The sequence below is a fragment of the Garra rufa genome, chromosome 20 (assembly GCF_049309525.1).
Source record: "Garra rufa chromosome 20, GarRuf1.0, whole genome shotgun sequence".
Taxonomy (NCBI): Eukaryota; Metazoa; Chordata; class Actinopteri; order Cypriniformes; family Cyprinidae; genus Garra; species Garra rufa.
In genome coordinates this window covers 31336829-31408917 of record NC_133380.1, presented here as the reverse complement: position 1 = coordinate 31408917, position 72089 = coordinate 31336829, and the positions used below count along the sequence as shown (strand labels likewise).

General features: G+C 36.2%; 4 protein-coding genes across 4 annotated transcripts in view; 1 reads left to right on the top strand and 3 right to left on the bottom strand.

The window, feature by feature from the left end:
* LOC141294103 (uncharacterized) overlaps positions 1-9230 on the bottom strand; it is a 20468-nt gene extending 11238 nt beyond the window's left edge. Inside the window, exons 1-3 of the mRNA XM_073826186.1 lie at positions 9014-9230; positions 6543-6623; positions 5850-5885 (exon numbers count right to left, since the gene is read on the bottom strand). Coding sequence (XP_073682287.1) covers positions 5850-5885; positions 6543-6623; positions 9014-9112 — 216 coding nt within the window. The 5' untranslated portion in view covers positions 9113-9230. The remainder of the gene's footprint in view (positions 1-5849; positions 5886-6542; positions 6624-9013) is intronic.
* Positions 9231-29623: 20393 nt separating this feature from the next.
* Positions 29624-39458, top strand: LOC141294009 (uncharacterized). The gene is made up of 2 exons (XM_073826083.1): positions 29624-29713; positions 34489-39458. Exons 1-2 carry the CDS (start codon positions 29634-29636, stop codon positions 37382-37384), a joined length of 2976 nt encoding a protein of 991 aa, XP_073682184.1. The 5' UTR covers positions 29624-29633; the 3' UTR covers positions 37385-39458.
* A 1672-nt stretch (positions 39459-41130) lies between these two features.
* On the bottom strand, positions 41131-48845 carry LOC141294248 (EEF1A lysine methyltransferase 3-like). Its single transcript, XM_073826326.1, has 3 exons — positions 48662-48845; positions 41799-41910; positions 41131-41656 (listed from the first exon to the last, which is right to left on the bottom strand). Exons 1-3 carry the CDS (start codon positions 48815-48817, stop codon positions 41268-41270), a joined length of 657 nt encoding a protein of 218 aa, XP_073682427.1. The 5' UTR covers positions 48818-48845; the 3' UTR covers positions 41131-41267.
* A 1008-nt stretch (positions 48846-49853) lies between these two features.
* Positions 49854-63904, bottom strand: cyp27b1 (cytochrome P450, family 27, subfamily B, polypeptide 1). Its single transcript, XM_073825750.1, has 9 exons — positions 63584-63904; positions 62645-62835; positions 61025-61221; positions 58285-58485; positions 57339-57502; positions 56407-56573; positions 55392-55473; positions 52948-53145; positions 49854-52797 (listed from the first exon to the last, which is right to left on the bottom strand). The coding sequence occupies exons 1-9, from the start codon at positions 63875-63877 to the stop codon at positions 52684-52686; spliced, it is 1608 nt and encodes a 535-aa protein (XP_073681851.1). The 5' UTR covers positions 63878-63904; the 3' UTR covers positions 49854-52683.
* Positions 63905-72089: the final 8185 nt, after the last annotated feature.

The following is a 72089-nucleotide window of genomic DNA, read 5'->3' as shown; positions in this document are numbered from 1 at the left end:
CGGAGTTGTTTGATTTGGTTCATTCACAGTTGTTTTCCGGAATCTGTGCGTGCTTTACACACAACCCATAAAGACATGTGACGTATGGATGTGAGATGTAATGCAACGTGTACGTTTCACTAAACTGAAACTAACCTGATGAACAATCTGTGCTTCAGCGCTGATAGTGAGGAGCTGGCTCTGCCTGATCGCCGCTTCATTCCACTTTGCACATATTTTTTCGTCGTGAAGAGTCACATGATAACGTGCATCATCACTACAACACTGCCTTTATGGTTCTGGCTTTTGTTCACACAGCGCTCGTTCCCGTAATTTTCCAGAATCAGCGCGCATTGTGAAAGGGGTTTTACTAAAGCAACAGTTATGTAGCTTACTGCATTCGGTGTTTGAAAAAGAAAAAATGGCTCTGGGCTCGGCTAAAGCATACATGACCGTAGTTACCTGTGGTTGGCCTGGCTGTGCTTCACTCAGAAAACAACAGGCCAATCAGAAGAGAGGCTCATGAATATTAATTAGATGGGCCAAAATCGACCTGTTTTTGACAGAGCTCCTAAAAAAGGAGCTGTAAAAATATATTGAGATGGATTTTGGCACTTATACCGCAAATATATTCTTAAGGACATCAACAACTAAAATAAACCTGCAGAAATGTGTACAATATGGGACCTTTAAGATCAAATCATCCAGTGAAGCTGAGTTAGCCAAGTCTATAATGTAGTCCTCGATGGACCGCTCACCTTGACGGAGACGCATTATCTTGGCTGTTGACTCCATGCTGGGACTGAATAGTTCCAAGGAAGCTGCTGGATCCGGGTGTGGCTGATCGTTCTGTTACAAAGGGAGACTGAAGTGTGGATCCATATGCAAGCTTTATTAAAAGACGTAGTCAAGACAGGCAGGGGTCAATACCAGCAAAAGGGAACAAACAGGGTAATCCGAAAGAGTAATCCAGTAAACAGGCGTGAAGGTCAGGGCAGGCGACAAGATTCAATAAATGTAGAAACAGTCCAAGATCAAAAACACAGGGAAACTAGGAAACACGGAAAACTAAGGAACAAGGAAGGCTTAACAACGATCAGCAAACGCTGAGGGGGAAGGGAGAGGCTTTATACCAAACACAAGGGGTCACATGACAGAAACAACCAATGGGGAACAGACACATGGAACAGGAGGACCAATGAAAACATGAGACAGACAAGGGTGAAGCATGGTGGGTTGAGACAGCACATAACATAGAGTCCATATTGGAGTGCCCTCTAGTGGGGCTGCCGGGCACTCCGTAACAATACCACAATATCAAAAGGAAAACTGAATTTTTCACTGATCACACTTTGTGTTATTTAAACGTCTTTGAATCACGATTTCATTAGTGCCATGTGCTCTTAGCATTTATGCTAGCAAGTGGAGTTTGTGGCAAAAAATAAATAAAATTGTCAATTCTGTTACCGTCAAACTCTTGTTACCAAGGTAGAGTAACAATGCTGACAATACGGTAACAGAATTGACAGTCCATCGGACAATTTTGTCAATTCTGTTACTTAAAGGGTCGACTCTGTTTATGAACTATTTTCACAAAAAAAGAATAACATTGTTGATTAAAATCTCATAAATATTATTGTTATATTTTTGCACCCTTATAATATTTCAACAACATTTTTTTACTGGATATTGTGAATAATACATTTTCAAATGAACAATATTTGCTTCAAGTAGCCGGTTCGGTAAAAATTTTAAGATATGCATAGGTGAAATACTATCTCATTTTCAAGTGTTGGAATGTAAGGAATGTTTGTTTAATGAAACAAGAAGGATTTTTCCTGTTATGATTTTTTTAAGTAAAAAAGGAAGTAACTTGTGTTTGGCGAGCACTGAATTATTGGAATTAAACATGTTTTCAATAAGATACTGGGGGAAAAAAAATCTGAACTTTCTGAAATGCCAAATGTATCTCCAATTACAGAATCACATTTAGGGATCTTTAGGAAATTCATTGTCAAAAATCCTGTAACTCTGACAAGTTCTTTAATCACAATCGTAGCTTTTTAGAAAATTAGAAATTACATCCAATTATGAAATAACAGTAGCCTAAGTACTTAATATTTTCCTTTCACCATGTAATGTGTCATCTCTACCAATCAAAGTTACACAAATATACAGTAAATTACAAAAAAAAAAAAACATTTTAGGTAAATGGTAACAGGTTAGGTAACAGCATTAATATAATTTATAAACAAGCTTTACTTCATAAGTAAGTAAGGGATAATCAGGATTTTAAATGCACGACATGGAGGCAAAGAACCTCCGTGATCGGACGTGAAGCGGAGACCTCTCTCTTTCTGTGTGTGTGCGAGTGATGTGTGTTGGTTAGTGTGCATCAATTAACCTGCCAGCCAATCAGAATCCAGAATTCAGACAGACCACGGAATAATATCAGTTATTGTTGCCAGCAGCAGGCTTATGAGAAGAATTATCTGCTGTATTGTCACAAAACAAATGAGCATGTGACACACATTTTAAACTCCACAAAACAAACTCTGCACAAAACATCTCAGTTTCCTAAAGATTTATTTATATTTGTACTCCAAATTGAGATATAATCATTTTAATGCTTTTTGTCTTTGTTGTGAGTTTTCATTCCCTCACTGTGTGGCCGTCTCTTGTGTTTTTGTCAAGCGTCTGGATTGTTTTCATTGGCTCAGCGTTCTTGTGTTGTCATGTTTAAGCATGCGGCTTGTGCGCTTGAGTCCTCGTCTCATCCTTAGCCAGACCTGGTAGTAAAGATCTGAGAGAAGATCGCCTCGTAATCCTGTAATCCTTTATATAAGACTCATTCTGTCTAGCTGGGTTTTTGCTAGGGCTGGCCTCGACTTAAGATTTCTCTGGTTGACTAGTAGTCAACTAATCACGTTTATTTATCAGCCATTTAAATCATACTAATGAGCCTTTAATGGCCTACATAACATAATAAGTGCTTAAGCGCATACATAAAGCTTGCCACAGCACACTGGCAGAAGTAATGATTATGAATGTGTCAGGGAAAAACAGTAAGGAGGTTGCATTTCCATTTTAATAATTTAAAGATAAAACAGTGATTTCTTTGTTTTCGGCTTAAACGATAAAGTCGGCGACACTAACTCATCTCCGCAGTAGTGGATGCGCCTGTATGCATGTTTCATACGGATTATATAATTTGAGAATATTTGTTTTCCATTTGAATTGGTTCATTTGAAAGTAGACATTTCGCTCTCTACAAATATATAGTTTTAGGTCTGTAAAGAAAGTATACACAGAGTTTAGTTTTGTAAAGAAAGAAAAGCATCCTGTTTGCTTTCATTATTTTACAAAAGCGCAATGTTTTGTTGTTATTGTGAGAGCACACAAATAAACGTAGAGTATTTTGATTCGAAATATGTATTATGCTTATCTGTATGGCCAAAAATGACGGAGTAATTTAATTCAATTCAATTCAATTCAAGTTTATTTGTATAGCGCTTTTCACAATATGAATCGTTGCAAAGCAGCTGTACAAAAGTTTAGGCTACTACAATATATTTAGTAGCTTATTAGTGGTGAATACTGTATGTCAAGTCGATGTACATATGATATAAATGTTAAAATCAGTAACTGTGTAATCAAACAGATGATGAACACTAATTGCAATGATTATGTGCTGTGATCAAACTTGTAGGAAAATTTAAGAGCAAGTGACCGCACCAGCACCTCCATCAGTAATTTTTCAAGGTTAACATTAGATAGATTAATTTATATTAGATTAGAGATTAATTAATAGATTTTTTTAGATTTATCATTCTTGTCAACTTCTGAGCAACTACAGCCTAAATACTTAAGTTATGACTTAAATAATGTCTTTGAACTTCCTCCTAAATCTATCTAGTTACAGTTGCAATCAAAATTACTAAACCCCACAGAGATTGCAGTATTTTACAAATACAAGCTTTTCTGAAGATCCAGGACTTTACTGGCATATTAAAAGTGATAATGTCAATATATAATGTAATGTTTTTGAGTTATAGGATTTTTTTCATAACACAGCTGTCATAATTATTCAACCCCTATTCAACAGTGCTGTTTTCAAGTCACTTATTTTCATGGTAGGGAACAAAATTGTCTTAAAACACAATTAAGCCTTTAGAAACTCTATAAGAAAACAGAATTAGCTTGAGCTGTAGATTACTTGCCGTTAACAATATGTCCATCACAGACTGCATGACTTCGCTACTTCCTGTGATTTTTTTTTTTTCTGCAACTAAGCGACCAATAAATATTTGGTCAACCAAGCCCCTTCTCGTCGACTAACGGTTAGTTGACTATTAGGGGGCGGCCCTAGTTATTGCCATCTGCCTGTTTTATAGACTCATTTAGTGGAACTATAGTTGTTTTTGATTCATCCCAATGGCACAAAACCTTTATTTAACTTTGTTCTACCTTTATTTATAACAAGAATTAGTGACTTTCTGTAGGGTTATGTATAATGAGCTTTATGAGTCAGTCATCATTTCCTCAACTGATATATTTAAAAACACTGTGGTGCTCATAATTGAAACCAGTCTTATTAAACTTTTAATAGATTTTTTTTATATATATTTATCATTCTTGTCAACATCTGAGCTTGGCTTTTATAAAGCTACAGAAAATCAACTACAGCCTAAATACATGAGTTATGATTAGTTAAAGTTTAATTTAATCTAGTTACAGTTGCAATCAAAATTATTTAACCCCCCAGAGATTGCAGTACTTTACAAACACAAGCTTTTCTGAATATCCAGAACTTTATAAAAATTGCATCTACAACAGTGTAATGGCATATTAAAAGTGATAATGTCAGTATATAATGTAATGTTTTTGAGTTACAGGATTGCTATGTCATAATTATTCAAACCCTATAAGTCACTTATTTTATGGTAGGGAACACAATTGTTTTAAAACCCAATTAAGCCTTTAGAAATTCTATAAGAAAACAGAATTAGCTTGAGCTGTTACACATAGATACAGTTAGCCCATGCATGTGCTGAAGTTGAGTAGCAAATATGGCTAAGTCAACAGAGCTCTCACAAAAGCTATAGAGAAGAAATAGTTTTATTATATTAGAAAGTCTAAGGCTACATAAAGACATTAAAATTTCCAAGAAACACAGCTGGCAGCCTTATTCTTTAGTTTAAAGTGTGTTGTACCAGAAAAAAAAAAAAAAAACAGAAAAAAGGGTTTTGAACAAAACAAAGCACAATATCATAAAACGTTTGATCAGAGCAACAGAGAAAAACCTGCAATGTACAGCTGAAAACTTGCAAGATGACCCGACAAAAGAAGGAAAAACATTTCAATGCAATGTGTCCTGATGCATTTGTTGAATTGTTTTCACAAAATTTTGTTCTCTGCAGCAAAATATCTTGCAGGTCAAAGGGGGTTGAATAATTTCGATTGCAACTGTAAATGTTTATCTAATGATAGCTAAAGGAATGCTTCAGGGTGAAACCTGACGTCTTGTTTGTTCACTTTGCTCATGAGTCAGTGCATGGGAAATGCATAACAATGATTTGCTCATCTAAACGAAGAGTCAAGACACACCTATTCATGATTCACTTAGACTCACCTTACATGAGTCACTTCTCGCAGCCCTTGTCACTTCCACACCTGCTCCTCAAACATTGCAGAGTTCATGCGTCTCAACTCACTTTAAGGATTTATCTTATAGCACTGACATTTGCAGTTTAGAGCCTAGCTTAGCATGCATAACCTGTCCTAGAAACTGCCACTGTTGTGAATAAGCAGATTATATAATTCATAACAATAAACATCAAATCTGGTAGAAAAGGTATAAAAAAACTTACCATTTCTGTGTTTTCAGAAAGTATTTCATCTTCAGGCTAAAAAAAAATAAGACAAATGTTCATTGCTATTCAAAACAAACAAACCTATAAAATGTTTCTGATAGGTTTCTAACAACACATTTTTTTAATTTGAACTAATTAGTTCATCCTATTCAGCAAATAAAGTTCTGAAGAGAAAGCTAAAGGAACAGATTTGGAGAAATTTTGCATTCAATCACTTGCACATTACCAGATCCTCTGTTTCACTGGAGGAAGTGTTATTATAGATTATGGACCAGAAGCAATGGTTTGAAGTTAAAAACATCTTAACAATGGATTTGTTTCCTACAAACACACAGCTTTTGGCTTCCCAAGTTGTTAACTGGCGGACTAGAGTGGTGTGGATTACTTGTGGATTATTGTGTTGTTTTTATCAGCTGTTTGAACTCTTATTCTGACGGCACCCATTCACTGCAGAAGATCCATTGCTGAGCAAGTGATGGAATGCAACATTTCTTCAAATCTGATGAAGAAACAAACTCATCTACATCTTGGATGGCCTGAGGGTGAGCACATTTTCAGCAAATGCTCATTTTTGTCTGAGCTTGTCCTCAAAGCACACTGGAGGAGTGATGTTCTGCTCAGCTATAGTTCACTTTCAAATCACATCTGCCTAAAAGCAAACACTTAGGCTGCAATTATCACAATACTAACATGGCTTTCTTCTCTTTGTCCTCTTTTTAATGATCCGTATCTGCTATCGCTGCGTGACAGGTGTCTGCTGGATTCTTCTGCCTGCAGGACACAAACAACAATCACATTATTGATAACAAGTGTAAACCAACAACAAAAAATTATTGTGTTATTTGTCACACAATATAATTTTTAACTTAAACATTGGAATGTATGACTTTTAAGTGTTTTCTGTTGTAGTAAGATGGATCACACATTCAGATGATCATAGTCAAACTGGATATCTGTTACTTTAAAGAGTTTTGCGCAGTTTAAAATACCATCATGTTAAAATTGCTTCATAAATATGTAGGATTCTGACCTATTTGCATTACTAATCAAATGAGCAAGTTTACAAATGATAAAGTTATGCTGGGAAAACATGATTCATCAGGTTTCAGCTGTCAAGATGTTCATCCTTCATTTAAACTTTTAAAAACGGTTATGTTCATGTATATTTATACTATTTTATATTATATAAATAGTACGGGAGTTGTATGGCACAGTAAACTATTAGGAAAATGCACAATCTCGCACACACTTTTACTAAACATCAAACTGATGCAGACTCCGCTTCAAATGTACTTCGCTCATGTCCTTGTTCTATTGTTTTCTTGGTTGTGCCTCAGTTGAAAGTGCAGTAAGATGTAACCGGATAAGCTTTGCCAACTTTGTCAACCTAGCTGGAATGAGATTTTGTTGACATGTTCAAATTCAATTATTATAGGTCAGTAGAGACATGACAGTAGATGTAATGAAGACTTTTCTCGATTAGTTAATCTTGAAAGCTGTAATAGTATAAATGTAGTTTTAAGAAGAGTTCTACATGTAATTTTTATTTCATTTGCTATCATAGCAGGGTGTTTACATTGAATTCTTAAAAATAAAACGCTCCTTTAAAATTTCATATCAGAAGTCAGAAAAAAAAATCATACTAACACTTTAAGTGGACCTCAGAAAACATTCTAAAATATACTATATACTTTCCATAAGTTCTAGTTATTTATTAGTTCTTTATTTCCTTAAATCCTTTAATTCTTTTAAATCTTGTGTGCCCCTTTTTAATACAAAGGGCCACAAATTAAACCTGACTGAGGTAAAAAAGTAAATACTAAAAGTAAATGTTGCATTATATTCAACTATAATATTTACCTATTTAGGAATCCAGAAATAAAACAAAACAAATGTTATTATAAATTAAACTAAAATATAAATGAAGATATGTTTTAATGGCATTTCCTCCTCTGTGTTTTTCTTCCCTCTTGTGATATACGGCGCGGAGGGTCAAATCAAAGTTCATCACAAGCCTATTTTGCTTCAGGTTTCTCTGATTTAAATAAAAAGGACCATTACATTTGAATATTTTAAAAAGATTCCCTACACACCCCATAAAAATGCTGATTTATGATTTATGGTAATAGTGGATCACAGGTGAACTCTTTTTTTCATATAAATGGCTTGACTGGATTTTACAGGCATTGTGCTGCAGGACTGTAAGTAATTTGTAAAAGGATGTTGAAATCACAATGACAGCTTGTACAGACACAAACACTAAAGTCATGGCTGTTTATACATTTTTGCATACTTTATTTAGTTTTAATTTAATTGAATTTAATTTATAATTATAATTTATAATTTGTGCACCTGTTGTAACTGTATATTCCAGATTGTGGTTAATGTTTTTTTTTTTTTTTTTTTTTTTGTCTTTACTGAAAAAAAGGATTAATGAGGGTAACAATGGATGACAAGTGACAAAGGCACATAACCTTATTGAAACCACTAACCTGCAAAACAAAACTCTTGACAAAAAAAATCTTGTTTGTAAAAAGAATGGCTGACTTAGTCAATAAATCTTAATAAAATCAATGAGCAAAGCAGGATTTTTACATTCACAGCGAATACGAAACGTACACATTAATAACATATAATTAACACATTAACAAGGTAAACATGGACAGCTCATTTCTAAATCTACTATTTAACTCTAATTGTTCATCACGTCTGTGTCTTAAGAAAAAAAAAGCATCTTAACATCTTTAAATCGTGTTTCATCGCGAGATTCAGCATCACCGCGCACATCACAGGAGGGTGTGCTGTGTTAAAATAACACGACGCCCTTATTTATGAAGAATTACAATAATTCTGTTACTATTAATCACGTAAATGTTGGTTTAAATTATGTGTATTTCATTATCTGTCACACCCTAATGCTACAGTCAGAGGAACCTGAAGAGCAGTCTGCGTCGATGATCCCACTGCGAGAATTATGTAATATTATTAACTTATCGAGGCTTTGTATTTCACAATAGCAATAGGTAATGCTATTCAGCTGACAAGATGAAGATCGGCTCCGGTCGATCACCAAAGATCAGCAGACAGTGAACTGCTGAAATCGGACGTCTCGAATTAAGTCACGACAAAAGAGATCCGGAGATGTGATTCACTTAACTTACGTCTTTGATAATGTGCCGTAGAGACTCGTCCTCACTCATTCCCCGTGAAAGCGTGCGTTTCCTCAGCGAACCCACTTTCTCAAGGTTGTCCGAATGCATCTTCCAACATGTAAGAACTCTACGTGTCCAGAAAAAATGTCAGACTAGACCGTGTCTTGGAAGTGTTCTCGTAAGTGGTTGGTTCTCTACCGGAGCAGACAGTATTGTTTAGGGTGGGTGCTGTTTAGTGGTGGGCGGGGCGTGGAGACTTTCGAGTAGGCGGGTCTATTTCGCCATCCAGTTTCATTCTGTGTGAGTTTATCAACGAACGTACAACAGGGCCGTGCAGAGACCTTTAAAGGGGCAGGTGCTCAAAGTATAAAAAGGGCATCTGAAACAAGGCATTAAGAGCCCCTGGGTCCATCACCTCATTGTAGGCATCCAGTTACTTATGTAACAAGTAACAATGTCATTAATAAGACAAATTATGCATTATTTGAAGTTTAAATTGCGTTTCAGGAACAGAATCAGTAATATTTTTTCACTTTGTATTGTATTGTACAATTTGCATTGTATTGTAAGATTGTAGACAACAGGCTTTACTGCAGAGTATAGAAATAAAACGAACATATTAAGGAAGGAATTTTATTTCACTATTTAAAATATTTTAAATTTCAATTTAAGGCAAATTGTGACCCTTTTTAAGAGCCGCAGAAGTAAAATGAACAGTATGAGTAGGATTTGACAATGTACGGTAGAAAATTAAGGCATAAAATGGCATGATTTATAATTCAGATATAGCTTCACACAAAACAAAACAAAATATCTTATACAATGGAATTTTAGCCTTTATACCATTAAAAGGGATAAATCGAGTTTATCATTTATTATATTTATTTAAAACATAAATATTACTGTCTTATTTGTTTAGATTTTTAGAAGGCACATTAACTTCTTTCACATTTACAACTCTGTGTTTGCTGCAAAACAACGTAGGTCGATAATTGCAATAATTTGACCATAAAGAGCTGAAAAAATGTGGAAAAGAAAAAGTCATTCTCTGTCACAAGGGGGCGTTTTAAGAGCGCTGAAATATTAAGGTTTCCCTAGTAACGGCTGTATACAAATCAGCATTAACGCTGTTTATCAGGCAATAAAAGAAAATGACAACGACATGTTTCTGAGGACAGTCGGTTCCCTTCAGATACATTCATATAAAGACATCAGTGCCGCATTTTGACTTTGAAACCTATAGCATGCATATTTATTCAATGACATCATTGCCTTTTGAAGTTTAATCCAGCCCTATCGCGATTCTTGTCTTTCTGTCCCCAAATGTACGACCTCCTAAATTATAATTAAGTATTTTCTTATACTATTTAACATATTTGAAACTTTTTATGGCCTTAAATTTGATACAACTAAATTGAGGAGTTTTTAGGACCTGCAGGTGCCCTCTGACAGAAGGACAGAAAAAAAATGTTGACCCTAAATGGCACACCATCTTAAATGAACACTTTCGGAATATCAACATTTGTGAGATTTAGTCAGTCAAAACAGTTTTGGGGTCTAATAGTGATTCATGAGCTTTTGTGTGTCTATGTTTTGTTAATAAGTGACGTCTTTTTTCTTGGTGAAGTAAAACTAACTGTTTTTGTTTGAAACCAAAAAAAGAAAAAGATTATCTTTTTAATCTTTTCATCCCCATAATTGGCACTGAAATCAACATGCCACAGAGTGTTGTTATTATTTTTAATTCAGTACGTTTTGCAATTCATGGGTTATTATTCAGTAATTCCATGAGTTAAAAATGCATTTCAGACATCCTCGCTTAATTAAAACATAAAGTCTAATTAAGTGAAATCATTCTATTTGCAGTCACAGTTGCTATTATGACATTAAAATATGGGCAATTAAATATTTGTATGCTGTAGAAGTTACGTAGTTATATACAGTCAAGCCCGAAATTATTCATACCCCTGGCAAATTCTGACTTAGAAAAGCCTTTTTTGGCTATTACAGCAATCAAACGCTTCCTATAATTTCTGACCAGCTTTTTGCATGTCTCCACTGGTATTTTTGCCCATTCATCTTTAGCGATGAGCTCCAACTCTTTCAGGTTGGAGGGCCTTCTTGCCATCACCCTGATCTTTAGCTCCCTCTACAGATTTTCAATTGGATTTAAGTCAGGACTCTGGCTGGGCCACTGCAAAACGTTAATGTTTTGTCTGCTAACCATTTCTTCACCAATTTTGCTGTGTGTTTTGGGTCATTGTCGTGCTGAAATGTCCACTGGTGCCCAAGGCCAAGTTTCTCTGGAGACTGCCTGATGTTGTTGTTGAGAATTTTGATGTATTGCTCCTTTTTCATGGTGCCGCTTACTGTGATTAGGTTCCCTGGTCCACCAGCGAAAAAAATCAAAACATTAGGTTCCCACTGTAATATTCACGTAAGCACTGAATATTTACGACACTAATTTACGACTACGGCAAGAGATTGCGTAGTGCTGGTGAACTTGTAATACTGCAGCACAGTGGATTAAAAGCTTGAAGTTGTTTGGTACTCCCTGTCCGTCTCCTCATTTAATATTGCACGCCCTGTGCAACAGTTAAAACTAAATGTAGAACAAGACATGGTGTCAGAAGAAAAGTAAAGAAAACAAAAAATGGATTTTGCAGGAGTACCATTGCCGCACATGAACTGGGAATCGTCTAATTTACCCGATGCATGGCGTAAGTTCAGACAGCATGCAGAGCTCATGTTCGCGGGTCCACTGAAAAAAAGGGGAGAAGATGAAAAGTGCAGTTATTTGCTCCTGTGGATAGGGGAAAGGGGAAGAGATATATACAACACCTGGGCGCTGACGACAGATGAAGCAAAGGTACTGCAAACGTACTATGACAAGTATGAAGCATACGTGATGCCCAAAACGAACACAATTTTCGCCAGATATAAATTTCATGAGCGAATACAAGGAGCAAATGAAAGTTTTGAGCAATTTGTGACTGAGCTAAGACTGCTAGTGAAAGATTGTGCTTATGCAGACAGCGAGGAAATGGTTAGAGATCGCATCGTGTTTGGCATTCACTCTCTGCGAGTGCGGGAGAAGCTGCTGAGCGTTGGCTCCGAGTTAACGCTAGACAAGGCAATGGATATAGCCAGATCGCACGAAGTTGCACAAGCTCAGCTCAAAACGTTTGCAAACAGCGCATGCAATCCCCGCGATCAAATAGTGCACGCTGTCACAACCCAGAGAGAGTCACATAAGCGAGCAAAGAAAGCGGAGATGAAAGCTTCGCATCGCAACAGCAACGACGTCGCGGAGCGCGCCAGAAGTTGCGGTTACTGTGGCAACCAGGCTCACGGTCCATCTGAGAAATGCCCTGCTAAAGGCAAACAGTGTGGCAAATGTGGAAAATGTAACCACTTTGCCAAAGTATGTCGTTCTGCTTACAAAAGAAATGTTTATGCAGTGAGCAAAGAGGTTTCTCATTATGAAGAAGACTCACCTGCAGAGTTTTTCGTGGATTCAGTCTCGCAAAAGACAGGTGACACGGAACAAGCATTTGCAGACATACTACTAGGAGTAGAAGAAACTGAAGTTAGTTTCAAGTTGGACACCGGAGCACAGGTAAATGTCATTCCATTGCACACATTTGATAAACTGAAAGCTCAGTGCAAACTTTCACCGACTAAACACAGCCTTACCGGATATGGTGGTCAAGTGCTCACAGTAAAAGGGACATGTGCGTTGCCATGCAGATACAAGGACAGAAAAACACTGATGAGTTTTTACATAGTCAACACGCAAGCACCGCCCGTGTTAGGTCTAAAAGCATGCCTGGACCTGGACTTAATAAAGCTAGTGCTCTCAGTAAATGCACTTAAAGAGGACAAGTCCATCATGGAGGAATATGCTGATGTATTCAATGGCATCGGATTATTTCCAGGGGAATGCACAATCCATCTAAAACCCGATGCAACTCCAGTTGTCTATCCTCCAAGAAGGGTACCTCTGGCCCTACGTGACAGACTGAAAGAAGAGCTGCAAAATATGGAGAAACAATGAGTCATAACAAGGGTAACAGAGCCCACTGACTGGGTAAATGCACTTGTAGTAGTGGAAAAACCGAGAACCCGCAAACTCAGAATATGCTTAGATCCCCGAGATCTCAATAAAGCGATCAAGCGTCCACACTACCCCTTACCAACGATAGAAGACATCACACCCAAGCTAATGGGTGCAAAGTACTTCAGTGTTTTAGATGCCCGTTCAAGGTATTGGGCAATAAAACTAACAGAGGAATCGTCCAAGCTGACGACATTTAACACTATATTTGGACGATACAGATTTCGACGTCTCCCATTTGGCATCATTTCAGCCCAGGATGAATTCCAACGCAAAATCGATGAGACGTACGAAGGTCTAAATGGTGTTGTTGCGATCGTCGATGATATTCTGATTTTTGGACGGACCAAAAAGGAGCATGATGACAACTTACACGCGATGTTGCAAAGGTCTCGGGAGAAAGGCGTGAAACTCAACCCAGAGAAAAGCATTGTGAGTGCCACTGAAGTTCGCTACTTTGGTCACTGCTTATCCGCTGAAGGAATCAAGCCAGACCCTGAAAAGGTCTCAGCGATCAAAAACATGGAGCCACCAAAGAACAAAGCAGAGCTCGAAACAGTCCTGGGGATGATAAATTATCTGTCCAAGTTTGCGCCCTGCTTATCGGACATTAATGCACCACTTCGTCAACTGCTTAAACAGTCCAGTGAGTTCGTATGGGATCCTCAGCATGATGACGCATTCAGAAAAATGAAAGACCTTATAACTAAGGAACCTGGACCAGTCCTTGCGTATTACGACCCACAGAAAGAGCTGCACCTTCAAGTGGATGCATCGAAGTATGGCCTTGGGGCAGTCCTGCTTCAGGAAGGAAAGCCGCTCAACTATGCGTCAAGGTCACTGACTGAATGTGAAGTTAGCTACGCTCAAATAGAAAAGGAGCTCTACGCAGTCCTATTTGGCTGCAAGCGCTTTCATCAGTATGTGTATGGCCAAGAAGTCATAGTGGAGTCTGATCACAAGCCGCTTGAATCAGTGATGAAAAAGCCTCTAGCCGCGGCTCCGCCGCGACTCCAAAGAATGGGTTTCGCGATCGATGTACTACGTCCCGGGGGGGCGGGGGGGTGACGTAGTACATCGAACAAGATTTGAAGCTCATGGCAGACGCCCAAGAGATTCGCGCTGTGATTGGCTAAATGTTACTTCACTCAAATCTAAGTAACAAATCAGACGCCAGGCATTTACATCAGCGATGCGCGGGTTGATCCAAAATCCAAAACAGTTACCCGCAGTTACGAGTCATCCAAAATAATGGTTGTTTGAAATAAAGATGACAATTAAACCTTTGTAGTTTGTATAGTACTAGACTATTTCTATGAAATACATAGACCTACACTTTATTGGCTGAATAATATTTACCTTTTCAATGTTGAGCGCTATTAACTGTTGAATAAATGCTGACGCGGGACAAAATGCCCGATTTCCCAACACGTTGAACTGATCAATGCCATTGTACCATTTTAATAGGCTACTTTTAAACGCATATAGTAATGTCAGTTTTATGTATTTTCTGAGAGGGGGTAGGATTTTTGTTTGGAAAGTCACAGGAGAGACGCACACTTCGATTAGACTGATAAACACATGCAGCATCTTAAATTGTTAAGAAAATGGTATTCCTAATAAATGTCTCGAATATTTTGATTATGTCCAATGCTTCTCTTTCTTTTTGGAATTATTAGACACATTTCACTATGTCTTTTCAAATGCCTAGGTCTGTTTAATTTCCTTAATTATAACATTTCTAGCACTATTTTAAACGTTTATTCAAGCAATAACATATAAATGATCTCATGTATATGCTTGTTTAAAACCAGGGATTAAAAAACGAATTCCAAGTAAAAACTGTATTTTTTCTTTACATTTCCAGAGAGCGAAACGAACGAAATTAAACATTACTTAATAAATTCAAGGCACTATAATTTCCTTATTCATTTGATACAACTATTATAGCTATACAATTAATATATATAAAATAATATTATTTTGTCATATTCATAATTCCTGAATTTATCTATAAAAACTTCGTTTTGAATTGCATTCATTATGTTTGTATAAGAAAATTCGTTAACCTAGCCTATTAAGTTGATTTAATATTCTTGATAATTTTTAAAAGAAGTTAAAAGTTAAGAAAAAAGGAATAAGCTTGTAGTCTCTCTCTCTCTCTCTCTCTCTCTCTCTCTCTCTCTCTATATATATATATATATATATATATATATATACATTATTTATGGCTATTGGCTAATTTTTTTCTAAACTCTTATTACACTGTAGATCGAAATAAAATAATTCTTGATCATATTTAATCGCGTAGAATCACTGACATAATTTAGAGTACTTCAAAAACGAAACTATTTAAATCTTTATAAAGGAAAGACAAAATAAATCACAACAAGAACAATCTGTATTTTTCTTGCAATCAAGAACATTTATTTTGACAAAATTACCTAATTAATGCCAAATGATGTTTGACAGTGAACGCATCCCCACCGCATATAGCCGCATATAATCGCTGGTGTCAGTCGCAAATATTAGACAGGAAGCGGGTCGGGTACAATAGTTTCTTTCTTTCTTTTTTTTTTTTTCTTTCTTTTTTGCGGTCCGAATTGCATTAGTTGAAAACGTTGGTCGGATTAGGGTTGTTTATACATTGACCCGCGCATCACTGATTTACATTAGTTAACAACATTTATTGTGATCTTAAAATTATATTTAAAGGAAAATAAAATTTCACTCCTCAGGGGCCCTCCCCCCACTTGGGGCCCTGGTAATTTAGTCCCCCTTTTCACCCAACTACGACGCCCCTGCACACCGGCCAGGAAAGGAGATTCCGGTGGCAGACACCCTCTCTAGAAAGTCCATAGAGACAGAGCACGACAATCTCAGCGAAGGAATGGACATGCAAGTTCACATGGTATACAAAAGCCTACCAGTCAGTGACACAAAGCTGCAACAGATCTGTGCTGAGACAGAATCAGACAGCCAGCTCGTCCAGCTGAGGCAAGTGATTCTGGATGGATGGCCTGGAGAGAGGAAGAAATGCCCGGCAGACATCAGTGATTTCTGGAACTTCCGAGACGAACTCTCATTGACCAACGGAATCATTCTCAAAGGTGAAAAAATAGTCATACCCACCTCACTCAGAAAAGAGATGCTCACACGCATTCACGTCGGTCACATGGGCATAGAGAAGTCAAAGCAAAGAGCACGAGATGTGTTATTCTGGCCAGGAATGTGTAAACAAATACAACAGATGGTCGAAACATGCGATACTTGCCTGGAGCAACGTCGTTCAAACACTAAGGAGCCCATGATTCCTCATGAGGTACCAACCAGACCATGGCAGGTAGTGGCTTCAGACCTCTTCACCTGGAACCACGAAGAATACATGGTTACAGTAGACCAGTGTTTCTCAACGGGGGCGGTACCGCCCCCCAGGGGGCGTTGGGAGAGCCTCGGGGGGCGCTGAAAGCAATAATTTTGAAAGGGGGGCGCTGAGGTGGTTTTGGGGGGCGTTTGGTTAAGACGAGTTTAAACCGAATAAGTTTGAGCTAAAATTTGCAGAAGAAATGGTCTGCCACATCCTAATGCCATTTCTACACTGGATGCATCAAAGCGCACTTTCTGTATCTATTTGTCAACTTGTCTGCAGCATAAGCGCGCGGAATGCGTTTACTGTAGCGCTCGCGCTCAGTTACTGAATGACTCATTATAGCGGGATCTACGTGCTTTAACGCAACTTGTTGCGCCTTTCTCGGCCAGTGTAGCAGTGTTAAGGTCATTGCACACTGTGTCCGAAATTTTCGTATACGTTATTTTGTATTCGTAATCCTAAAAATTCGTCACGCACAGAAACCTTGCACACTGAGTCCGACGAAATAGAACGATGTTGTCCACTCTCTTCTTAAAAAGAGAAACAGATACAGAGGAGTGAGGGAATACTTTTAAGGCGCACCTCCTTATTAATAAACTGCGGGATTATCCCGGGTGATTCAGAGTTTATTTCAGGATGTCAGTAATCGTTGATGCTTTGCTAGCATTACTGGAGCCACATAATATAAAGAAGACCACTAATTTTTGCGAACTCAGCGTACAAGGACCTTCACAGTGCTTTGTGCTGCGGGACAAAGTGAATGAACTTGACAGACGCAATTCTGGATTTTGGCGTTCGCTTGTACGGTGGCTCTGAACTGTCAAAATACCTCTCAAAATGCTTGCTACAGATGCGAAAAACGCAAAAAATCAAACCCGATCCGCAATTTTTTATGACGGACAAAAAATTTGGAGGCAGTGTGCAAGTGTGATTAACATAACGTGAGGTATTTATTTTTTAACGTGCGAAAAATTCGGACTCAATGTGTGCAATGACCTAAGTGTTAGCTGGCTGCTAGTTTACAATAGTCACGGTCAAGCATGAGATGCTTTTTCTTGATTAGAAAAAAAAAAAATATGAAAGCTTTTTGTTTACCAAATGATTTAAATGCCAATTTTTTAAAGAATGTATTCAAAGCTCACAAATAATAGCCCAGCCTAATTTTTACTGCACGTTGCTTTTTTGCTCCTTGGGAAACTAATGATAATGATATTTCAAGCCCAGTCAAATCAAATATGTCATGAATGTCATGTGGCATTCAATTACATATTTTTGAAATAAAAGTATGTACGGGCTAATGTGGGCTGTTATATTTGGGTTTAGATAGGTTACATGCTTTTAAAATAGCCTATATATTATAAATAAAATATACATTACTATTAAAAAAGGCAAATAAGATTTTTTAATGGATGAATAAACAAAGGTTGCATTTGTTTGTTTTAAAAAAATATATACCAGTAAAAAAGCTTTTTTAATTGAATATATTTTAAATGTGTTTTCCTCTTATGCTAAGCTTCATTACTCTAGCTTTCAGTGTCACATGATCTTTCAGAAATCATGCTGAATGCCATAAAATCAAGAATATGTAATTTGATCTCTTTAACATTTATTTAATTGACTGAAGTACAAAGAAACAAATTCCAATGTTTACACTGGCCAACATATTTTTGTTAATATAAACAAATTTTGAGCCACGATCTAGCTTTGCTTGCAAAGACTGAGAAGCTCCTTTTATACCCAAAGATGATCCCCTCACCTATTACCAATTCACCTGGCTCCTGTCAACTGTTTCAAAACAGATTAGCTTATTCTATAACCTTTTCACTTTTAGTATAATTGTTTTGGAGTGTGTTGCACTTTTGTGACTTTTCTTTTCTTTGTAATGTTGTCAATTAAATAAAAGTTAAATAGAATTAACAAATCATAGATTTTATCATTTTACAAAACATCCCAACTTTTAGTGTTGTACTTAGTTTTCTTTAAGGTATTTGTAAGCAAACTTTTAAATATTCTAAAAATTGTGAAATATAGTAAAGTAGAGTTTACATTTCTTCCATGCATGTGTAAATGTGGTATTACCCACAAAATTAACCATGTCTACTATCTCAGAAAAAAGGGAATTCAATATATTCTCAAAAAGCAGGGTATTTTCCAAGGGATATTTTTTTTTTTTTTTTTTTTTTTTACTTAAAGCTAATTGAAAATATCCAAACATACCACAGCAGTAAAAAGGGTGTTCAAGAGTTCCAGAAATGGAAGAACAAACTAAAATCACTTATGTAAAAATGTCCTTTTGGATATGTTCTAAACAGGAATTTTTATTTATTTACTTTTTAAATTTGGGGCAATAAAGTATATCAGCATCACAAAAATACTGAAGCTGTAGCAATGAAAATCACCAATTTGCTTAAAAACTGCAAATGAATGTTATTAATGTTTTTTTAATATATATAATTTACTGTAAAAAAATGATCAATTCAATGCATCCTTAAATTAATTTTGTAAAAATTGTAATGACCCCATACATTTGAATTGCTATAAATATAATAACAGTCCTATTATAAACACAAAATACTAATAACAATCAATTTTAATATTCATTGAGGACAATTAGACTATGATTTATTTGATGGGGGGCGGTGAGGGACCTGAATAATGGGTAGGGGGGCGCTGGACCAAAAAAGGTTGAGAACCACTGCAGTAGACTATTATAGCCGATTCTTTGAGCTGGACAAACTCAGCACCACCACGGCCGCCACTGTCATCAACAAACTTAAAGTGATTTTCGCGAGACATGGCATCCCAGAGAAATTTGTCTCCGACAATGGTCCACAATATCGAGGAAAGGAGTTTGAAGACTTTGCAAAGACATGGGGTTTTGCGCACACCACCACCAGCCCCTATTACTCCCAGAGCAACGGTTTGGCTGAGAAGACTGTGCAGATCACAAAATCGATCTTGGCAAAAGCCCAGATGGACAGGAAAGATCCCTATCTCAGTTTGTTAGAGTATAGGAATACACCTGTTGACAAGTTCAAGTCGCCTGCCCAGCTACTCATGAGTCGCAGACTGCGATCCATACTGCCAACCACTAACAAGCAGCTCCTACCTAAAATTGTCAGTGTCACAGAGGCACGCTCCAAAAGGGTACAGCAGCAGCAGCACCAGAAAAAGTACTATGATCGTTCATGTATGATGTGTTCATTGTCACAGCTTCGCACCGGACAACCCGTTCGCATACAGGAGCACGGCCTCTGGAAGCCTGCTGTCGTCGTTCATCCTGCCAACACAGAAAGATCCTATCATGTTCGCACTTCAGATGGTCAGGTGTATCGCAGAAACCGGCGTCACCTTCTCAGCACAAAAGAGGAAATTGTGGAGCCCTGCAGTTCTGCAAACATTGAGGAAGACCAAAACAGCAATACCTCGCCAATGCTTCCGGTACATGCTGAAGTACCAGCGCAGCATTTAAAAGACAGAGAGATACAGCCCATGCAATACCATACCAGATCCGGTCGAGCAGTGCGACCAAGAGAAGTCCTTGACTTGTGATTTGTAATTCGTCTGGAGTGTAGGCGGATCGCTGCCCCTGTAAGAGAATAGAATCTAAAATCTGGTATGGGCTGTTGGAGAGGAATGGACATTTTGTTTGTATATTAAGTGCCATGTGTTAAATAGTTTTTTTTTTATAAATTCAGCATCCTCTGTGTTTATGCTAGAGTAATGTTTTAATGATTGAAGTATATACACTGCAGTGACTCTATGTGTTGTTTTCTGTTTTGTTGTTCTTTGAAAAAAAGGGAGATGTAATATTCACGTAAGCACTGAATATTTACGACACTAATTTACGACTACGGCAAGAGATTGCGTAGTGCTGGTGAACTTGTAATACTGCAGCACAGTGGATTAAAAGCTTGAAGTTGTTTGGTACTCCCTGTCCGTCTCCTCATTTAATATTGCACGCCCTGTGCAACAGTTAAAACTAAATGTAGAACAAGACACCCACCACCATGTTTGACAGTGGGTATGGATTCCTAGGGTTGAAGGCTTCTCCTTTTTTTACGCCAAATGAAGGCTACATCATTGTGGCTAAACAATTAAATTTTTGTTTCATCTGACCATAAAACAGAAGACCAGAAGCCTTCTTTGTCCAGATGAGCATTTGTAAAGGCCAAGCGGGCTTTTGTGTGCCGTATTTGGAGAAGTGGTGTCCTCCTTGGTCTGCGTCTGTGGAGCCTAGCAGTGTGCAGTGTCCGTTGGACTGTATGCCTTGTCTTGCCACCAGAAGAGCCCAGATTCATCAGGATGGCCTTGGTGGTGATCCTTGGATTCTTTTTTACCTCTCTCACTATCCTCCTGGCCAGCACAGGTGTCACTTTTAGCTTCCAACCTTGTCCTCTGAGATTGTTCACAGTGCGGAACGTCTTCTATTTTTTAATAATACTTTGCACTGTAGCCACTGGAACTTCAAAACATTTAGATATGGTCTTATAGCCCTTTCCTGACTTGTGAGCTGCCACAATGCGCAGCCGCAGATCCTCAGTGAGCTCCTTTGTCTTTGCCATGCCTGTCCACAAACCAACAGCAGAGAGCTTCTGTTTTTCACTTGTTCAGTTGATTAAAACAGCTGTTCCCAATGAAACAGGGTAATTAGGATGCTTTAGAAAGCTCGGACTATTTGGAATGGTATAGAACTTTGGATTTTCCCATAGACTGTGACAGTTTGCAAAGGGTATGAATATTTTGGACATGCCACATTTTGTTCAAATGTAAATAAAAGCTAAGAAATATTTTTGAGAAATATATTATATCCACAATGATGCCTCTTGTACATCATCTTATTATTTTTTGGGAGAAGCCTGTGTCATTTCTGGTCAAAAAAAAAAAAACTGGTTGAATAAAAGTAACTTTAAGTCAGAATTTGCCAGGGGTATGAATAATTTCGGGCTTGACTGAATATATATTATCTTTATTGGCCTCTTTAAAAAAAATTGTACCCAACGACCCCTGCAAACACACCATTAGATAAAACACCATTACATTTAACACACCAGTAGTTACAAACCATATCTTTTAGCCTTCAAGGCTGAGTTTGTCAGGACTTTACTGGAACAGAACATGATAAATACATCCACAAGGAGCTGATATAAATTTATAAACTTAGGAGGCATTGTCACATGGTGCGTCATTGGCCTTCATGGCATTAGACACATAGAACATTAAAACGAAATGGATAAGAATAAAAATCAAACTGAAAACTCTCTTTCTACAAAACAGAACTATAGATTATTTTGATGGTATAATGATCTACTGAATTCATTACAAAACAAGTACGTATTTATTCTCCCTATTTACCTATATGTTGGCCGAGTATGTCTTCACTTTTTCTGGGTTCCCGTCTGCACAAATAGCTGTACACCTGACCTTCTGAGCATACACCTGCTTCAGTGCTGATATACAACAGAATACAATTTAATGATGCATTTTGAAGGATAGCAGCATGTGTGTTTAACTTCAAGAGAGCAAACATACATTTATGTTGTTTCTTTATCTCTTTCATGTTACTTACTTTACTGAATATTACTTCCATTTTATATTGTTTTTTTCTTACAATTTAATCTTATGTTGTGTGCTGTGTTGTCTTCATGAGTAGACAGAGATAAGAAAATGTCTCACCTCACATTTTCCTGTCACAGGATTGTGTTTTGAAGCAATCTTTTTCCATTGCCTTTGGTTTGATGTAATAACACTTGATTTTGTGCCAGTCAGATGCAATTACACTGAGGATTGAGAAACTAACTACTTCCCCTCTCTCTGTCTGCTTCTCAAGCTGATAGAAGAACTCACTTCCTGTTGACTATTTTGGATATCAAATGGTATTTGGCTGTGTGTAACGATTTTTACAAGACATTATATAAGCTCTTCAGCAGTTGCCAAAAACAGACTCTAAATATACAAATATATACAAACATACATACAAAAAGTGAAAGCAACACATTAACACACACACAAAAAAAACTTGCATCAAAAATTCCAGTTGGAAAGTCCTTTGAGCCATCTTCTTTCTTTTTCACTTTTTTTTTTTTTTTGCTGAAGTTAACCATTTTGGACTGTTCAAACAAGCCTGCTTATGGGCCCACTTAGGGCTATCCTAAGGGCCCCCAGCGGTCTGAGACTTTGCTCATTGGCCCCTTAGCGCTGGCCCTGCATGGGCAAGCCCTAACTTAGCTCCCAGGACACCCTCACTAGGCCCACATAGGGCCCGCACTATTAAAGGAGAAGTTCACTTCCAGAATAAAATTTTACAGATAACTTCTCCATCCAGTTAGGTTCATCAACAATTACCCCATCAACTTCAGCCAGAAATCTGGGTGTTATCTTTGACAACCAACTGACTTTTAAAGACCACATAGCTAAGACCGCTCGATCTTGCAGGTTTGCATTGTACAACATCAGAAAGATCAGGCCCTTCCTAACAGAGCATGCTACACAACTCCTCGTCCAGACCCTGGTCATTTCCAGGCTGGACTACTGCAATGCTCTTTTAGCTGGTCTTCCAGCATGTACAATCAAGCCTCTACAAATGATTCAGAATGCAGCAGCACGACTGGTCTTCAACGAGCCCAAAAAGGCCCATGTCACACCTCTCTTCATATCCCTGCACTGGCTACCGGTTACAGCACGCATCAAATTCAAGACACTGATGCTGGCATATAGGACCGCCACCGGATCATCACCTGCCTACCTCCATTCACTACTACACATCTACACTCCTTCCAGAAGACTGAGATCCTCTAGTGAAAGACGCCTCATTGTACCACCACAGAGAGGTATTAAATCACTGAACATTCTCGTTCAATGTCCCTGCCTGGTGGAATGATCTTCCCACCCCTATCCGGAATGCAGACTCCTTAACAGCTTTCAAACGACTGCTGAAAACCCATCTTTTTCGACACTATGTGACTCAATAAAAAAAAAAAAACTCCTCTTCTTGATCCTCCCTTCTAGCCTGTTTTTCCTCTCTTTCTTGATCTTCTCCTTCTAGCCTGCACTCTTCTAACAACGCCTGATATATGGTATTTTTGAACACTTGCTATGTTGATCTGCCTCCTTAGGATGAATCACTTGTTGTATTCCCAATTGTAAGTCGCTTTGGATAAAAGCGTCGGCTAAATGAATAAATGTAAATGTAATGTAAATGTAGATAATTTACTCACCCCCTTGTCATCCAAGATGTTCATGTCTTTCTTTCTTCAGTCGTAAAGAAATTATGTTTTTTGAGGAAAACATTTCCGGATTTCTCTCCATATAGTGGACTGCTATGGTGCCCCCAAGTTTGAACTTCCAAAATGCAGTTTAAATGCAGTTTCAAAGGGCTCTGAGTCGGTACTTCTGCAGTGCTGTTGGACGATTATGAAGGTGGAGGAGAAAATGACATGGAAGTTCTTCAACATAGCCTAACTGTTTTGAGAGTTGATGCAGAGCTAGACAAGACGAGCATTTGAGGTTAAAAAGTATGTAACTTGTCAAGTTTTTGTTTTTTTTAAAGAAAATAACCCTTTACCTAGATAAGACCCTTCTTCCTTGGCTGGGATTGTTTAGAGCCCTTTGAAGCTGCATTAAAACTGCATTTTGGAAGTTCAAACTCAAGGGCACCATAGAAGTCCACTATATGGAGAAAATGTTTTCCTCAAAAAACATCATTTCTGTACAACAGAAGAAAGAAAGACATGAACATCTTAGATGACAATTTCATGAGTAAATTATCTGTAAATGTTTGTTCTGGAAGTAAGCTTCTCCTTTAATCTACAACAATAAATCACTATAATATTTTCAGCTACTATAACGTAAGTCTTTAGAAAAACAGTCGTTATACATCTGAAATGGATGCAGTCACTACATAACTAATGTGTCTATTGTCAAAAATGTACAGTTTTTGTACATTTTCAAATGAATAGATTTATTAAATACAAAATAGAAAACATTCAATTCAGGCTAACACTGCTAATTTAACACTTTGAAATGGACTACAAATTATCTGTACAAATATAAAAATAATACAAATGAACATAAAAAAAAAAAATGCCAAATTGTTACTTTGACCTCTGTTGAAACTAAGTTTTGTTGTGCTAAAGTATTCATTGGCAAATCTCACTCTTCCCTAAGGACTCTCAACTAGTCAGCAAACAGTGGTAGCGCTCCTTTTGTTCACCTGCCCTGGTGAAAAAAACAGCTAAAACCAGCCTAGGCTGGTTGGCTGGTTTTAGCTGGTCAACCAGCCTGGTTTTAGCTGGTCATAGCTGGAAGGCAGGCTGGTTTTAGAGGGGTTTTGTCCACTTTTCCAGCCTGGCCAGGCTGGTCAGGCTGGGAAACCACCAGCTAAGACCAGCCAACCAGCCTAGGCTGGAATTAGCTGTTTTTTTTTCAGCAGGGTGCTCTATTTCTTGAATTCCACAACCACACCTTTATCTTACTCTCAACTTTGAAATCAGGAGGACTTGACTAAAAGGAGCATTTTCAATCAGCTTCTTAAAAGCAAATAGGCCTAGGGATCTTTGAATCTAGCTCGTGAGATCGACTTTCCTGCAGAGTTTAGCTACAACTTTGATCAAACTCACCTGTGATTTTCTAATGACCCTGAAGACATTGATTAACATGCTCAGGTGTGTTTAATTAGGATTAGAGCTAAACTCGCGAGCCAGATTTTAGGATCCCTGGCCTGTATGAAACAACAGGTTCTGAAAAGTTTGAGTCTTGTCTCTTTTGGTTTGAGTTATTCCAGTTCAATTGAGTGGCTTAAGAATGGCCAGTCGATGTTGTTAGTATTCTCTCAGTTCCAATACAGGGCTGCCTACACAAAACCTGCATGGGCCCAAAGGTGCAAAAGTTGCTCTGGGCCCAAACGGGCTGGCCCACACTGGGCCATCATGGGATTAATGTGAGCAGCTCACAGAGAGCCCACGTTGAGCCTAAAGCTGTGGGCCCTACTTGGGCAAGACTGCTTAGGTTTGGTATAGGCTGGCCGTAGCCCAGTGTGTCCACAAACAGACAGCATAGGCCCTGCAGGGACTTGTGTGCAGGGGATTCTCCATCTATCCATTTCAGACAGGAAAACATGCCTCTTTAAAATTGTCATTCATTGTTGACAAGCCTAATCAACGCAAACATCTAAAGCGGAATGACTTACAGTCCCTTGCATAGTCAACATGCTGTAAAGAATCACTGAGAACATGCATGCACCGGGAACACAACAACTCACTGTGTCTACGAAATTGCTCCAAAATGCAATATTTGTGCTCCTTCATCACACCAGACTATATACCATATACCTGAAACATCTGAGAAAAACAACACTGTATTCTGTGGCTTTAACTACATCTACATGTCAAATCTAATTGCCCTCAAATGTTCCCCGAAAGTCATTTAGGCTACGTTTACATTAATCCGGATACATTTGAAAATGGAGTTTTCATTTTAAAACGCTCTCCGTCCACACTAGCGTTTCCAAGCGTTTTCCAAAAGTTTCTCATCCACACTGAAACGTAGGAAAACATCAAATTCGCCTTACTGCGCATGCGTAAAGCCTCCGAAATTATACAGACATAATAAGTTTTCACGCAATTCTTCTGGCGGGATAATTTACGGAAATATCTCATCATCCACTAACGCGTCTATATCGCGCTCATTCATATTTTATCTGAAAAGCAGTTGTCGTCATGTTTTGCAGGACAGCAACTGTGAGTAAATTTTCTGTCATCATTTTAGGACCGTAATTTGAAGAGTGTACAAGGTAAATCTCTTTAGCAGCAGTGTGACAGTGAATAGCACAGGCACAATTACTGCTATAAACATAGATATCTATTATATGCGTCACATGACTATAAATATGCGCCATCGTTTTCAAAAGCCTCCGTTTTCACTGTCCACACTACAATGTGAAAACGGCATTTTCAAATTTATCCACTTTGGCCAAAGTTTTTAGAAATAATCGTTTTCTGTGATAAAAACGGGGTTTTCGTGTAAATGAGAGGCCAAACCGCAGGGAAATATCTGCGTCTTCCCTTCGTGTAAATGGGGTCTTATACATATCTATGGGTACAGCATCGTTTTCAGAAGTCTCCGGTTTGGTCCGTTTACACTAAACACAACCCCAGAGTTTTTAAACCAAAACGGGGTCTGCAGCGTTTTCAAAAGTCTCTTTCAAAAGTGTAAACGACAGGCGTAACCGCAGCAAAAGTTATGCGTTTTAAAACGAAAACGCACTAGTGTAAACGCAGCCTTAGATGACTGGTTCTTGAAACCATTTTTGAGGCAAGACACTTGACATTTTTATTTATGCATTCAGCAGACGCTTCTCTGCTGTCCTCTGCTGGTCATTCATGATAGTTCAGAAGCCCATCTACCGCCAGAGAACAGTGGAAAGATCTGTCTTTGTGTACCATTAGTCATTTAACCTTTGACCGGTTTATAATTTTATATTTGTAAATGTTTTGATCCTTAAAAAGAATGAAAGGACATAAAGAATGCATGATCCCCCTCCCCTCAAATCACTGTGATTGTGATTTACATTACAGTCTTTAAACAGTTATGAAAGTTCATTCATGTCTACGGAGCTCACAGACTCCCTCAAATAATAGACGTGAAGGTTGAAAAACCACTTACAACAGAAGATACTACATTAAATTTTAGGGCTGGGTAAAAAATATCGATTCTCCGATTTTAATCGATCTTCAGTTTAACGCAACAATATCGATTCGGGAAATCCCCTAATCGATTCTTAATGCACGTGCTTCACGTAAGAGGATATGAATATTCACCTCTCGTCCTGAAGGTGTCACTAGTGTTCCTGCTGAGAGAGTTTTCTCAACCGCTGGTGATCTAATCACAGCGCAAAGGAGCTATCAGAACATGTTGATCGAATTGGTGACAATACCCAGCCCTATTAAATTTACAATTTAAAAGAATTACAATACAATACAAATCTTTTGCAAGACAACATCTCAAACTATTGATGAACTTAATTAACATTACATCTCCTCCACATCATGTTTCCTTTCTCTCTCTCTCTCTGAAAAGCCTGTAGAACAAAAATCTAAGTCAATTACAAAATAAAAGAGCTTTCACACTTGTTCACACTGACACTGAACATTGCTTATGTGACTTCTGTAAATATTACATGTACAGTTTTTCATTTACTTTTTCATTGTGTATTTAATGGTTGCAAGCGATTAATTTAATGAAAGATTTTATAGAAAATTTGCCTATTCTACCCCAGATTTCACAGGAGACAGCAGAAGATTTCTGTCATTCCTCCATGTGTGTGTGTGTATATATATATATATATATATAAAGAAACCACAGATATATTTTTGTTTTTGCAAATACACACTATTAAATTTGAAGTTTGCAGATTATCAGACACTTTTAAGGTTTTATATCAGATAATACATTTTAATGATAAGCCTTCAGTTGTTGCAGTCATGCCAATGCTGTCTAGACTGAGATTTCATTGAAGCTGATAACATTAGCAAGGTTTTTTTTAAAAATACAATTTTGCTGTCTTTGCAAAATGCAGCTAAAAAACATCAAAACACAGATCTCGCACCCTCACCATTTTGACAATGAAAAATACGTAATCTTTTCCATCGCATTCTAAAAAGATCACACGTCTACATCCCCTCTTCCCTCTGCTCTTTGCTGATGTCAAGAGTTTAGTTCAGAAAGAAAAGCCTGTTTATTACGCTAGAGAGTTTCAGTGAAAGGCAGCATTACTGCCATTCAGAGCATCACAACAGAAAAAACACACAGCCTCGTCTATGTAAGTTCACTGTCTGCAAACTCACCAGCTATGAACGAAAGTCATTGTAAACAAACAGGACACGATAAAAACAGATCATTAAAAGATCATTAAAGGTTCAACCAAAAAAATGAAAATTTGCAGAAAATGTACTCACCCTCAGGCCATCCAAGATAGAGATGAATTTGTTTCTTCATCAGATTTGGAGATATGTATAATTTCATCACTTGCTCACCAATGGATCATCTGCAGTAAATGGTTGCCATCAGAATGACAGTCCAAACAGCTGATAAAAACATCACAATTATCCACAAGTAATCCACACCACTCCAGTCCATCAATTAATGTCTTGTTAATTGTAATGTCCAAAAGCTGCATGTTTGTAAAAAAAAAAAAAAAAAAAAAAAAAATCCATCATTAAGAGGTTTTTAACTTCAAACTGTGGCGAAAGTCCTCTCACATCAACATCCTGTTTAGAACTGTTTTGGACCATTTTGGCTTGTAAATGGTGCTTCATTTGTGCATATTTTTCTCCTGACTCAGACCAGATCACTTTTTTGTTTTGTTTTGTTTTTTACTGGAGGAAGAGTTATTATGGATTGATGATTAGATGAAGGCATTAAAAAGTCTAGTAAATTATGGAAAGTCTAGGAAACTTGCACCCCAATAAACCTCACACCTCATTATAAAACCGCATGTATGCATACATAATTTTTATTTTTTTTCTCATACATGATTCCAGTTTTTAAAAAGAGTTTATAGCATTCTTTTGATATTTAATAGTCTGATTTCCTCTCTTTGTATGACATCATATTTTTGTCCAGCACTGGTTCAGTAGCTCATATCCGTCAGTAAAGCATGGCTTTGTTATAAAAACAATGAAAATCACTTTTTGTGCTGAGTAACACATTCCAAGTAAGCAGCCTTTTTGTGTGTGTGACATACATACAGTCTGTGGTGGAGGCTGTTTACATGCAACATTCTTAGAAGGATTTCAGTGCAGAACTTTTAATTAACTTGTTGTAAGTGATGTTGACTTCAGAGAGACTGTTTTCAGACTGATGGGTGGAGTCTTGTGATGGACACGTGTGATGGACATGCCTCTCTTCAAATACACAGCCACACTTCACTTCAAGTGCTCTACCTCCACTGTGCTGTTTAGTTCACGGTAAATCAGCATTTTGTCTTTCATTTGCCTGACTAATATCAGCAGTGCATTAACAGTTTTATAGGGTTCTGCCTTAAACTGGAAGTTAATGTAAGAAAGTATTATATGAAATAATAAATTCTGCTATGATCCTTCACTGCTACTAAAACAAAATGTTTCCTGTTTAAGGTTTAGAAAATGAATTTCTTGACTTGTGGGGAGAAGTACCCATTGTATGCCAAATACAACACTTTTCCTGGATGGCATTCATCAAACATGTAAGTTCATTAAAAATATTTAATTAAAAGGTTACATTGTGGTTCACATTTGGCAACACTTTATTTGGCAGTTCTGAACCCATACTGATGAATAAAGGAATTGATTTGATTTATAAATTGCCATAATCCAAGTTTCAAAGGTTTCACAAAAAAAAAAAAAAAAAAAACATTTTGCAGAACAGAGATTAATTTTACAATTAATTTGAAAATTTACTATTGTGATATTTTAATATCGGTCATATAATTTGCATTCAAATTCTGAAGATTGCATTAGTGAAAGGATAATTTCTGTTTTTAATGTAGTTTTGCATTTGCGACAAGAAAACAATATTTAACATTAAAGGGGTCATATTATGCTTTTTCACTGTTTGATTTTTAGTCAGTGTGTGGTGTCTATGTTTGGGTATAAAAAACATACAAAGTTGCAAATCACTCCAAAGTCCACTCCAGAGGGAGATATTTAGATTTTAAAAAATACCTTTTCAAGAACTACAACGAATGGCTGCTTTGGACTACAACGTTTGTTTTCTGGATGCTATGATGACACAACACGGTCCATTAGAATATCATTCAAATAAATCCTGCTTATGGAAATTCGAATCGTTGGCGGTGGGGAGGGACGAGGTGGGGGATTCACCTAACTTTAGCGATGTAGCATGGACAGCCGCTTCTGGGATGCTTCAGAGAGCCGCATGGAGGCTCGTATAAATGCAAGCATATACTAAAATATCCGTGAACTGCTCCGGTATCGGTGCTGGAGTTGCGCTGTTGACATGTGCGGTATAGAGGGTCGAAACACATGTGGAGCACAAGCATTGACTAGAGTGATGATCATCGTGATTGCGCCAGATTCGCGCCATAGACATGTGCAGTGTGTGGTAAGAGATTTATTTATTATACAGTGTAGATAGCTTCACTAGCCTTATGTTGGAGCTGGTTTCAGGCATGTAAATAATGAAATAAATTAGCACAATAATGATAATATCATGCATCGGCGATCTCGCAAGCTGACGATAGGACCAACAAGCATATTATTTCCTTCTTTCAGACGAATGTTCACCAATTGCAATGCTGTGGGACTGCTAACAAATCACAACACATTTAGTTTTTCGAAATGCGGACCTTCATCAAACCCTGAACTAATCGAGCCATTTGTGCCAGCCTGGGGAAAAAGCTATTGTAATAATGTAAATTATGTGAAAAAAGAATGTGCTTTTTGAACCACCAAGCATGAGAGCATGTTCTAGTGCAACCCCAAAACAAAATAAAGACTTTGTAAAACAGCATAATAGGACCCCTTTAAACAATATTTATATGACAATACAAATATATTTAAAATTACATTTACAATGGACTACTTGCACCTGGCTTCATGACATATGAAATGATGTCATATCAATTGAAATACTGTGGCTTGTCACATTGTCACACTTGTGGCCTGTGTTTACTTTTTAGTTTGTTTCTCGGAGTTACCTGTTTTCTTGTGTTTCTTTGTTTCCACCAGTCATTAGATGCCATGGATATTCATTTAACAGTTACACTTGTTAGCCTTTGAGTTCATTATCATTGTGTTTTTAAGTTCCTCATTTTCTTCTGTTCTTTTCCCAGTATTGTTTCACTGTAAAATCCAATAGTTTACCTTACTTAGATTTACTTAGTTATCTCTACTTAGTTGCTATACTTACTAGGTTATATTAAGTTACAGCTACTTTCAATGCAAGTAAAACAATTTACTTACTGCTTTGAGTGACGCTTACTTAAAATATTCAAGTAGCCACAAAGGAACCAATGACATTAAGAAACCAGTGAGAGGCAGCAGTGCACTAATATGTTGCTAATTTCCTAAATAAAAAAAGAAGAAGAAAATAAAAGTTTTTGAGGTGGGTCAATAGTTAATCTGCAGTTATTTTTCACAACTTACATTCACTTATTTCCCAAAGTCATCTTGAATGTTGTTTCAATACAACTGAAATATTTGAAAGAACATCACATTAACCTGACTTCATAAATTGATGTTAATTTTCATAAAATGTTTTTTGTACCTACCATCATAGTGATTAATGGTCCCTTTGGTTGGGCAGTTGGAACTTTATTTATTTTATTGTAATTTTGTTCCTATTGATGCAGCAATGCAACATGGAATCATAATTATTGATTTCAAGGGACAAAAAGTAATATGCAGGTTGCTTATAAAAGGCAACCTATTTAAATAAATCATTAGCTTACATACTTTTAATATTTACTGATGATCTTTTAAAATTTCATTGTTCTTCATAAACACCTTGATACACCTAATTGAGTTGAGATTATCATTAACTATATGTGGTTATGTGCTCAAATCACAGACAGACTTCAACATTCAGCACGCGAATCACAACAATGGTAACAATTCAGTTTTATTTATTTTTATTAATTGTGACAATAACCAGTTTATTATTTTATTTGCTCTTTTTGTTGTGCTACTATTGACACAAGACAGTAAATAAATTTAGCAAATAAAAATAACAACAGTAAAACAAACCAATTGCATAATTTATGCATGCTGCAATGCACTCTGGGAGTCAGTGAGTAGCTATACTAAGTCAAGAGTAAACCTTAAGTAAAGGATCAAGTAGCCCCTACAGTTCTTTTTTAGTTGCTAGAACTCTCATGTAAGTAAACTATACTAACTAAGCATTTGTCAGTACAACATATTATTTCTATTTCACTTTACTTAGTTTTTTTAAGGCAATCGGTTTCCATGCTTTTTTTAAGTAAGCCCAACTAATTAGATTTTACAGTGTTGTGTGTAATGTATGTGGTCACATTGTGGTTTTTATCTATTGGATTACTTGAGTTTTCTTTGTTAAATGAAATGTACTTTGATCTTGTTCGATACTCCTTGTCATCTTTGGACTAAAACGATATGGAATACTGGATCATGAAAGATCAGCTCTATTAATGTGGCCCCAATGGGTCTCAGCCTTTCAGTGGTGTTTATTTTTTAAGATGTACCAAACCTGTAGAATTATGTAGATGATTTGTCAGCATGCTTTCACAGCACCTGCAGAGCCCTAATTCTCCTGGAGGGATTCAGAAGTGACGATGATATTCAGCTGATAATACCTCAGGGGGATTACTGTTTTACCTTATGGATTGACTGACCCAGAGCTCACAAGAGCTAGCAGCGTCGTCCATCTCGGTACTGTAGAGCTGGAACAAGAGGAGTGGCTAATAAACTGGGTGAAGGAGGCAGCGCTTCCCACTCTGATACCTACCCACAAAACTTCTTCTGGCTCTAAAAGTCACAATCCATTCCCATCAGAATATAAATTATGGAGATATACAAAGGACAGAAAGAACATGGATTTCAAGAAATGCATAGTTCTGTCATGACAACTCTCTGAGGGATTGGCATGGTAAAGTACATGACAATGTTAGTGTGTTTGGTCTTGGCAGAATAGATCTGCTACGGTGTCTGCTGTGGCAGAGCAAGTACCAAGACTTGCTACTGCCAAAACATCCACAACATGCTGCTGTGAGCATGTAAGTAATACTGCTGCTGCACATATAACATATATGAATAACCCCCATAGCATACATAATACTATGATCACCCCATAGCAGATCTATACAGGTGGAGCTGGGGAAGATGGAAGGTTTCTGAAGTGTGGTACAACTGCTACAGCAAGCAATAGCCAAGTGTTTGAATGTTGAGCAGCAAGCTCATTGGCTACCGATGCAGGAGAGAACCAGTCAGCTGTGCCATTTGATAATGAAGTCATGGAGATTAAGTTAGACCTATCAGACTGTGCCATCTAGAGTTTCATGCCAGAACTTTGGATTTTTGTGAAGAACATAGAATAAAAAAACCTCCTCCTGGATATAAATGTCTCAGCTATGGAAACATTTGAGTCTTTCAAATTTATTGGGGCCATCAAATATGACTTCATCTCAAATGGAAGAACAACTTCAGTGTTCTCGTTGAGGCAACTGCATTTCTTCTCTGCATATCCTGGTTCACTGACAGTATCCTCACCTTGTCCATCACAGTCTGGTTTTTATTGGCCTCCATGGAATGAGAAGATCACAGGCCATAACTTGAGGAACTTTAAACTCTGACAGTCTCATAAGGCTCACAAGATCACCTGGAACAAAGCAATAAATTAGCGCTCATATTTATTATAATTCATTGTTTTTCTTCATTCTCTCCCTTTGTTTTATTTTTTCACTGTATTATTATATGCTCATGTTTTTTCATTTGTGACCCTAGATAAGACCCTTATTCCTCGGCTGGAATTGTTTAGAGCCCTTTGAAGCCGTATTAAAACTACTTTTTTTCCTTAAATCCGTTGAGCACATTGAAGTCCACTATATGGAGAAAAATCCTAGAATGTTTTCCTCAAAAAAAATGTATTTCTTTGCGACTGAAGAAAGAAAGACATGAATATCTTGGATGACATTGGGGTTAGTAAATTATCAGGAAATGTTTATTCTAGAAGTGGAGTAATCCTTTAAGTAAGGATTTAGTATTTAATGTTGTCTTCAACAACAATAGACAGAATAGCCACAACAAAAGACAAACGTTGATAATTATAAAACAATCACATGTTTTTGTCAAATTAGCTTTTGGTGTTATTAGCCTATGAATTTATGTAAGTTTTCCACTCTGTACTTTGAATGTTTACATGGTATGTTCAAATTTCCTAATGCAGACTGTGATGACCAATGCATGGAGAAATCAACTAACATTTTCCCGCAATTGTAAATTACTTTTGTTTTTGATATCTCAACAGATATCAGCGTAAGCCTTCTACAGCCACTTGTCTGCAGCACCTGTCGGAGTACAATGGCTCAACTGGTGAGCCAAAAACTTGGATGGCATCAAGAACCAGAGCTAGTCGGGATATTTATGACTTTAACAAGCAGACAGAGATATCATCACCCACAAATTTCCCTTCACAAAGCAGGTTATCTCACAGAGAATTAACTGACTACTTCTGTGAAGTGAGAAATCTTGTACCAACAGAAAGACAGAGATCAGATAAGGGGAGGTATACAGAAAGAGACATATATACACAGCACAAAGGGTGGGAAAGCACATGGCCAATAAAATACAGAGGAATGAGAGAAAACTTTAGAACAAACATTCACAATGAGCTACAAGCCTATGTCGATTGCTACCATCATACACTTTCCAAAAAAACACCTAGTTTGGAGGTTGAGGAGTTGAGATCATCTAAGTGTGCTTCAGACATGGAAAAAGTGTTGGGATGTGGCCATTGGGATCTTAGTGCAGAGACCAATGAACAATTCCAGCCAACTGCTTTAACATCACAGAAAAAAGACAAAACTGACCTCAGCAAAAGAGAAGGGGAACATCAGCTGAAATGGAGGCCTTGGGATTTGAGAAATACAGAAAGTGTTTTCCCAGTAGGATCATTTAGAAAGCTTCCATCATACATGGGACCACCAGCATACACCTCCCCGAAGGATGGTGACAAGCTATCAGGAATAGCGAAAGTTCATGCAGAGTCAAGTATAGAGCACTTTGAGGGCAGAAAAATAAACTTTACAGATTCAACAGAAACACATCATGATCCTTCATCAAACTATGGATATTATTTACAAAAAAATAACCAGAACACAGAGAGTTATCGCAGTGATATCATGAGTAGACAACACAGTCTGAAAGCCTTAAATACTTCCTCTATCATGCAGTACACAACAATAAGCACAAAACCTTCTTCCCCACAAGCAGAGCTTCAGTACCGAGAGTCTTCACACATGACCTTTCCTGATATTACTCGGACAATGCGGGCTAAACTTCCAAGGAGAAAAGGTGGCGAGACTGTTTTTTGTTTAGTCTCTCGTATGGGAGAGATGTCAGGCTTGTCCAGTTCTCCAGAGGAGCCATTTAAATCCCACGTCTTACCTCTGTTAACTGATTGCAAACCTGAAGACAAGAAAATTACCACTGAGCAGACAAATTCACCTCAGTGCAATGATGACAGCAGACCAAATCAGGATGCATATTTGAAGAAGGACAAAGCTGTGATGCAGCTCGACGAATCCTTGATGTCTGGAGAGTATGGGCATACACCCATAGATCAAAGATTCAGTTTTATCCAGGATCTGGGTAATGTAATAAAACCAGATGAAAATAAAGAAAAGTTACAATGCCATGTCCAAGGGAATGAGTCAAACTGTTTAGACCAGGAGTTACCTATGCAGACAGATGGACATGAGAAACCAATCGTAGAGAAATTCCCATTGTGGAAAGAGCCAAAATATCAGCATCACTCAACAGGTATAACAGAGCAAAGAAACAAGCAAAGTCATGGGATCAATGAGGAGTCCAAAGTTACTAACACAGAGGATAGCAAAAACTCAACAAATGACCAACAGCAGAGTCTTCTGGCCATTGATGCAACATGCATTGTTGTCAAGGTTGAGCTTGTACTTCTTCCAGAGAAGGAACATGTCCAGTATGTGTGTTTGACAGAGGAGGATCCTTTTCCAAGTACTAGAGAGGGGACTGATGTGCAGAAGCAACACGACAGTGACATCTCAAGCCAGGAGACTCCTGAAAGCAATACTTTGGACGAGCGAGTCGAGAGAGTACAAAGTATTCTTGGAATACCACATGAGTATCCCAGGACAAGCATACAGACACACACAAGCATTTCAGAAGAACATGACAGTTTCTGTGGGAGTCACATAGTGGATCTAGTAAAAGAGTTTGAGGAATCGCCATCAGCAGCTGCAACTGTTGATGACAGGCAATTGCATGAAAATAAACTGATGGTGGGACATAACCTGAGTGGGACAACACTGGAGAATAAGGAAGTTTTGGAGGAAATGCTTAACATAATGAAAGTGGAAGACCAAATAACTTTAGAAGAACCTGAAGATGTGCTTGAAGACTTCCATCTTGAAGCAAAATCCACACTGGAAGATTCTGGGATCCAAACTGAAAAGACTGAAAAATCCACAGAACAAGGAGATGGACCAACACTGGATGGCAGTGTGGCTAAGACCCATCAAAAAGATATTTCAAAGGACCTTACCAAGCATAGTTCAACAGAAGACAACCTCTCAGATGAAACAGATGACAAGCAAGTACTTGTTTTGGACTGCTCTACACCTCTCCTTAGGAAAAGTGCAGAAAATTACATCAGAGAATTTGAAGATGGCATACACAAAGTTGTTTTACCTTCCACTGTGGGTTCCAGTACTCTTAGAAGATCAAGCTCTTCACCTCATTTGTCATTTACTTCTGCTTCCAACTCCTTGGATGGATCAAATGTGGTTTCCTACATAGAGAATGAACCGCTGTTGCTTCCATCTTTTACTGATACAGAAACCACCCAGGACTCTTGTTCTCCCAGTGTTCAGTCAAGCTATACATCTTCAGTCCCCTTTCCTTCTTTAACTCCAGTTCCAGATGGCACTTCTGATGTTTTACTGTGTACTTTGTCGCCGCCTGAACACAAACAAAAAATACAACATCCCAAGTCTCTGTGGGACGCGGTAAGTCGTATACGCAAACACACTGCTCCTGACTCTGAGACTGAGGAAGAGGAGATGGTTGAGTTTGGGGAACATAATGAAAGTGTAGACGTTGACTTGCTTCATCAGAGATTGAATAAAGAAGAGGACCAGTCGGTATGTGGTGTCGAAGTGCCGTGAGAGGAATTCAAAAGCTCTAAAGAGTTGTCTGCTCTCCAATTGTTCTTATTGTGCTTTGGTTTGTGTTTGGCACTGCCGCACAAGCATTGCTTGGAAAGATGAGACGTATTCAGTGACGTAAAGCCTAGCTCTGTGGTGGCTCTCTAGCTCAGTCGAACCAACAAAGTAGGTAGCAATAAGTGACTGTCTTTATGGGTGAGTCATTGAATTTTTCACTCAACCAATTAAACATTGATTCATTTAGGAATAGAACATCACCTCCTGTGTGCAACGGTTAATTCTGATCTCTCCTTGTTTGAAACAATTTTACTGACATGCAAGAACAGTGTAGCTCATTTCCACATGATCTGCCTTATTTCTGTTGCATAAGTAATTTTTAAAAAAATACACAGTGAAATGTGTTATGCCTGTTGCCTTAAATTGGATTTGTAAAACAATAAAAGTTAGTAAGGGCTACATTACTTATGACCTGTACCATATGCAACATAGAAAAAAATATGATAAACCATGGATAATAAATCACATGCTATTTATCTATAGCGCTTTTTAAAATAAATAGTCCCTTGAATAACCTGATTCCAGACAAGGTCGTATGGTAAGAAAGAATTTTCTAAGAAACAAGTGTATTACAAAAATGATTAATAAAAAAAGTGATAATCCGCATATGCAAGACATTTAGGAGATTTTGTCTGTATTTTTTTTTTATCACTGACAGCACTCCGCTGCTGCCCTCTGCAGGTCATTGATGATAAAGATTATTAAAATAAATTTTATATTTATGTTTTTTTAATTAATGAAGCATTTAAGAGATGGAAACTCAATAAACCATTCCGCAGAATTCTATTTTTTAATATTTAAGTTTATCTAAATATTTAAAACTTTTGACAGTCAGATTTACTAGTGAGAGGAAAACACTGGTAAAATCATACATCTGGTTCATTCATCTCACTGGAATCACATTGAAATGTGGGATACATTATGCATGAAGTGTGCTCTTTATGTAATTATATAATAATAATAATTTAGGCACAAACATGTAGAGTACATGTAGGTATTAGACACACAGAAAACATGCATACTGTGCGCAGTATACACATACTGCAGAAATACTAAAAAATGTATGTACTCAGGACATGTGACCATTATGTTATATATTATTAAGTCTTCTATATCTAACTAAAATGAAAATCTATGAAATGTTTTAAAATGTATTGCTTTCAATTGAACATCAGAGAACGGTAACGGTTCGCTTGTGAAGAATCTGCATCCTTTTTATATATTAAGATGTTTTAAATGACAGAACTGTTTACAAAATTACATTATGAAAGATATTTTGAGAGTAGCTGGCACTTTGAGCTACTGTGCAATTGACACAGTTTCAAGTCCAAGGGAGAGATGTAAAGGTAAAGTTGTTTCTCAATCAACATCAAAACGCCTTTTGATTTTCAATATTGAGTTCACCCGAGTTTCAATTTCGAGTCACACCGGCTGACTACTAATATGCCATCACTCACAATAACAGTGACTTTCAGTTGCGCAACATCTGGTTGTAAAAACCGCCTGAGGTGTGTTCGTGTCCTCAGGGTTCATTCAACATTTGTGCCAAGTGCTCGTTTTGATAGCTTTTATACATACAGGATATCTAATATGTTGAAGAAATAAAAATGTATTATGGAAACCTCTATGACGGCCTTCTTGGATGATCTTTTCATTTTACTCCCATATTGGCCATGTCATGCTCACGATAAGTTGAACTCAGACTGGTGATTTATCACATTTATTAAAGTGTTGTTAAGAAGCAGTGCCCTAAAACTATTTTAAACAATATATTGCAATTCGTGCAAAATTTCATATTAATTTTAAGTCTTCAAGGAATATTTGTGCTTTTTATATATATTGGTGTGCATAAAAATATGACTTGTATTAAATTGAACTATTTCAGTCATTATTAGTTTTATTTTAATAATTTTTTTAGTAATTGTTAGGCTTATATTGGATTATATAGTTTACATAGAATATTAGTTCCTCATATAAAAAGTGTATGCTCAGCTGACAAACCAGCTAAATCATTTGAAGTCATCTACTGTTTGTGGTCTTTTACCTATAGTCAGGGACCATTTTATAAACACTGAACAATTAAAAATATATGTTATTATTTTTATTGTTGCTTTTATTACTTTTGTTTTTATTAATGTTTTTATTTTGATGTAAAAAAATATTTTTTATGTTATATAACAACTAAAATAATACAAGTTTTATTGTTGTTTATTTTATTATTTTTATTCTTGTAGTATTTTTTGCTATTGTTATTTTGTTGATTGATATTTATATTATTGTTTTTATTTAGTTTTTGTTGTATTTTTGTTTGTTATTTTATATTTTCATTTATGTTATTTTCTTTTTGTTGTTGTTATTTTTGTCATTTGTTATATTTGTTATTACTATTTTGTTATTATTTTTGTCATTCATTATACTTTTTGTTGTTGTTTTTGCTATTATTATTTTTGTTATCGTTTGTTCTTATTTTGTTGTTGCTGCTGCTCTTTTGTTTATTTTTTATTGTCATTTTGTTGATATTTATATATATTTTTATTTTGTTGTTGTATTTTTGTTTTTGTTATTTTGTTATTGTTATGTCATTATTATAATTTTTGTCATTTTTTATTATTTTTGTCATTTGTTGTTGTTGTTTTCTTTATTTGTCATGTAAAATAATTTTTATTTTTAATATAACAATGAAAATAATACAAGTTTTGTTGTTTATTATTTTTATTTGTATTCTTGTAGTATATTATTTTGTTATTATTATTCTGTTGTTTAATATTTGTTTTTATTTTGTTTTTGTTGTTGAATTTTTGTTATTTTGTTATTATTATTTGTTATTTTCTCTTTTGTTAATTGTGTTGTTGTTTTTGCTGTCTGTTATTGTAGTTTTGTTTGGTTATTTTGCTATTATTGTTTTTTTTTTTGTGTGTTTTTGTCATGAATATTTTTTGTCATTGTTATTATTTTTATTATTTGTTACATTTGTTATTATTTTGTCATTATCATACTTGTTATTTTTTGTTGTTATTATTTTTTTAGTATTTTTTCATATTATTGCTGCCTATTTTTGCTATTATTGTTGTTTATTATTATTATAATATTGTTGTTATTTTTATTATTATTATTTTAGTTGTTTTTTGTCATTTGTTACATTTGTTATTATTATTATTATTATTGTTGTTGTTGTTTATGTTATTTTTGTAGTTTTTGCTATTATTATTTTTGGTGTCATTTCATATTATTGCTTGCTATTTTGCTAGTTATTTTTGTCGTTTGTATTATTTCATATTGTTGCCTATTTTTGCTATTTTTTGTTGTTATTATTTTTTGTTGCTATTATCATGTTTGTTGTTGTTATTTGTGTTTATTGCTGGGTACTCTAGGTTCGGGCCATTCCCGAGCTCGGAGCCCTTCCCTGGACAGCACGCCAAAAACGCTTTACATACTTCAGCTAATAATAAGTGAAAACTCGTGAAATAGCAATTAAATAATGTGGTGGTAATCCATTAGCTAATATGGTTTTTTTTATGTAACTGTAATGAGATTATCAATGATTTCTTACTATAAAGGAATATTTTGTAATATAGCCTGTTACTCCCAAATACATAACAGTTAGTTACAATTATAATAAAAATTTCACACCGCAATTGTAAAAAGTTTGAATTTAATAGAAAACAACAATTTTACTGAAGCGTACAATATGCCAGATAATTACTATTTATAAATAAACGTATACATATACGTACATATTTAAACCTTCCAGCTCCAGATATAAAAATAGACACTGATACCCTACATAGGACATGCGATTTGGAGGATGGATGGATGGATGTTTGACTCATCTCAAAGTGGCCTTATAAATATTGACATTGCTCTCAGCATCTCTTTGCACAAGCTCCACTTTGAATATCTGTGGTAACACAGAGTCATAGAAGTCCTGAGCGCCGTGTTCTCTCCGCATCGTTGATGCCAGGTAGACAACAGCACCATCCCTGCACAAATGAACCAGTGTGTCCAAAAGAAGAGGGAAGGTTTCAGGCTGGTAGACGATATCAGCCCCCAGCACAAAGTCCCAGCTGGAGGAGAACTGGCAATGATCGAGGCCCCATGAAAGCGCTGATACAACGGGGGCATCTGAGGGCCATCCCGAGAGAGGGGTGTTCACTGCAATATTCCTCTCTATCTGCGAAATGGCAGAAGGTAAGTCTGTGATGGTCACATGGGCTCCTAAAAGACATAATAAGACTGTGTATGAGTAAAAGACTGTATCACAGGAAGGATATGTTCGCCATTTAAAAAAAACCTGAATAGTGTCCACATATCAGCCCTTTGAGGTTTTCAATTTCCCAGATATAAATCAATGATTTACCTAATCGTGCAGCCACTATGCCAACAAGACCCGTTCCTCCGCCCAACTCTATGATCCGCATCCCACTGAGATCCAGAGACATGCTCTCAAAGAACTGACATAAATGCAGAGCCTGTGACAAAACAAGGTGCACATAAACAAGCTTAAACGATATACGATTCCACCTTTTAGTGGACTTCAATGGTGCTCAACGGATTAAAGGTTAAAAATGCAGTTTTGCAGTTTCAAAGGGCTCTACATGATCCCGGTACAGTTTATGTACTTTTTAACCTCAAATGCTTGTCTTGTCTAGCTCTGCGATGCGCATGCGTACTCTGTGCACTCCGGTTCAAAACAGTTAGGGTATGTCGGAAAACTCTCATCTGTTTTTCTCCTCCAACTCCAAAATCGTCCTACATTGCTGCAGAAGTACCGACCCAGTGTTTACAAAGTGAACGTGACAGATTAACTGCTCTCTACAAAAAAAATTTAGATAAGTGTAGGATAATTTTGAAGTTGGAGGAGAATTTTTTTTTTTTTGACATACCCTAACTGTCTTAAAGGAGTAGTTCACTTCCAGAACAAAAATTTACACATAATTTACTCACCCCCTTATCATCAAGATGTTCATGTCTTTCTTTCTTCAGTCGATAAGAAATTATGTTTCTTGTGGAAAACATTTCATTATTTCTCTCCATATAATGGACTTAAATTAGGACTAAATATTGTCGTCAACGAACATTTATCACGTGACGAAAATGAGACGAAACGAAACGAAAATGCTGGTCATGTGACGATGACTATAATAAAATGTATAATGCAATATCGTTAACAAATAAAAACGAGACTAAATGTGGTTTACAAAATAAAAACTATGCTAAAATGTCTCTTCATTTTCGGCGACGAAAACTAGACGAAACGAAATGTTATAACGTTAGATTGATGTGCGCATGCCCAGTAGCCAGAGCTGTATCCCTTCTATCCTAAACCGCAGGCGACTTCCCTTTCTCAAGCCCCACTCGCAGAATTATTAGAAGACGACTACAAACAAAGTTAAGTTTGACATAGAGAAAGGGACCGATGGCTGGTCAGCTGTGGTTCGTCTTTGGGAGAAAAAGAAGATACGACTCATACATTTTTTCCTACTTTTTAGTAGTGATGGGAAAATTAAGCTTTTCGAAACACCATTCGTTCCCCTCAACTGGATCTAAAAAGCTTCATTACTCGAAGCTTTTCAACACATTGTACACTAATGACATCTTGTGATCAAAGGTGGAAAACGTTTCTTTTGCGTCCCAGATGTCAAAGCGATTTTTGGACAGTTTCATAAAATGAATCAATTTGTGCTACGAAAACCATAAGAAATATTTCACTTACACAAATTAATTAATCTGTAAATAAACTAAAAAAAAATGTACAAGCATGATTTGTGTAGCCATAGATGATCAAAGTAAATTAAGAATATTGTTAAATTGACTAATTTTATTATTAATCAGAAGTGCTTTTGAAGCGGGAATTACTACAAAATGAACATGCACAAAACTACACCTACATATTTATTCGTATTATGATTTATTCTTAATAAAGAAGTGCATGACACTTGAAATCTGCGCAAGGAGTTCGTGTTGTTTGAATCAGAATACGAAGCAGTCACGTTTGTTAAACTTGAATGTATTTTTTTTCTGGCATTGTCATGTGATGCTGTTTTATTTATTTTATTTTATTTATTGTTTTTATTTTTTTATTTATTTCAATTTATGTGTGTGTACTTCTAACATGTTTGGTAGGTAAAATAAATGTTGTAATTTCAAATTAGAGCATCTTCCATGTCTGGAATGGATGTATTCTTGAGCTTATAAGGTAATAATAATATTAGATAACCTTGTTTGAAATGGGTTTGGCTAAAAAAAAAACCTTTGGTTTCGTCTATACTACTAGGTACTTATACTATATTGACTGGGTTAAATAAAATTGCATTACTAAAAATAGACTAAAATACAATTTTCATTGACTAAAAATTGACTAAATGTCATCAGTTTTGGTCGACTAAAACTAGACTAAAATGTCATCAGTTTTCGTCGACTAAAACTAGACAAAAATAGTCATGGGTAATTCTGACTAAAATAAGACTAAAATGCTCAGACTTTTAGTCGACTAAAACTTGACTAGACTAAAAAGAGTATGAACATGACTAAAACTAATAAAAACTAAAATGACAGCTTCACACAAAGACTAGACTAAAACTAAAATTAAAATCGGCCGCCAAAAACAACACTACTTCTACGGTGCCCATGAGTTTGAACTTCCAAAATGCAGTTTAATGCAGCTTCAAAGGGCTCTAAACAATCCCAGTCGAGGAAGAAGGGTCTTATCTAGCAAAACGATCCGTAAATTTTGAAACAAACTGACAATTTATATACTCTTTAACCTCAAACGCTTGCTTTTTTCGGTTAAAGACAATTAGGGTATGTCGAAAAACTCCCATCTCGTTTTCTTCCCCAACTTCAAAATCGTCCTACATCGCTGCAGAAGTACTGACCCAGTGTTTACAAAGTGAACATGCCAAGAAGATCAAACACCCTTTACAAAAAAAAAAAAGGTACAACAGCGATGTAGGATGATTTTGAAGTTGAAAAATAAAACAAGATATTAGTTTTTCGACATACCCTAACTGTATTGACTCGGATTACACAGACTACGCACGCGCATTGCAGAGACGAGACAAGACGAGCATTTGATGTTAAAAAGTATGTAAACTGTCAATTTTTTTTTTTGAATGGCCGATCGTTTCGCTAGATAAGACCTTTCTTCCTCGGCTGGGAAGCTGAAGCTGCATTTTGGTAGTTTAAACTTGGGGGCACCACTGAAGTCCACTATATGGAGATAATTCCTGAAATGTTTTCCTCAAGAAACATAATTTCTTTACCACTGACAAAAGAAAGACATGAACATCTTCACTGTAAAAAATTTTAAGGCAGTTCAACAAAAAAAAACTTAGTACTAATTTCCTTTTTTCTTGTTTACTCAACTTTTGAAAACATCAGCTACACTGACTCAAAATAATTTGTCAGTGAAACAAAAAATGTCTAGTTGAGTCAACTTAACATTAGTAGTTTTCTGGAGACCTGCACCTGCAGGAGAACAAATCTTTTTACGTTGTGCCAACTGAACATTTCTTGTCTGAACGGCCTGAAATGACAGAAGTTGAGTGAATCAAAAATACTATTGGAAATTAATTGCTTTATATTTATTGTCACCATCGTTGAGATTCATATGCTGATTTTTCAGTTCTATGTCTGCCATTCCAAAAACAAAAAAAAACAGTATAATTTGACTATAAAATTGTTAAAATTCAATCTGCAGATATAATGGTCTCCTATAATCAACGGTGTGCAATATAACATTCACTGCATGGTGATTATTTTTAGCATCAACGTGCCAGTATCTTCCTAATCATATTTTCTCTTAGATACTAAAATAATGTGTCCTTTGAACAGAACTATAGCAGTAAAAGAAAAAACATAATTGAAGATTTTAGGGTCAGACCCAACAAAAGCAAACACTGACCACAGTGATGGTGGTGTTTTAAGAAATGAAACATCTAAACCTCTGTTAATTCTCATTATGAAATTTTGTATGAGAGAATAAAGTCAAACTGGGGGGTGTTCCATAAAACAAGTTTACCAAATAAGTCAGGCTTATTTCAGTTAGTCTGACTTATTTTGAGCCAAATCAAGTGACAATAAGTCAGACTAACTGAAATAAGCCTGGCTTATTTGGTAAACTTGTTTTATGGAACACCCCCCTGGTTAGTGATGAGTGAAGCTGGTGTTGCTGTTTAATCCTCCTCTGCTGAGATCTTGAGAGATTTAATTCAGTTGATTTCATCTGAGGCTGTGACTGGAAGTCAGTTGTAGTTGTGCTTCTGTTTGTCCCTTTCTTTCTCTTTCTCATTAAATGTAGTTCTGCTTCAGTGTTACTTTATTACTAGGGCTATTTATTACTGCATTGTGGTACCAAATACACAGCAAAATCCCCAGTGTTAATTTAACACTGAGTGTGGACACATATAAACACTGAAGCAGTGTTAAAGTTAATGAGATAATTAGGTGATTAACGAAGTAATGATTGATCATTATTGAAGACACCTGATGTTCATAAGCAGAATCACCAAAGGAGAAAACCAAACTTTTTAAGCAACCATTATAGTGGTCAATATTTGCATTAGTTAGGCTTTTGTTTACCCTTAAGTTTTTAAAGCTAGATTTTATTTGGCTGTTATTACTAAGTTATAACAGCCAGACAAGCCAAGAGCGAAAGTCATCAGGTGGCATTGACTGTGCTTGACATAATCATCATATATTGACTTCAGTATTTGACAAAGGATTTCCTTACAGATTACAAGAAAATGTGAACAATAGAGCAATCAGTTTTGGCATAATCTTAGTTCTGTTTAAAGGACACGTTGTTTTAGTATCTAAGAGACAATATGATTAGGAAGATACTGGCACATTGATGCTGAAAATAATCACAATGTAGTGAATGTTTTATTGCACACCATTGATTATGAGACCATTATATCTGCAGACTGAATTTTAACAGTTTATACTCAAATTATACAGGTTTTTTGTTTTCAGAATGGCATACATAGAACTGAAGAATCAGCATATGAATCTCAACGATGGTGACAATAAACAGAAAGCAATTCATTTCCAATAGTATTTTTTTGTTCACTCAACTTGTCATTTCAGGCCGTTCAGACAAGAAATGTTCAGTTGGCACAACTTAAAAAGATTTGTTCTCCTGCAGGTGCAGGTCTCCAGAAAACTACTAATGTTAAGTTGACTCAACTAGACATTTTTTTGTTTCACTGACAAATTATTTTCAGTCAGTGTAGTTGATGTTTTCAAAAGTTGAGTAAATAAGAAAAAACAAAAGGAAATTAGTACTAAGTTTTTTTTTGTTGTTGTTGTTGAACTGGCTTAAATTTTTTTACCGTGTTGGATGACAAAGGGGTGAGTAAATTATCTGTAAATTGTTTTTCTGTAAGTGAACTAATCCTTTAACCCTTTGAACGGTACGGTCCCACATATGGGATTTAGAACGTTCGGTGACGTCACGCAACTGACAAATTCAAACTGCGCTTGTCATATAATCACAACCATGCAGTGTTTTTAACCACATAACGCTTATTTTAGGTTTCAGACATTTAAATACACATAAGTACTAGTAAAAGGAGACATTTAGAGTTTGTAAAATACACACATATGTCTATGGAAGCAGCAAATAACAATCTATTCAAATATAATTTGCCGATGTGTTTTATTCATATCACATACGCATAGGCTAAGTAACTAAAAAGTTCACTCTATTCCTCTCCTAGTAAACCAGCCACTTACTTGCATGTATTTCGGGAGAAACGGATGAATTTACTTGCTGTAAATCCGGCTGACAAGACTCTCTGAACGGCAGCGCGAACAAACATGGCGGCGCCCATCTCACATTACAGATCACGATCCAGAGCATTTATATAGGGTTTTAAACGACGAAACATACTAATTCACACATATTTGGGAATCGGAATATCAGATAGTTCATGGCATGATAAGCAAGTGTGTGAGTATTCTGAATAAAAAAGGAAAAACTAAATAAAAGCGATCTATCTGTCATACAGTGTTATTGTGTCTGTGTTGTGTCACGTGACAAGCTTGACACGTGGCCATGGAAACAATAAGGACGAACGTTCTAAAATAACGGTCGCTTAAAAAAAATCACTCAGGGGTCCACTAGAATATTTTAAACTCACCACTGAAAGGGTTAAACTGAAGTGCACAGAGTATACATGTACATCACAGAGCTAGACAAGACGAGCATTTGTGGTTAAAAAGTGTAAAAATATATATATTTTTAAGAAAATGACAGATCGTTTCGCTAGATAAGATCCTTATTCCTTGGCTGGGATCGTTTAGAGCCCTTTAAAGCTCCACTAAAACTGCATTTTTAACCTTCTATCCGTTGTGCACCATTGAAGTCCACTATAGGGAAAAAAAAATCCTGGAATGTTTTCCTCAAAAAACTTAATCTCTTTGTGACTGAAGAAAAAAAAAACATGAATATCTTGGATGACACAGTGGTAAGTAAATTACCAGGATTTTTTTTATTCTGGAAGTGGAGTAATCCTTTAAATAAATGACTAATTGCCTAATTCATGTAATATGATTAGATTTATAATTTAGAGTCATAATTTAAATGTGATTTTAATAGATTTAAAATGTCTCTTTTTTAGATGTAGCTGAGTTTTGTTTTGCTCAGTTCTAGCAGAGGATTGTCAGTCTGTCCATCTCAAGACAAGAGGTCCTTTGGAGGTTGCTTTGCCGTTTTTATTTTTAAAGAGATACCAGCCAGTGGGCGGCAGCAATGCATTAAGTATGAGACTCCTGTGTCTTTTACATGGCAGAAACAAAAGGAGCGTGTGCTGTTGACAGTTCATTCGGCAAGCAGCCTGGTATTTTCGTAGAGTTGGTCTGTGTTTTCTGCATATGGTCATTCATATCACTACTCTGTGAATAATGCGGGCTTCAAGTACACAAAGTATTAATTAGTAAACAAAAGCATCACATTTTACTGTTGCAAACTTTATGTGAATTGTCAAAATGTGCGCGACCAGTCTGATATATCATGTTTCCATTTTGAACTACGCAATTAAGTGGCACCTTCATATAACATCCAAAATGAGTAAGAAAGTAAGTACATTAATAAAAATGTGTTTTGTTTTCTGTTTTTTTTTGTATTCGTTTTGTCTCTCATGTAATTATGCAATTATGTATTACTTTGAATTATTGTTCACTATGTACAGAACCTGCTGTGTTAATATACTAACTCACGGAGTCCCAGACTGACGCAGCGACGCCGAGGTTCGCGCTGTAATCCTGATGGATCGTGATGTTCAGTCCGTGAACTCTGTATGTGCTGTCTGTGCTGAACGTCTCCTCAAATAAACCATCTTCTGCTGGAAAAATGTGCTCGGCGTCTCCGATCATGCCGTTTCTGCGATACAACAGCTGAAGGATGCACGTTTATATCATTGAGGAGTAAAGAGTAAATGCAGAAGTAGCAAAGAGGACAGAAATAATCAGTCTTGAGTACGGAAAGCCATCAGATCCAAAAAACACCACCACGTGCAATTTTTGCAGTGACAGCTGCAGTCAATGCCATTTGCTCATCTATCACTGTAAAGTAGTTTTATCTGTTCTGTCAGGATCTGATTTCCGATCTTGTTTCTACTGAAATGCACCTGACATTTCTTGAGTACTATGTGAAATATAGTAAACGCTGGATTTTATATAATCACTCAACATTACAAGAATAGACCTAAGATATTGTTAAAGATTTTTTTTTTTGTGAAGTTTATTAATTTAAGTAAACTTAAGAATAACTTTGATGTTAGTAGCCTAATTTCAAGAAGAACATTAATGGATCTATCTACTACAGTTGAGGTCAAAAGTTTACGTACACCTTGCAAAATCTGTAAAATGTTCATTATTTTAGCAAAATAAGAAGGATATCATACAAAATGCATGTTATTTTTTATTTAGTGCTGACCTGAATACGATATTTCACATAAAAGATGTTTACATATAGTCCACAAGAGAAAATAATAGTTGAATTTATAAAAATGACCCAGTTCAAAAAAATGTACATACACTTGATTCTTAATACTGTGTTCCCTGAATGATCCACAGCTGTGCTTTTTTTTTTTTTTTTTTTTTTTTAGTGATAGTTGTTCATGGGTCCCTTGTTTGTCCTGAACAGTTGCCCACTAGTCTTTAGAAAAATCAAAGGTTATAAAATCAAATCAAAATGATTCTGTCACGATGTAGGCAGGAACACACGAACAACGACGTAGTAAAAGACGAATATTTAATAAATCCAACGGAATACAAGCAGACACAGGAACAGCAGGGTAAGACATCCATATAACATCAAAGACCGACAAGAGTACAGGGGAAAACACACACCTTAAATACACAGACTGATTACACATCCAGGTGGAGACAATGAAGGAGGAACCAAACACACACTGAACTGCGGGGGAGAATGGGAGAAACCAGCAAGAAAGTCCGGGGATGTGACAGATACATTAGGAGCCGGGGGTGTAAACTTTTTAAATTTCTAGGTAAGGGTAAATTTCACTTATTTTGTCCTCTTGGAAGCATGTAAGTATCTTCTGTAGCTTCTGAAGGCCAGTACTAAATGACAAAATGATGATATTCAGGCAAAATAAGAAAAATGTACACATCCTTATTGTGTTCAAAAGTTTACACCCCTGGCTTATAATGCATAGTTTTTTTTTCCCTTCTGGAGCACTAGTGAGCATTTGAACCTTCTGTAATAGTTGCATATTAGTCCCTCGGTTGTCCTCAGTGTGAAAAGATGGATCTCAAAATCACACAGTCATTTTTGGAAAGGGTTCAGATACACAATATTTTTGAAAAACCAAAGAATTTGTGAGACCTGAAGGATTTTTCTGAAGAACAGCAGGCAGTTTAACTGTTCAGGGCAAACAAAGGAACTCATTAACAGCTAACTATCACTAAAAAACAAAAAATAAATAAAAATAACAGCTGTGGATCATTTAGGTAACAACACAGACTCCAGGGTATGTAAACTTTTGAATGGGGTCATTTTTATAATTTAACTATTAATTTCTCTTGTGGACTATATATAAATGGCTTTTATGTATCTTATTTATCTCATCTGTTTTTCTTATCCCTCTATTTAGAAAAAAGTTGCAATATGATCATCAGGCTTTTGAGTTTGTTTTGTTGATCTCTCTATCATTATTGTATTGCATTGAATTATATGTTTTGATCATTTAAATATAATCTTACTAAGACAATATTGGAGATACAAAGTGACGACTGATACTTACAGTATATAATTTTATGTATTTAAGTAACTGCTATACAGTTTGCAGAATTTCGTCATATAAATATCAGCACCTGCACCAAATTGCCTATTTTTGCTCAGTTTAAGTCTCTGAATAAAACCAAGCACTTTATCAAGTCACCTGAAGACTTTTCTCTTTTATATTTTCTCTAAAGTTTTAATAAACTGTTCAATTACTGTTTTCTGATTATTATTTCATATTTCAGGCATTACAGGGTAGTTATTAATATGTTATTAAGATCTTAAACAACCCTACACCACAAGATGGCATCCTTCCATCAAATTTGTATCTATTGTGCATTAATGACTTTTTGTGATTGCTAACAGGAATATGGATCTTACTGTTTTGGTGGTCACAGTTCAAACTACTTAGAGATCAGCTTTTGACTGATTTCAGTTTTCCACTTCCTTTCAATGCCTTCTTGCTGTGACGAAACAAGTTCCAGAGCACTCAACTGATAACAGTGAAGGATTAAATGTTGAATGCTAACATGGTCATCAGATCATGCTTTAGGTTTAGAGGCTGACCTTAGCTGCTAGGGTAGATCTGATGGCTTCCTCCTACTTGTTTCCCAGTATCATGGGTTCAAAGCACACTGAAACTTTGAACACTCTGTTTAGTGTGACCGCTGTACTTCTGTCAAAGGCTCAGAACAGCTGCTGTTGGAAATGTCAGAGCAAACACAGTGTGGCCTTGTATCCATCAGCCTTTGTTTTACTAGAGCAGACCAACACTCGTATTCTCAGAAAAGCTGCTATTAGAATAAGTAGGTTAAACAAGCTTTTGTGGAATTACCATGGAGTAAAGTATAAGAGTGAGCTAGAAAGTAAGCTTAAAGCTTACTCAAAACAAAATTTTCAATTATTCAATATAGAAATATTGTGTGATTTATTAGAAATCATACTTCAAGTAGTTTTATCAGCAGTTATTTCAAGTCTGATGTTATTCCTGAAATATACAGTACATGGCTGACCTTATATGTGACCCTGGACCACAAAACCAGTCCTAAGTAGCACGGGTATGTTTGTAGCAATAGCCAAAATTATCAAATTTTCTTTCATGCCAAAAATCATTAGGATATTAAAGGAAAGATCATGTTCAATGAAGATATTTTGTACATTTCCTACTGTAAATATATCAAAACTTAATTTATGATTAGTAATATGCATTGCTAAGAACTTCATTTGAACAACTTTAAAGATGATTTTCTCAATATTTAGATTTTTTGCACTCTCAGGTTCCAGATTTTCAAATAGTTGTATCTCGGCCAATATTGTCCTATCCTAACAAATTATACATCAATGGAAAGCTTATTTATTCTGCTTTCATGTGATGTATAAATCTCAATTTCAAAACATGTACCCTTATGACTGGTTTTGTGGTCTAGGGTCACATATCAGGTCAGAATTTCACACTCAAATCAACAATATGTGAAAAAAATGAAATTATGGACTTGTGGCCTTCAACATGATTACTGAAGTGTCAATGAACATATGGAGTAAAATCAAAGTAAACATCTCTGCTCCTTAAGTCTACATTTAAGAACAAGACCAACATTTTTCAGACACACTAGCACCAAATCTCCATTTCCATGAGCTGTTCCTCTCATTCCTTTTGCATACAAGCATCTATAAATGCACAGCTTTTATAGGGTCTTTCTGCTGTGAAATGAAGATCCACAGCATGTTCTGTGAAACTTCATCAAGCAATGGACATCCTGTGCCTCTCTTACATTCTTTTCTTGGTTATGTCACAATCTTCAGATTTTCTGCCATAGTTTTTGAGCTGGTATCCACTCAGATAAGCTGCAGAGGGAGTGAAAGGCAGTGGAACGCAGCTCTCGCCTCCTTCCCTTTCTGCCGCTGGACGTCCCAGTGTCCTCCTGGCTCTCTGGATCTCTATATCAGTCAGGGCCAGTTCTGTCACATCGTGTCCCGGTCGCCTCTGACCTTCACATCAGCGCTCGATGAAACGAAGGTTGATCTGTCTCTCTGGGACCAAAAGAGTTCTGGTCATCGGATGGACTGGATTGCTGTCTTCTGCTGGCTCCACGTTGAAGTGCAATAAAATCTGTGAGAAATCAATCCATACGTCAGAAATTGAGTCATTATGAGGTCAAATACAAGCAACATATGCACAGATGTAACTTTACAAGATCAATGACATGCTTTTAGAAAACCAATTTGGAAACTTGTAATTTTACAACAGAATTTCAAGTACCCTAGAAAGCGCCAGGTAGACCTCCAGTTCAGCGATGCGTCGGCCAATGCAGCTGCGTTTGCCCACTCCAAAAGGCACAGAGGCGTATGGGTGGCTGCCCTCGGAGCGACTCAGCCAGCGTTGCGGGATAAACGCATCCGGATCGTTGAACTGTTTAGGGTCACGGGATGTGGCGTAGTGGCACAGCGTGATCAGAGTCTGTGAGGATCAAACACACACCAGCTTTAGTGCAAATCCAGACGTTCACACCACAAAAGTATGGCTGCATGATAATGGTTCAAATTTACAGTCATGATTGTCATCTAAAATCAAATCAAAACTACATCAAAACATGGTTGTTTAAAGAAGTCCTATTATGCTCTTTTACAAAGTCTTTATTTTGTTTTGGGGTGCACTAGAACATGCTCTCATGCTTGGTGGTTCGAAAAACGCACTATTTTTCACATAATTTACATTACAATAGCTTTCTCTCCAGCCTGGCACAAATGGCCCGCCTTCCGAAAAACGAAATGAGTTGTGATTGGTTAGTAATCCCACTACGTTGCGATTGGCGAACAGCTTAGATGGCGTTTCAGTCCTGCCACACCCCTTCCCAAAGCAGCAAGTTCAGTGTACAACTGTGCAAGCTAGATTACAGATTAAAGAGATTCGTACGTTTTAAATATGGATATTTTTCTTACAAAAACTCATTGGTTCACTACAGGAGGCTTTTATTGACCCCCCCGGAGCCATGTGAGCCACTTTTTATTATGGATCAATGCACTTGGACTTGTTTTGGACTGATGGAGAAAAACTCCAGTCTATGCCATTCAAAAGCTTGGGAGTGCCAGGATCATTTTTAATATAACTCCGATTGCATTCGTCTGAAAGAAGGAAGTCATATACACCTAGTATGCATGGAGGGTGAGTAAATAATACGCTACAGTAGTGTTGGTCCTATTGTCAGCCTGCGAGATCGCCGATACATGATATTATCATTATTGTGCTAATTTATTTAATTATTTACATGCCTGAAACCAGCTCCAGCATAAGGCTAGTAAAGCTATCTACACTGTATAATGAATAAATCTCTTATTACACACTGTACACGTCTACGGCGTGGCAACCGGTGATTGTCACTCTAGTCAATGCTTGTGTTCAGCCATGGCTCTGCATGTGTTTCGACCCTCTATACCGCACACGGCGCGGCCCCAACACGGTGACTGGAGCAGTCCGCGGCCGCTTTAGTCAATGCTTGCATTTATACAAGTTGCCCTGCGGATCGTTAAAGCATCCCAGAAGCGGCTGTCCATGCTACATCGCTAATCACCCACCTCGTCCCTCCCCACCCGCCGACATTTCGAATTTCCGTAGGCGGGATTTATTTGAATCACATTCTAATGGACCGCATTGTGACATCATAGCATCCAGAAAACAAACGCTGTAGTCCAAAGGAGCCGTTCATTGTAGTTCTTGAAAATGATTTTTTAAAAACTAAAGATCTCCCTTTGGAGTGGACTTTAATGCTGCATTCCAGGCAGGTTTTTGAGCTGGTAAATCACGACTTTAAACCAAGACTCATGACTTTGTAGCGTTCCAGGCAAGTCACGTCAAACGTTTTTTCACCGTGTACCACTTGCATAAACACAGCACCCGTGTGGGGCTGCCATTGTTGTTTCGCGGGCTGTATTATGTTAGAACTCGAAACTGGGAGTACATCAATCTAGTCACGGGTTTGACTGCCTTTCCAGTGCACTTTCACGGGTAGAAGGTTGGAAAAACACGGGTAACGGGTTGCCTGGAACGCAGCATTAGATTTGTAACTTTGTCGATGTTTTTTTATGCCCAAATATACGCACCACACACACACTAAATAAAAAAAGTGAAAAAGCATAATAGGACCCATTTATTTCACCTCATCTAGTTTCCGGATTTATTATATTAAGCCTATCATTAAGAAAAGCTAAACCTGTCAAATTCCTAATATTAACTCTGGCAATTACAAAATATGTTCATATCTCTCTATTAAAGCAACAACACAAAAGCCTTTGTATTGTGGCACAGATGTTGCATAAGGGAATTTATTCAGCAGGCACAATTGCAAACAATCGAGATTGTGTTCGGATTTATTACAGTTTGTTATGAGATTTAAAGTTGTTGTTATGAGTTTTGATGGCAGATTTACGACTGTGTGAAGAACACAGACTGGCTGTGATTTCATTTAAGCAGAATAACTCAATTGAGATCGCTAAACTTCCAGCGTACATGTTTGTCAGTGTTTGTAGTTGCCAGGTTTGGAAGATTAATGAAACACTAGTCAGGAAATGTATCCATTTAAAAAAAAAAACTTATTTAAACTCTTGACATCTGGCAACCTTGTTACTAATGATAATGCAAATGTAAATCACAATTAAAATTCAATATATCGCTCTACATTAAAAGCTAATGGAATATGAAATACTCACATTTCTAGGGATCAGATATCCTCCTACTGTAATATCTTTGTCTGGGATGACTCTAGCGTTGGCTGGTATTACAGGATAGAGCCTGGAAAATGTTAATTTAATTTAATATAATGAACTTAGTGGATAAACTCTATTTGACATACACTATCAGTCAAAAGTTTTTGAACAGTGAGATTTAATGTTTTTTGTTTTTTTTCACCTAGCCTGCATTTATTTGATCCAAAATACAGCAAAAGCAGTAAAATTGTGAAATATTTGTACTATATAAAAAAACTGCTTTCGATTTGAATACATTTTAAAAATTAATTGAATTTATTCCTGTGATCAAGCTACATTTTTAGTATCACTACTCCTTGTCACGTGATCCTTCTAATATGCTGATTTTTTTTTATTTTTTATTTTTTTAATTAATTATTATTAATCAATATTTCAATATTTAAAACAGTTTTTTGATGAATAGAAAGATCCAAAGATCAGCATTTGTCTGAAATAAAGCTTTTGTAACATTATACACTATACCTTTCAAAAGCTTGGAGTCAGTATACATTTTTTTTATTCTGGGAAAGAAATTATAGGAATTTCAAATTCAGATAAATGCTGATCTTTCTATTCATCAAAAAAACCTGAAAACAATCCTACTCAGCTGTTTTCAACATAATAATAATAATAATAATAATAATAATAATAATAATAATAAATGATTTTTGAGTAGCAAATCAGAATATTAGAATGATTTCTGAAGGATTAGTAACACTGAAGACTGGAGTAATGATGCTAAAAATTCAGCTTTGAAATCACAGGAATATTACATTTTAAAATATATTCAAATAGAAAACCGTTATTTTAAATAGTAAAAATATTTAAAAATGTTACTGTTTTGCTGTACTTTGGATCAAATAAATGCAGGCTTGGTGAGCAGAAGAGACTCCACTAAAAAAACATTAAAAATCTTACTGTTCAAAAACTTTTGACTGACAGTGTAAAAGCGAATACACAAAGGTCTCAGTCATTGTACCTGAGGATTTCCTTCATCACGGCCTTCATAAGCGGCATGGCAGCCACATCACGTGCCTCCGGGACGCTCCGGCCCTTTAGCACGCTCAGAACCTCCTCCCGCAGCGCGGTTTGGACGTCAGGATGCCGAGAGAGTTCATACAGCGACCAAGACAACGTGCTGGAGATCTGAGGCGGCGGATGAGAAAAAGACAAAGTTTAAATTCATTCTTCCAAAAAAAAAAATATCAGTGTTTACTGTTAAATGGATTTCAAACTTGTTCGTTTCCAAGGATGGAAAGAAATCATCAGATAATCGTGTCATAGCATGCCACACCACAGTCAGAACTCCCTGAATTAGCTTTCACCACAAATGACTTCAGATGTTTACTGATCACAGAATCGCTGTTATAACACTTGATTTAAAGGTGCACTCAGTATGTTTTTGTTAAAGCAGCACTGGCTGATATCTTAGTCTAGAGGTGCGGATGCAAAAGCAGTAGTTTTTATTTAGTTTAATGTGATGTTCTAAATGAATAAAAAACTATACATCATTTTTACACCAATTTTCTTCCAGTTGATGAGCAATACAAATATTGACAGACAATCAGAATCCACTCAACTTCAAAGAGCACTCGACCACAGTGCTTATACTAAAAAGAATGTTATTGAAAACTATATTAGTGTCTGTACCAACACTGATTATAGTTATATGTATAATGATATATAATTGTAAAGATTATAATGATATACGTATAATTATATACAATTATATAATTTTAAGTGTGAATCATTTTAGTGTAGATCATTCGAGTGTCCGCCCTGGCTGAGCTTTCATTACGGCTATTGATCTGACTTGATTTTCAGCAGATCCTTCAGAAGAATTACTCATTTCTTCAAATTTAAAATGTTTTATTGGCAGGATCATCACTGGAAGCGATGTGAGATGCATACCGTGTCGACGCCAGCGAGCAGCAGCTCGGTCACGTTGCTGTACACAGATTTCAGAGGAACTCCAGCCTGAGATAGGAAGTATGTGAGGTATCGTCCCTCCAAACGTTCTCCTCTTGCCATCTTCTGCCTCTCCTCCTCAAGACGCTGCTCGATGTGGCCTTTAGCTACGATGACAGAAAGATTTTACAATTTTCAACATTATTAAGCCTGTTATAGAACCACAATCACAGTCCAAATGAAAACACCACATGACAATCTTAGCTTTAAAGAGATAGTTCACTCAAGAATGAATGTTCCAAACCTGTAAGACCTTCGTTCATCCTCAGAATTTGGAAGAAATTGTTAAATAAAGTAGTTTTTTGTCTTTGTGCACAAAAAGTATTCTTGTCGCTTCAAAAAATTACAGTTGAACCACTGATGTCACAAGGACAATTTTACTTCTTACGACCTTTCTGGGCCTTGAATGTGGTAGTTGTGTTGTGTTTATGCAGGGTCAGAAAGCTCTCGGATTTCATCAAAAATATTGTTATATTTATTTGGGTTCTGAAGATGAACAAAGGTCTTACGGGTTTGGAACGACATGAGGGTGAAAAATTAATGACAGAATTTAGATTTTTGGCACTTTCTAAGCACTTTCAAAAATTTTGTCCATATAAATTTCCCTCAATTCTGACCAAGTGAGTGAGCTTTCTTTATATGTACACTTCAGGCAGCTCCAAATACCACAATGCAACACGATTATGATGTGATTTAGTGCTACATTTCTTCAAATCTGTTCCCATGAACAAACAAACATAAAATTTTACTGTTTAATCTCAATTCAACTTTCTGCAAGGTATGACCAACTTAATTTCACACTCAAACATGTAAATGATGGCCATTTAGTCACAGTTGGTTTCATGTTCATGGTAAACCTTTAACCTTCAACAGACTTTGCGATACTCACCGAATTGAAACATGTAGTCCCAGCAGCCGCAGAAGGTCTCCCAGGGTTTTGGAAGGAGCCGGTGGAGCCTCTGAGGCATAGCCATAGTGAGAAGAGTCATAACGAACATGGTGTTGATGGACTGGATGAAGCGCTCCGTCTCCACAGGAACAACCGGATCGAGACAGCCGATTCTGGACTCAAATAGCACAGAGGAGATTCCTGGTAGAAAGAGTAGAAAAGACGAGACATCTCACTTTGGTTGCTCAACCAGGCTAGGACCAGCACCTGACCAGCTTAAACCAGCTCATGACCAGCTAAGGACTAACTAAGGACCAGCTGCCAAGCTTCAAAATATACCTAACCAGAATATGCTGTATTTTTCTGCAGGGAATGAATTAGTTGTATTAGTTTTCTAAATCTAAAACGTCTCCATTATGTTTTATTTAATTTTTAACAAAAAGTGTTCTTTCTCAATATTTTTATCTTTTTTTCCATTAAAGATATCTGTACAACCTTAAATCAAGAAACAATTACTTGACAAGCAAAGTGACATAAGATAGGAAGTTTTGTTTCCTATGAAATTGGTCAAAATTTTAATAAAGAACAAATATCTGCCAATAGGCTCAGAAAAAAGGTCCAAAGTTGCCACTTTGTAGGTGCTCTAAGACAAAAAAAAAAAAAAACTAAAAGGAGCTAAAAGAGAACAGCTCAGTGACAGTTTTATATATACTTAAAAAAGTACATTTTCATACCCCAATGACAGATGTTTGTTATTGTTTTAAGCATAAACTCCCTTAATTTTGTTGTATTTATAGACCAACTGCAAACTTGCAAACAGTGATGATGTTTTTTGTGGGTGGAGCTTACCTGGTGGCAGAAAATGACCATGGAATAAAAAAGGTAAATTTGAGTTTATATTATAAAATTCTGACTTTATATTCACAATTCAAGAGAATATATCTCACAATTCTAATAAGAAACATCAACTCTTTTCCCCTCGTTTATATCCAACATTTCTGGGGTTTTCCCTCTGAATTGACAAACATGCTATTGTTGAGTTAAATCAAGATATAAATAAAAAGGTAAATTTGAGTTAAAGGAACCGTATGTAAGAAATTTATTTCAGTTAATCATAAAATGGTCCTGACATGTCACTAGACATTAAGAAATCATGTTCATTTCAAATACTTATATCACTGAGAACAGTGGTCCGGCCAGGATATTGTCATTTAAAAGTGAAAGTTGCAGCCCACAACTGATGTTATTCTTGTCATTTTGTGTTTTGGTCTGAGGCTCCACCCTCCAGCTATCTACTAATCACGAAGTCAGTAGAGTTTCGTCATCCGGGTTGCCAGCTCTGCTCTAGTTACAGCTGCAGCTACGAACGTGTCGGATAAAACATGTATAACGTTACGAAACCTAAAAGACCTCGTTATGAATCCGAAATACGTTGTGACAAAGTCCGAAATAAAACAAGGATTTGTATAGGAGATGCCTTTGAAAGATGGAGACGGCTGAAAACGGAGAAGAATTTGTAGACAGACGCCAACGTTGCTAATTTTCTCCTGGACAGGTAAGATTCATCTATGTTTGGCTAATTTTGCTTCCGTAAACAGTGGATTTTCCACGGTCGTCCGTGCTAAATGCGTTCATAAAAAGCTTTATATCGCACCACTAGCAGGGTATGAAAACAATCTATGTTCCGACTGAAATGTGGTATTACAGTAAATCTTTACGAAATATTTGGCTAATCGACATTAGTAAATTTTTGCGATACATAATTTCTTCACAAAACATCTCTCGTGAAGCATAAACATAATTAACAGAAGAAAAAAAATACTGTGTAGGACTCGTCACTTGCCATTAGAAGCTCCTTGTAGCAGCCTACGTTCCTGCTGGATCCTGCAGCTTAGCTGGCAACCTCCAGTCAGGGGGGAGGGGGAGGGGATACACCGTTCTACAGTATTTTGAAAGTGATTGCAGTACCAGTTTTGGCCACAATCCTACATACGGTTCCTTTAATATTTCAAATTTCTGACTTTATTTTCTCAATTCTGACATTATATCTTACAATTCTGATAAACATGCTATTGTTGAGTTAAATCAAGTTATAAAGTCCAAACTAGGATAATACAGAATTTATACATTTGCGAGATAAAAAAAAAAGTCAAAATTGTGAGATGAAATAGGTAAATGTTATAGGTTTAAATAGTATTTCATAGTATAACTGTGGGGTTAATACAATATGACTATCAACTGCATATGTGAATATTATGTAGACAAATTGTTTAAATCAAATTTTGTAATTCAGTAATCATAGCAGGTTTCATCCATAGTCTGCTTCTAATGGCGTCTTTGATGATAGTATTCTATAAAAATGATTTGTACTCTGATTCTGACATCCAAAGGCACAACAATATTTTTTTCTCTTATTCCATGGATTTGACCCATTTCCCTTCACTTGTTACCAGTGTTTTTCTGCCACCGCAATGCACGCCCAGCTGCAGGGGACGTAACTGTCACGTCTACTCCAAATTGGTCTATAGCTTCATTTTGCATCTGCAGTAGATGCATGTTGGTTTAAGGATGTTTTTGTAGTGAAAAACAAGACAAAACTGAGGAAAAACATGAAAAATGCTCTTTTGCAGCTCAGTTTTAATAAAAGCTATTTGGATTGGAGAAGCTGAAAGTGACAAACCTCAAACTCTTTTATCTAAAATATCACTTAACATTTGACTCTGTAATATGAGTGGTTTACCTTCCAAACCGAAGCGGTAGAACTCAGCAGAGATGTCAGTGATGAGGCTGCCGGAGTTCTGCTGCGTGCGTAGCTTGAGTTTTTGGATGAGGTCAGTCACTACAGAGTTGAGAGTGCCGTCATACGCCTCCACAGCTTTAGGTCGCAGCATGTGCTTCCCCAGCAGACTGCGCACGCTCTGCCACTCCTCCCCTTCACTGCAACACACACACAGAGATCAATGAAGACAGGGAAGAAGCAGAAGAAGACAGAAGAAGAGACTGCAAACTCCATCTACCACGAGAACTACTTTGCAAACAAATAATGTGTCAGAATTCCCAATCATTCATTCACTAAATGACGTTTTTGCTGCGTGATGCATTAAGCACTGCTGCAATTGATCTAGAAACACTTCCCCTCTATAACGTTCATTTTTAGCACCAATAAAACTGATTAATTTGAAAAAGCTACAGCAAGTTGCAGCTCCATTAATAATGTTCAACAGTAAGAATACAATTGTCTTTCAAACGTGAAGTGTATGTACATGTCTGACTGACTGCATGTAGATTTACTTTAAATCTAAAGAGGGCTTTACACTGGCTGCTCTGTGACTAAATCATACTTGCTCAGCCCCAGTATCAACGTATACAGCTGTAACTGCTGTGTAAATGCGTTAAACAGTTAGTGTAGATGTTCTTCTGTGCCACCTTCAGGTCCCACAAATTCTTTGGTTTTTCAGCATTTTTTGTATTTGAACCCTTTCCAACAATAACTGTATGATTTTGAGATCCATCTTTTCACACTGAGGACAACTGAGGGACTCGTATGCAACTATTACAGAAGGTTCAAATGCTCACTGATGGTCCAGAAGGAAAAATGATGCATTAAGAGCCAGGGGTGTAAACTTGTGAATGGAATGAAGATGTGTAAATTTTTCTTATTTTACCTAAATATCTTTTTTATTTTATTTAGTACTGCCCTTTAGAAGCTACTGAAGTTACTTACATGATCACCAGAAGACAAAATAATTTAAATTTACCCTTATCTTCAAGTTTAAAAAGTTTTCACCCCCGGCTCTTAATGCATTGTGTTTCCTTCTGAAGCATAAGTGTGCATTTGAACCTTCCTCAGTGTGAAAAGATGGATCTCAAAATCACACAGTCATTGTCGGAGAGGGTTCAAATGTAACCCCTCACACCCGGGTCCTACCGCACCTGCTCCGAGCGGGTCTCGAACCCGGGTCTCCGGCACGGGAGGTGTACGCACTAACAAGGAGGCTAAAGGCTACAACCTCTAGCGTCGGTCACTAGTGCGTCTCTCACAGCACCTACTAGCTGGCCTCCGTTACACAAATACACAAAAATGCTGAAAAACCAAAGAATTTGTGGGACCTGATGGATCTTTTTAAAGTTTATCTGTTTAGGACAAACAAAGGACTCATGAACAACTATTATTAAAGAAAAAAACAGCTGTGGATCATTCAGGTACCAACAATATTAAGTAAACTTTTGAACATTGAACATTTTTATAAATTCAACTATTATTTTCTTTTGTGCGCTATATGTAATTACCACCATTAAGGATGAGCTGCATGCATGCAAACTTGTAGAAATGCTCATATGAGTGAGCGCTTGTACCCACGCAGTCAGGAGTCCGTATCCTTCTCCGCGGAGCTTGCGGTAATCCTTCCAGGATGAGAGGTCCGAGCGCATAGGGTGCTGGCCTTCCTGTCTCAGCACCTGCTCGATCAGCTCCGGTTCAGCCACATGGACTGTCAGGATGGGCCCGAAGCTGGCCTTCCACATGGGGCCATACTTCTTCCTGCCCTCCAGCTTCAAACAGAGTAACAAATCATTTACTCACTCATTTTAATTTCAGATGGACACTATTAAATCATATCAAAGCCATGATGAGGATTGGGCATTAGGCTTTTAACTTTCGTTAACCCTCATGTTATGCTCTGGTCATGTTTTTTATTTTATTTTACATTATATTGAACCAAAACTCACTGACTTTACTTAGACAGGGTATAACAACTAAAACACTTTTAATGTTTAATTATGCTATAATTTATTATTTCCAAAGAATGGATTCAATCTATATTTGTTTTTGTAAGTGATTGATCATAGCTCATTCATCTGAGCTTAAGTAGCTACCTCAGTTTTTCAGTAAATACTGACAAAATGATCCACAAATAATGCTTAAGGTGCATAAGCTCAAATAAGTGGAACTTTCGATCAATAACTTCCAAAAACAAACACAAAACCTGTGTTAACTGAAATAAAGCATACTGTCAAAAATATTTGATCCATAATTTAGCGATAACAGCATAATGAGAGATTTATAAGCAAACAAAGCCAGTCATTTTTGAAAGGAACACCAGATTAGGATTTGCAGCACAGCACAATGGTTAAGGGGAAAAAAAAGAGACAAAAATACATATTGTTCATATAATTGTTTTTACACAATAACATTACTTAAGCTGTAATAACGTTTCTATTATTAGTCGAAAGCAGCTCAGAAACAAGAAAACATAAATCAAGTGCCAGTAAGCAATAAAAGATCTGTCAGCACACGCACCTGCAGCTGATGGAGGCGAGACAGTCCGCGTCTGAAGAACAGATCCCAGATGAAGCCCGCGGCTGAAGGTCCGGGCATCTGCTCAAGCGTCTTCACCTGCCGTGACTCAGGCGCGGGCATGACGTCAACCCAGCGGTCCGCGCACCTGAGCAGCGGAAACGCGCTCCTGCAGGACATCTTCAGAGCCTGAGGCAACATCCTTCTCAATAAGTTCATACAGTGCGCACGAACGGACGCTGCAGCTCTTCCTGCACGCGAGCCGGTGTTTATATCGCACACCTTTCTTCGGCTCATCCAATAGCGCGCGGAGAGCGCGGACTGCCCGCCTACTGATCTGGGAAATGGACGTGGTCTGACTGATCTTTCATAATGTGATACGCGGAAATCTCTCACACAGCTCTTCAGGTTAGCAGCAGTTCTGCACGCTCAGTCGATGGAATCGATATATTGATGAGTGATGAAGTAACTAACGTTATTTATTATCATGTATCCTGCGCTGGCAAGCCCGTCTCCAGTCCTTATGAGATATTACACAAACTGCCTACACTATCCGACCTTATACATAAATCAGCAGCGTTAAAATCAAACGAGCATCCCATGATTTATTGCTTTGCTTCATGTATGTAAAATTGATAGGTGTTATTGGAGGCCATAGTGGGAGCCTGACCTGATTCCAGCGATCGTGGCTGATGTCCAGCATGCTGTGTGAGGTAATATCAACAGTACTGAGAACCGCCGCTAGACTCATCTGTGCAATGGGAAAGATAGCAGCAATGCAATCCTCTTTCATAGAAACCCAATGACAGAGAAGCGTGTCTGGCGGTATTGATGTAAAACATAGAGAGTTTTTCCACATTAGGGTCATTCCTGCAGTCTGGTGGATTTTACGTTCCTGCGAAACAACACTGCATATTGCATATTTGACATAAAATGTTGATCAACTTGCCACATAGTTTATAATGACTAACACACATTTATAATGATTGGTACATAATAATAATAAAACATATTTTCTTAAGCACTTGACAGAGTGTCAAGTTTTCTCAACTTTAAGTGAAATTTAGGGGCTAAAGGCACACCCTAAGAAAAAAAAAATGCTTTTCACTGTGCCTAAAGTGTATGATTGCAGAAAAATATATGTTTGTACTGAACATGGAGCAACAGATTTTGTGTGAAAATAAATCATACAAGTCGTTTATTTTGTTTTAAAATTTAATAAATGTATGAGGTGGCATACATGGCCTTGCAGATAGCTAAAATAATGCTTTTTTAAAATAATGTCTGAGTTAATACTTGTTCAAAACAATCACTTTAGCAAAGTGTGTACTGTTTTCTGCTTATTTTGATAAATAATAGAATACATTTTTGTTAGGAGATCCCATAGTAATTTAATATAGATTTACAGTAGTAACAACAACTGATATTTTATTATATGATATGATTTATAGAATGTTTTTAAATATGCTGGTTTCATTCTAAACATGGTGATTATCTTTAAGATGGACACCCAACATAATATATGATATTTACCATCTAAATCTAACAATGTCATGTCAACAAATAGAAAAGTTAGCCTTCTATTAATTATCATGTTAGTTATTGTGCCTTTTAGCCCCAACAGCAGGGGTGCTTTTTACCCCAAATACCATACTTTTACATATACTTTTGTTGTTTAAAAACTGTTGCTTTAATTATCTTAAACAAAACTGGAAATCAATAAGAAAAACATCAAATATTAGATCAAGTAAGCACAGAATCGACTTTGTGCTGCTGCCCACGTTCGCGTCAAGGATCAGGCAAAATTGCACGTGTATCTTGAAAAGCGGAGGTCTTGGAAAGTGCTATGGCAAGTTTTTTTTTTTTTTTTTTTTTGCCATCTAGTGGTTTAGAGGAAAAACATATCAAAAGCGCCTTTTCCCCCCTGGGGCACCTTTAGCCCCGTCGTACCCTACATGTATTTTTTTCTAAATTAGCCAGTTTGAGGATTGCAGTTATGGTAACACTTTAGTATAGGGAGCAATTCTCATATTAACTAGTTGCTTAGTAGCATGTCCATTATTAACATATTGGCTGTTTATTAGTACTTATAAAGCACATATTCTGCATGACCATATTCTACATTCCTAATCCTACCCAATACCTAAATTTAACTACCTTACTAACTATTAATAAGCAACAAATTAAGAGTTTATTGAGGCTAAAGTCATAGTTAATGGTTTGTTAATAGTGAGAATTTGACCTTAAAATAAAGTGTGATCACATTTACTCATTCTCTTTGACATTGAATACAATTTTTTTTTTTTTTTACAATTTTCTACAATGGCGTTTTAGTGCCACATTAAAAATTTAAACAAAAAAAATCTCAAAAAAGAGATTAAAGTCACAATATTTAGAGAATAAAGTCGAAATTACGAGAATAAAGTAAAAATATTTAGAGAATAAAGTCAAAATTATGAGATGTCAAAATATTTCGACTTTATTCTTGAACTATTAGACTTTATTCTCGTAATTTCAACATAATTTTCGAAACATTTAAACTTTATTCTTGCAACATTTCGACTTTATTCCCTAAATATTTCAACTTTATTCTCGTAATTTGACTTTATTCTTGAAATATTAAAACTTTATTTTTGTAACTTCGTCTTTATTCTTGAATCATTTCGACTTTATTCTCGAAATTTTGACTTTAATTTCTAAACATTTCGACTTTATTCCCTAAATATTTCAACTTTATTCTCGTAATTTGACTTTATTCTTGAAATATTAAAACTTTATTTTTGTAACTTTGTCTTTATTCTTGAATCATTTAGACTTTATTCTCGAAATTTTGACTTTAATTTCTAAACATTTCGACTTTATTCCCTAAATTTTTCAACTTTATTCTAATAATTTTGACTTTATTCTTGAAACATTTCAAACTTTATTCTTGAATCATTTAGACTTTATTCTCGAAATTTTGACTTTAATTTCTAAACATTTCGACTTTATTCCCTAAATTTTTCAACTTTATTTTAATAATTTTGACTTTATTCTTGAAACATTTCGAACTTTATTCTCGTAATATTTTGACTTTATTCTCGAACTATTAGACTTCATTCTCGAAATTTTGACTTTATTCCCGAAACATTTCTACTTTATTTTCAAAATATTTACTTAATTCTCGTAATTTTTTAAACATTTCAACTTTATTCTTGAAATTTCAACTTTATTTTTGAAACATTTCATCTTTATTCTCGTAACTTCATCTTTATTCTCAAAACATTTGGATTTGATTCTTATAATTTCAACTTTTCTCAATTCTCAAAATATTACAACTTTAATCTCGTAATTTTAGATTTGTGTATTATTGAACGTGGCACTAAAACACAGTGGTAATTTTCTATTAATGGATAAGTCAATTTTTTTAATCTATTAAAATTCTTCCTAAATGTCAATCTTCTGCTAGCATATTGTTCTTTCCTAACTAATGGACTTTACTGGCATGAAAATGTCCACCCTGTCAAACAGTGCATTGTAAAAAATGTGTCAGGGTAGACAATTTTCCTAGAATGAGAAATATTTGGTCAGTATTATTCTATACTAATCTGAGCTTGACCAGCGTGCTTTTCTGATAGACAGACGTTTTCCCCCCTCTGATAAGACTAAAAAAGAATTGACTTCTTAAGGCCTGCTCAGTCCAAAATCCACCAAACTGTAGGAGCCACTCATTAGGCTCAATCATAATCAGACACGGTGGAAGCCAATCAAGTTAGACGTTCTGGTACTTCAGAAAGCAGTGGGACGATCAGTGAAATAATGTTAGTGGAATGGCACTCACTATTATAATGCAGAGATCCTGAGAACTGCCTTTGATTCCAGCCCTGCTGCAAACACAAACATCAGGAGTGTGAGTCTCAAACATTGCCAGGAAGGCTATTCCAAAGTTTACGAGGCTAATGTGAAAAGGTCCTTTTGTGGCTTTTGATACTTTGTTCAGTGAATAGTCTGGACTTTGGTGACCTTAATGGACAGAATCTAGTGTGACAGAAAACTGATCCTGAGGACCTAAAGCATTTAGGGCTTTAAAATGCGGATGTGAATTTGAATGCAAAAGAAGAATGAAAACACTGGTGAACCCAGACAGAGCCAGATATAAGATTCTGTCTGCCCGTCCTTCTATGAAGTGAGCATTCATCACTGTAAACTATTTCAGACTGAGTTTTGCCTTAAAAAAACATGGTATCAGCATATAAGAGCAAAATAAATCAATGAAGATCAGACTGATGTCACTCTTTATCACTCATGTGCCACAGAACACCATGAAAGCAACTGAACAGGTCAAACTAGAGCCTTTGCTTTCTATATTTAGGAATGAGGTGACAGGTGAAGTTATGCAACGAGAAGGTCAAAGGTCGAACCAAGAAAAGAGCAGTGAATCCACCTGAAGAACACAGGTTTGATTTGTTTTGTCTTTCTCAAGTTACACAGCCACTACCTGCTGAGTCTTTTCTCTTTCAGAGGATTATTCTGATTCATTAAACAGGAGGGAAAAATGTAAAAACCTTAAAAAGCAACATGCGATTAATGTTATGAACCTTCTACGTGAGCATAAAATGCATGTGCAAAATTTTGATGGCATCAATTTTCTTTAATTAAAAATAATTAGAAAGTGCACTAAAATGAATCAATGGTACCTTTTATCTGAAAGATGTAAATAAATAATTTGTGCAAAAAAAGTCATAATCTCATAATGCTGTCATTGGAAAATTAATTTTTCCAGAGTGAAACTGCTTTGCATTTGATCATATAACATTTTCAGATTTTTTTCATGATCTACCTTTCTCTGCTGCTGCTGCTGACTGAACATAGCCCACAAACATTTAAAACACAAATAAAAATGTACAAATGTATTTACATTTTATAACAAATTATCAAAACGTGGTCTATATTAGAAAGAAATAGAGCACAGATGCTTTCAATCATAACATTTCACACCGTTTGTTAGGTTTCAAAATAGGAAACAATAAACTGCAGTTCAAAATAAAGACAAAAAGTCTTGGACACTTTCTGGTTGTCAAACTTCATGAATTATGTTTCATATGTTAATGTGATGAAGTACAGCAATGGTGATTCTGCTCTTAACTGACTTCATACATTAGTATAAATCATCTTCAGATCAGTCAGTTTAAATAACTGAAAGAATAAGTTTAGAATATATGAAATCAGTTCTGAGAAACTTTGCTTTGAACTACAGAAATCTGTTTCTCTCAGAATTCAAAGAAAAAAGTCAGAATTGCATGATATAACCTTGCAATTCTGTAAACAAAAATGTCAGAATTGCGTGATATAAACATAATTCTGGGGAAAAAAGTCAGAATTTTGTCAAATAAACTCGCAACTCTGGAAAAAAAAATCTGAATCTGGAAAAAAAAAATCTCATATTCTGTAAAAATAAAGTCAATAATAATATAAAGTCAGAACTGCATGATATAAACATAATTCTGGGGAAAAAAAGTCAGAATTGTGTCAAATAATCTTGCAGCGCTGAAAAAAAGTCAGAATTGAGTGATATAAACTCGCAGCTCTGAAACAAATTTCAGAACTGTCTGATTTAAACTCAATTCTGGAAAAAAAGTTAGAATTGCATGATATAAACTTGTAATTCTGGTAAAAAAAAAAAAAAAAAGTCAGAACTTTGTGATATAAACTCGCAATTCTGGAAAAAAAATCTCAGAATTGCATGATATAAACTATGAAAATCAATAGAAATATGAAATCAGTTCTGAGAAACACTTGCTTTAATAACTTTTTAAGTGTGACTGTTTTATATGTCCAAAAGCATTTATCAAGAGATTGTGAACCAGAACATCATACAAGTTGCTTAAATAAACTGAAACTTTGAGAATTACAAAAACCTGTTTCTTTCAGAATTCAAAGAAAAAAGTCAGAAAGTGAAAGTGTTCCAAAAGCACACATTTCCACATGTGTCGCATGTGTTTTTGCACATGTGAAATTCATGTGTTTTTTCTGTAAGGGTGGGGAAAAAAATCAGAATTACATGATATAAACATGTTTTCTAGGGGTAAAAGTCAGAATTGAATGATAAAACCTTGCAATTCTGGAAAAAAAAGTCAGAATTGCGTGATATAAACATGTTTTCTGGGGAAAAAAGTCAGAATTGTGTGATATAAACTCACAACTCTGGAAAAAAAGACAGAATTGCATAATATAATCTCATAATTCTGAAAAAAAGTCTGAATTGCGTCATATAAACTTGCAATTTTGGGAAAAATACCAGAATTGTGTGATATAAACTTAGTTCTGAAAAAAAGTCAGAATTGCGTAATATAATCTCATAATTCTGACAAAAAGTCTGAATTGTGTCATATAAACTTGCAATTTTGGGGAAAATACCAGAATTGTGTGATATAAACTTAGTTCTGAAAAAAAAAAAGTCAGAATTGTGAGATATAAACTGGCAACTCTGGAAAAAAAGTCAGAATTATGAGATATGAACTCATATTCTGGAAAAAAGTCAATTGCATGATATAAACTCGCAATGCTGAAAAAAGTAAAAATTGTGTGATATAAACTCAATTCTGTAAAAAACCAAAAAACAAAATTGCATGAAACTTGTAATTCTGGGGGGAAAAAATTCTGAATTGCGTAACAAACTCGCAATTCTGGAAAAAAGTCTGAATTGCATGATATAAACTTGTAATTCTGGGGAAAAAGTCAAAATTGCATGATATAAACTCGCAACGCTGAAAAAGGTCAGAATTGTGTGATATAAACTCAATTCTGAAATAAAAAGTCAGAATTGTGATATTTAAGGGCATAATTCTAGGGGGAAAAAGTCTGAATTGTGATATATAAACTCGCAACTGGAAAAAAAGTCAGAACTGTCTGATATAAACTAAATTCTGGAAAAAAAAAAAGAAGTTAGAATTGCATGATATAAACTTGCAATTCTAGGGGAAAAAAGTCTGAATTGCATGACAAACTCCCAATTCTGAAACACTGAAAAAAATTGTGATATATAAACTCGCAACTGGAAAAAAAGTCAGAACTGTCTGATATAAACTCAATTCTGGAAAAAACAAAAAGTTAGAATTGCATGATATAAACTTGCAATTCTAGGGGAAAAAAGTCTGAATTGAGTGATATAAACTCGCAGCTCTGGAACAAATTTCAGAACTGTCTGATTTAAACTCAATTCTGGAAAAAAGTTAGAATTGCATGATATAAACTTGTAATTCTGGTAAAAAAAAAAAAAAAAAGTCAGAACTTTGTGATATAAACTCGCAACTCTGGAAAAAAAATCTCAGAATTGCATGATATAAACTATGAAAATCAATAGAAATATGAAATCAGTTCTGAGAAACACTTGCTTTAATAACTTTTTAAGTGTGACTGTTTTATATGTCCAAAAGCATTTATCAAGAGATTGTGAACCAGAACATCATACAAGTTGCTTAAATAAACTGAAACTTTGAGAATTACAAAAACCTGTTTCTTTCAGAATTCAAAGAAAAAAGTCAGAAAGTGAAAGTGTTCCAAAAGCACACATTTCCACATGTGTCGCATGTGTTTTTGCACATGTGAAATTCATGTGTTTTTTCTGTAAGGGTGGGGAAAAAAAAATCAGAATTACATGATATAAACATGTTTTCTAGGGGTAAAAGTCAGAATTGAATGATAAAACCTTGCAATTCTGCAAAAAAAAGTCAGAATTGCGTGATATAAACATGTTTTCTGGGGAAAAAAGTCAGAATTGTGTGATATAAACTCACAACTCTGGAAAAAAAGACAGAATTGCATAATATAATCTCATAATTCTGAAAAAAAGTCTGAATTGCGTCATATAAACTTGCAATTTTGGGAAAAATACCAGAATTGTGTGATATAAACTTAGTTCTGAAAAAAAGTCAGAATTGCGTAATATAATCTCATAATTCTGACAAAAAGTCTGAATTGTGTCATATAAACTTGCAATTTTGGGGAAAATACCAGAATTGTGTGATATAAACTTAGTTCTGAAAAAAAAAAAAAAAGTCAGAATTGTGTGATATAAACTGGCAACTCTGGAAAAAAAGTCAGAATTATGAGATATGAACTCATATTCTGGAAAAAAGTCAATTGCATGATATAAACTCGCAAAGCTGAAAAAAGTCAAAATTGTGTGATATAAACTCAATTCTGTAAAAAAACAAAAAACAAAATTGCATGAAACTTGTAATTCTGGGGGGAAAAAATTCTGAATTGCGTAACAAACTCGCAATTCTGGAAAAAAGTCTGAATTGCATGATATAAACTTGTAATTCTGGGGAAAAAGTCAAAATTGCATGATATAAACTCGCAACGCTGAAAAAGGTCAGAATTGTGTGATATAAACTCAATTCTGAAATAAAAAGTCAGAATTGTGATATTTAAGGGCATAATTCTAGGGGGAAAAAGTCTGAATTGTGATATATAAACTCGCAACTGGAAAAAAAGTCAGAACTGTCTGATATAAACTAAATTCTGG

What these genes read in the sequence shown, in the direction of transcription:
- cyp27b1 (XM_073825750.1), bottom strand. Translation starts at nt 63,877, where the DNA reads ATGAGCCGAAGAAAGGTGTGCGATATAAACACCGGCTCGCGTGCAGGA. An exon ending in GGACTACATGTTTCAATTCG is followed by an intron (nt 57,503 to 58,284) that starts GTGAGTATCGCA and finishes CTGTCATCGTAG; the next exon opens with CTAAAGGCCACATCGAGCAG. An exon ending in TGCTCGCTGGCGTCGACACG is followed by an intron (nt 56,574 to 57,338) that starts GTATGCATCTCA and finishes CCGCCGCCTCAG; the next exon opens with ATCTCCAGCACGTTGTCTTG.
- LOC141294009 (XM_073826083.1), top strand. Translation starts at nt 29,634, where the DNA reads ATGAATTTCTTGACTTGTGGGGAGAAGTACCCATTGTATGCCAAATAC. An exon ending in GGATGGCATTCATCAAACAT is followed by an intron (nt 29,714 to 34,488) that starts GTAAGTTCATTA and finishes ATATCTCAACAG; the next exon opens with ATATCAGCGTAAGCCTTCTA.
- LOC141294248 (XM_073826326.1), bottom strand. Translation starts at nt 48,817, where the DNA reads ATGATCGGAGACGCCGAGCACATTTTTCCAGCAGAAGATGGTTTATTT. An exon ending in CTGCGTCAGTCTGGGACTCC is followed by an intron (nt 41,911 to 48,661) that starts GTGAGTTAGTAT and finishes GTTTTGTCACAG; the next exon opens with GCTCTGCATTTATGTCAGTT. An exon ending in CATAGTGGCTGCACGATTAG is followed by an intron (nt 41,657 to 41,798) that starts GTAAATCATTGA and finishes TATGTCTTTTAG; the next exon opens with GAGCCCATGTGACCATCACA.